Consider the following 71070-nt stretch of genomic DNA (forward strand, 5'->3'; position numbering starts at 1 on the left):
GTTTCACAACAACCTCCTTTATGAAACAGGACTAAATGGAGAACATGTGTCAGAGATGTAGATTTACACAGCAACATGGACTGTTAGATTTTACTCTTAACTGTGGCTTGACTGGGAAATGCAATGGGGTTGGCTTCACTATCTGCTATCTGGCCTCTGCACCGCAACTCTTGGGGACCTCCTGCCCCTGAGGGAGGTGGGCAGCATTCCCCATATTCCCCCTGTTCATCCAAATCCATCTCCCCAACACCATCACCTGTGCTCCCTGTCCCTGACGTCTGTGCTCTTTGTCCCCAGGTTCCCTTCTCCGGGCGGCGGATGCACCACACCTGCCCATGTCTCCCTGGCCTCACCTGCCTACGGACTTCTCCCAGCAAATTCAAATGTTTACCGGACTTCAGAAAAGAAGATGTCTTTTTTTAGCAGGAGCTATTCGGCGCTGAAAAGAGCCACTCGCTGTATTCTTTTTCTTGTTATTGTGATGAATAAGATACTCACCAGGGGAAGCCCTTCACCATACCTTCCTGCCTCACCAACATTAGAACTGGAGATGAGATACTGTGCTGTAGTGGCCAAGGTTTTCAGGAGGGACTCGTGATGGTGGATGCTTTCATTTTGGGGTGAGCAAACTGAGATTTGCTAAGCTGACACTGCTTTCTGAGGGCAGGAGCTATACGATTTCTGAACCATCTTGTGGTCTTCATGGTTCCATCTTAATCCCAGAATGAAAATGTCCGAGATTATCATCAGTAGTGGAAAATTTTGGCCATGTTTTTACACTTTAGAATGCCTGAATTGAACTGAGAGTTGAATAACTGGATAGTGTGAAGCATATCATGATTGCCAGAACCCCCTGTATTTACATTACATTTCATATCTTTATTAATATAACTGTATTTGTAAGTTAGGCACATCTCTAGGGTAAAAGTTTAACCAATAGATGTCGTTTTTACACTTTTTAAATGTGGCAGGTTGAACCAAAGCATTTCAATATTTAAAGCATTAAACCATTTTTATTTTAGTATTCTAAGATGAGAAGTTGTTGTTACTTGAGTTGGTGTAAAACTACCTGATCATCTCAAACTATGTATTAAGATGTAGTTTATATTAAAAAAGGAACCCTGAAGTTTACTGTAATGGGCTGCCTGACTTCTTGTATATGTATCAAATTTGCTGTGTAAAAATTCTGTATCAGAATAATGGCAGTATATTATTTGATTTATTTTAATATTATAACTTTATTTTGTCATTGTGGTTTTCCATTTTTATTCAGTGTAATCTGTTATCACACACTCGATTCACCCAAGCTAGCAGGGCTCCTCACAGATAGCTTAGCAAAAGATTATATACCTCTGGCTGCTTTTAGGGAAACTCAGCAGTTTACAAGGCATGGATTCCTCAAACAAGCTGCAGTCTTAGATGATGGAGGAATCTTGATGTAGGTAATACAAGAGGGTTTTCTTGATGTATGCCTCAAAGGATCAACTTTAGCCTAGCAAACATAAAATCTGAGGGTTTTCTATGAAATACTGTGCAACTTCATATTTACTTGTCAGTCCCTGGAGCTGGAATTCTGAAAGTTTGTGTGAGTTTCACACGTTTCTTGGTCTCAGACATGCAAACATATGCTGGAACTGGAAAAGTGAAGTCATTCATCTTTCAACAACCAGTGCTTTGCTGCTGATGACAATGAGGGGTTTGAGAGAAGTTAGCACACTTGTATTAAAGCAAATACCTGTATTAGGGAAGATGAGAAATGTCCCAGCGAGTTTACTAGGTACCTTCCCGTGGGCTCCACAGCCTCCTGAAGAGTTAGAAAAGGACAACTGGATCTGCTATTTGCCCAAATCCTTGTGGATCCTGCACATATTAGAAAAACAGATGTCTTGAGAGACAGGATTGAATCCTCCCAACTCTGACCAGCTCAGCCCCAGGGCTCCCACTGCAATGCCTATACATTGCACTTCAGCCTTTGCTCTGGCGATGCAGCAGCTCTGCAAATGGCAACAGACACAAGTCCTGTAGAAAAAAAAAGAAAAAAGAGTAAGACTGAGGTGTCACCAAACAGTAAATTTATACATCGTTTGCATTAATGTGATCAGTGTCTGTATGAGATCTGAAGCCTTAAAGATGCTTACCTCTAACCTGAAGGGCTGGATTGTGCTGGTGAAAGACCAGCTCATTCCCATGCTAATGCAGTGACCTGTGAGCACTGCAGAAATTCCCATAACCTGGATTTAAAAACAAACCCCATATCTGGTCCTGACACTGTCCCTTAATAGTGGGACTCCCCAAACACCCTGTGCACCCACACAGTGTGAGTCTGCAGAGGAGGAATGCACTGGGAGCCTGGGAGTTGCTTTTCTGTCCGTGTCTATCAACGTAAAATTAGCTTAATCCCATGGACTCAAAGGGAAAACCCAGAAGGAAAGCAGAAGCAGCCTAAATATGAAAGTGTCCCATCTCTTGCTCCATTCATTTTTTACCAAAGGACATTGTCATGGTGCTCAAAACAATGAACCATCGCAGGAAATACCAGCCTTGCTTCTAATCTCCCATCAGCATAAATCACCAGTGACTCCACTGAAGGTAATAACCCTGGTTTCTATCATCATAAGTGTGTGGACAATTATATCTGATGACCGCCTTAGACCTGCAAAACCAAACTCCTCAGAGAGTTTATCAGACAAAAGCAGAGCAACTTTGTAGTTGTAATTTGTGCCAATTAACTTGTGAGATACAGCACTCATCTGGGTAATGAGAACAGCCTCAATTACACGACTTCAAAGTTCACACCACCTATAGGAGGATGAAGTACTCATGTCCCGTAGATGCCCCTGGGCCGGGCATTAGGAAGGTGTTTCTTTGAGAGACATTATCCTGGACTTGTCCTCAAGAGGCTTCTCCACACCCTCCCTGCCACAGCCTGTCCGTCTGCTGCCAGAGCACAGCTGCTGGGGAGAAGAGCTGAAGGCAAAGCCTCACTGTCCTACATCCACACTCTATTCACTTGCCAATAATTAGTACCATGATTCCTCTTTTAGTAATTTAATTATCATTAACTGACACTTGCAATGAAGGTTAGTTGTTTTGAGAGATCACTTGGAAAGGAAGATTAAGCTTTTGCATCCCAATTTTTTTTTCTAATCTCTGGCTTAATCAGCTATATTTTCTCTCATCCTAGGAGAGATTTGCTAGCCCAAGCACACCTGCAAAATGCCTTTGATTTCTTTCTGCAGTGGAAGTAGGAGCAGGAAACCCCTTTACCTTTGCTTTACAGTGACAATAGGTAAATAAGTGACCACAAGAAGTATTTATTAATAAAAACGTAAATGGTCATGCATGCCCCTCTGCTTTTCCCTAGAGCCAGCTTTTGACTTGAGGGGCACAGCAAACTGGACTCAACACGGATGATGGAAAAGGTGGTCAGCCTGAGCCAGCTCTGCTGTGACAAGTTTCCTGCAGAGTCCTGTGCTGCTCACTTCGCCTCAGCATCACCCCAGCAATAATCCCAGCCCAGGAACAGCTTCCTCACCTGCCTGGGAAGAAGGGACGGTGAGAGGCCCTTGTAGGAGAAATCAGATGAGAAAATAGAATAAAACCCGTACAGCCCTGGAAACACCTTTGTGAAAGGGAGAAATCTCATTCTCCAGTACACATAACTTGTTAAGAGAGAGCCTGCTTTAAACACTTTCCTTTATTCACTCCACTTAGGAGATCTGTGTCAACATTTGGTTTAATTTTTTTAATACTGGAATAATATTATTAATTATTAACAGAAACACGTGCATTAATTTTTAATATTATATTAATATTTATATTTCAGATATGCTATAGAATAATTATTATATCCTAGCAAACTGTAGGTGTTTCCATGTTTATTACCATATATTGGGTTAGCAGAGAGCCATTTCAGGAAAGGACACCACCACATATAATGAGTTGCTGCCTTAATTTGCTTACATGCTTATTAGGAAAGGTGAAGCAAGGTGGTTTGGGTTTGCGGGTGCAGTTGGTCGAGCAAGCACACACCTGTAAGCCTTTGGGGCTGGAGCAAAAGCTCTGCTGCTGAGCTGGAGAAAACCCAGTTGAAGCTCAGCCTCATAGGCATCCTCTCGCCCACAATTCCCCCCTGGGAAATTTTGTCACTTTAAAAGAAAAATTGTTACAAAGTTTTTGAGTGAGAGAGTAAAACAAACCAGATTTTCCTGATTGTGTGACAAGTTGGACTCAAACCTGTATGGGTGCTCACCTAGGAGAGAGGTCACCCTAACCACAACCCTGGTTGTATAAGAAGAGTAGCTGAAATGAAGGTAGTTGATGTGAGGTTAAAGGTTGTCTTGGTGGTTGAGAGCACAGTATGGAGCAACACATACTTGTATGAAGACATCTAAGGTAGGACACAGAACTAGAATTGGTTTTATTTTCTTGTGTTGGGCTGGAAATTGAGGCTTCTTGTTATCCTAGAATTTTACTGTAGTAGAAAATTTTATAGCGTGCTACGTGAAGAGATAGTTTGCTAATTTGTCTCATCAGCACAATATGCTAAGTATGACCACCGGCTGAGGTCCTTGCTGATGCATCCCCTGCTCCAGTAGCTCTCTGATTTGTTATTATTGCACAGATGGATATTCAAAAGAAACAGAAGGTGCTAAGAATCCCTTGATTTAAACAAGATGTCTCAGGAATTTGATCTTGACAATGTGTAGCATGTTTTACCAGAAGGAATTAGAAAATTGCAGGAAGAGAAAAGGCTGTGCAAATACAAGATAATTTTGATAACAGCAAAATCAATGTGCCTTTCTCTATTGCATAGATAGGAAATGCCAAACCAACGGGGTACAGCTGTTAGACTAATCAATAATTCTGAGCACAGGAATGGAAATGAGTTGAATGCACATCAAACATACAGCAAATCACCTGTCATTCCTCAAGGAGAATCCTGGGTGCATGCAGCGCAGTGCAGTAGGATACATCTCAATGATTTGGCAGGGCAGATTCCCCTGTATGCTCCAGCCACCTCAGAGGACGGTGGTAGCCTTTGGCAACTCTGCTGGGTCATCAGGGCTGGGAAAGGCTGAATGTGAAAGGCTGAAGCTGAGTAAGCCTGGCACACTGAAGGGAGGGCAGATGCAGCATATTTTGTGACAGGGATCGCAGTGCAGGGTAACAGCAAAGTGTGCAGGAAAGGAGTGAACAATAGAACCACATAGCACACATGTAAACACCCCCATGCCACAGGTTTCCCAAAGGTCTGAGTGTAAGAAAACTTAGTAGCAGGGAGGGCGGGGGTGGTGTGAATGAATGCATGCCTGATGTAAAAATGACAGAAAGTTTCTGCAAACCCCAATTTGCCTGTGAAACTGGGTATGTGTTAATTGTGTGCCAGGAGTGCCCAGAGCATCTCGGATCAATGCTCCTTTGTATGATGGCACCAGACATCAGCACGTTACTGGTATGTCCCTGTCTGCAGGTTACAAGTTTCACAGACCACATAGAACATGTGTCTGTGCCATATGCAGCATGTACCCACACTGCTGCAGCCTGAGCTCTCCTGGGATGCATAACTGTCCCTGTGATGTGTCCCAGTCGGTGCCATGGGGAGGATGGGCTGTAGCTGTGTCCCTGCCAGTTCCCCACAGATACGAGCGCAGGGACCCCCGTGGGGCTCTGCATTGCTCCACATGGGCAGTGTATCTCTTCCCAGGCTGGGAATCCTGCCCAGGCCTCCAGAACCCCAGCGCCGTGCCTCCACCACAGCATCACAACACGTGGAAGGGATTAAATCTGGTTTTAAACGTAATGCGGCTTTGTAAATCCCAAGGCTGTAATGCAGTTCAGAAGCAGACTGAAAATATGGCTTGAGTCCAGCCAAGTGAGTAGGGCTGAGCCTTCTTTATTTACTTTTTCTCTTGTACGTGTGAGTGCACTCAGGTCACTTAATACAGACATTTGTGGGCTCTTCCAGGGCAAGCAGGCAGCTGTGGCTCTTGCTGCAAAGAACACACAAACCAGCAAAGCTGCTATTAATTTCAGGTAGTGTGAAGCTGGGTGCACTCTTTTATTTACTCCTCGAGGCTACCCTGGAGCCCAGGCAGAAATTTCACTGCATCCTGTCGAATTAGTAGATTTCCACACATACGCACCCCCTCCCCCCCTCCCCAATTTCTTCTCTCACATCAGTGAAACCTTGACAGGAAGGTGCCTCACCCTTTCAAATTCAATGGCAAAACTTCCTGACTGCAGTGGTGTCATAATTTCACCTCCCTCCTCACCCTGGTTTGAATAAACTCCCTGAAGTTTCTAACAAACTTTTTACACATTGCAACAGAGCCTTCAACTATTTGGATTTAGTTTACATCAGCACTTATGTTCAGAGAGATATTGCACAAGCGGAGGGTAACAAAAACTCTGGCTGGCTGAGAGTTTAGGATCTGTTGGGGAGGAAAATTAACACTAGGACCTCTGTCCCCACCAGCAGCTCTGTGGGCAGGTCCTTCATCGCCCTGCCAGCAAGCACTTTGGCAATGCTCACTCCAAACGAGTCCCTCTTTGCTTTCATGCCATGGCTCCAAGCTTTACCTCTGCCTGTGATTCTGTTGGCTCCTTGGCTCGGGTGCCCATGTTCTCTCCTTTTAGTCACACTGCAGCTTGGCTGAACATATTGCACATTCATCCGCCTTCCTCCACACCCAGATGTCTTCTGCAGCTCTGCCGGAGCTCACTCGCTGGGGCAACTGAGCTGGTCCCTCTGCCCTAGGGCCACTGCAGACCTATGGCACCCAGGGGACTGTCCCCTCTCCTCCCTCGGCACAGCACGCCAGGGGACCTGCTGTGTAGTGTGAGCATGCGAGGTCTAATGAGGGAGGAAAAGGAAAAAGCCCCGTTGATTTACTCGACTATCAAGCTACTCAATGGTTTACTTTCCATCACCCTCCTGCAAGCACTTGGTGACAGATGGGGACAGATTGAGTGGTTCGATGGAGTGAGGTAATATTCCACTAAATCATTCCTCTTTCTCCCTCTGTCATAAAGCACCCAGACTTCCACCCTTCCTTCTGTATCTTCCTGCGTTTCCCCCTGTGGAATTTTTTAATGACAAAGCCATTTTAGCTCTACCTCTGCTAAAATTTCTGAGAGAAGCAAGCACTGGTATTTATAAGGTGTGATAAAATGGGTGTTTTAAAACAGCTAGCAAAAGAAAAGAGTGAATTACCAGGAGACAGAGAGGGCTCTGGTGCTGTTTACTGGTGTTTCAGATTCCTTTTTCTCCCTGCGTGCTGGGGCTGAGCCCCAGACCCGGTGCAGGGTGCCGGCCGGGCAGGCAGCAGGCTGCGGGGCAGGTGTGCCGTGGGCCGGTGCACAGGCTCACGCTGCACCTCTCACAGATGGAAGATCCATTTTTTTCCCCTGGATGATTTGTTCCAATGGTTAATCATCCTCACACAAACACAGGATTTTTTGATTTTTTTTTAATGACACACCAGTAAACAACATTTGGAAACTTTAGGACAGGCTTTCTCTTTACCGGGTGATCTCTTGATTTCTGCCTACTCTATTAGCGCTGTGATGACTGCTGAAAATTAACTTGGACTTCACAGCTTCCCTGTGCCCTTGCAAGACTAGCTTTGAACTTGAAAGCCTCCTACACAAAGCGCTTTGCGCTATCAACCTGGTCGTGGTAGAGGTGAAAAATGTGGCACTGAGAAAGTGGCTTTCCGATAAATACATCCACAGTACAACCATACATGACTCACAAGATCAAAGACAGAGAGCAAGAACTGAGGTCATTAAACATGAATAGAAATACAGAAATGCAACAGCTTGCATTAAAGGCTTAGCTTGACTTTAAAGCCAAGTGATGAAAGCTTATGTAGTCAGCAATTGTTCACCCATGATAATGCTCTGCTCTTGCCATCAGTAGTTCTGTGCTTTACAAATGTAAGAATAATTAATCATTTTTCAGATAAAATACAGAGGTGTGGGGCAGTTAATGACTTGTACCATGTGAAAATAGGCCCAGAGATGCTCAGCATCATCAGCTCTAGGGAAAGTTAGACTGCCACAGGTATCAGGCCTGTTGGTAAATCAGCTCTTGGTCACCAGTTCTACAGTTGATGGATTTAACCTACACAAGATCCCCAGAGAATTAAATGGCATCAGAGGTCAGCAGCATAAAAGGAGGTTTGGGGTAAGACTTCTGTCAGCACAGCTCTGGCTTTTAAGAGACCATCCTTGTCTATCTTTCTCTGATGGCTCCATTTTTTCAAGATGTCCTATACTTTATAATACTCTGAAGCTTACAGACAATGTAGCAAGGGAGATGTTCTCTAATTCATATCACAGTAGAGTTAATTGTAGCCCGTGCAGTGTTTTGAGCAACTATAAAGGAAGCTGTGTTAAAATTGAGGACTTTAGGGGACCCCTATTAGAAAACAGCCCCCCCGCCATGTTTCTAATATTTTTTTTATTTGCAGCATAACTATCTAATCAGGTTTCTGGGGCATTCTGATACTGCGCAGAATCATCTAATCTTCAACCTAAGTTAATGAAGTGCTTTGAGATACTTAACATCGCGTTCTGTCAACATGTGTCTATTACTCTGACCAGAGTCACTTCTCTTGGGGTGGTTTGTTGGCAATTCTGAGCAAGTGCAGGTGGTACAAAGGAGCAAGGTGACTGTACTTTACGGGGTGGGGCAAGTGGCAGAGGTCCAGCCAAACTCCATGCATCCTTTGCTGGGAAGGGTGGGAAAATGCCAGCTTTGCTCTCCTCTGAGCTCAGCACATGTCTCAGGCAGTCTGGCAGCATGTGGCAGAACAGCTTTCTAGAGGTGTAGCTGTAACACCTCCAGGTAGACCCACAGGAAAGAATTGTTGCTGTCAAACTAGGCTAAATCCATGCCCTTTTCCTCAAGGCTACTGGCTTCACACAATTCTGAGAGGCAGCTTTGTCTCCCCTGGTGCAGACCTGGTACTGGAAAAGCAAATGATGACAGCTTGTGGGCTATGCATCCCCCTGCTCATCCTCCACCTCTAGCATGACCACTAAATGAGACCTCTACCCAATGAGATAATTTGTCTGGGACCAAATATTTCAGTCCCTTTCCTAGCAAACTCTTTCCAAATCTAACAGCAGAGCTAGAAGCACCCCACAGTACTCCAAGTGTTGAGTGTTCTAAATCAGAGGTCACCCCAGCCACTACTTGTTGAGATTTCAGACCAGTGTCATTTTTCAAGCTGGTGTGACACTTAAGTTTATGCTAAAACTCCCCACTGACTTGTAGATTTTAACTGGGGAAGTTTGCAAGGAATGTGTTAAATACCTGGTGAGTGAGTAAAGATGCCAGCAGCAATCAAGATTTTTTTCCAGAGCAGCTATCAGTGCAACTGCAATTCTTCACCACAGCTATGCAAAAGCAAGCGCGCTGTGACCTCTGAGCCAGATGGCAGAGAATCTCTGGGGGAGATGATGTTGGTATTTCCTGTGACACTCAGCACTCGTGTTGCCCAGAATATGGAAAATTCTCAAACATCTGCCTGGAGGGGTATAGCGAAGACTGAATCTATATTCTGGTCAAACACAGGTAGACAGAAGAGCTGAGAGAGGCCTGCTACCATGCAGCTCATCAAACCCTCCAAGTACTTTGCGTTTTGGTCAGCGGGGATGGGGAGAGAGGTTCAGGTCATCTGAGTTTTCCCAAGTGAGCCCAGGACTTGCACAACAAGCTGCAATAGCTGCTCACATGGATGTGGGAGGTAATTATTAACACTCAGCTTCAGCGAGTCTCAGCCATTAGCACTTCTGAGTGAGACAAGCAGCGCTCTGGTTTTGGATGGGCACTGAGGGCACAGAGGCTTGCAGCCACCCCTCACAGGTCTCAGCAGCATCAGAGGTGTCTCCCTCTGCTCAACCCATTCTCCCTAATGTTATTTCTCTAATTTTGTTACCCAGAGCAGGTTTTCATCCTCTCTGACACCCCTTCTCTGATCTTGGTCAAAGCATTTAATCTCTATGACCTATTTTCCCCATATGCAGACTAAAGGATGCTGTGAGAACACGCTAGTACTGTGCTTTGGAAATGCTATTTTTTTTTTCAACATTGTCTTTTCTCAGATTTCAGAAGGAATATTTATCCTCTAGTGCCTCTCCAGCCCTTTCTGGTTTTTCATACTTTCTTGGTATGCTCTCAGCCAACAGGACAGACTTGCAATGGGCCATTTCTTGGTGTGTCAGTACCAAGTACTGGTTCATTTTCTGCCATGTGTCTGTCCTTGATATTTAATTCCACATTTTCTGGAATAAAGCCCTATTGTTCAACAGCCATCTTAACCCTGAATTAAAGCTACTGGAGTTCCTTCTCTTTTGTACTAGTGTAGCCAGGATTATAATCTGCCTTGATACTACAACTACCTAAAATATAAAATTCACTTCAAACAGCACTGATTCTGCCCTCAGAGTACGTCAGAAGTCCCAAGACAGTCCTGAAAGCTACGTGGCAAGCAAAAGGCACAGTACACAAATAAGCATTTTTAACTTTTTTGGTATTCTTTTGCTGTAGCAAGGCTGGGTCTGGTTGCCACTGATGGGTGATAGCAAAGCATCCATTATCTTCAGTAAGAGCCAGACTCTCCCATCTAGCGAGGTCATCCCTGAGATGGGGATGCCTATGCACAAAGACTGGCATTCAATGCAGCAGTGCAGCTTGATAAGTCTAAATAAAACCATCAGGTCACCGAAAGGTGATTTTTTTTTCATCCCTCTTATATATGATGGACTATACAACTTCTGCTTCATTTTTCTAGAAGTGAAAAATCTGGTCCTTGCAGCTTTTAAGGAGGTTTTAAAATAACTATTCTCCCATCTCTGTGGTTTAAATAGAATCATAACCATACTACTTATAGCCTGGAAGAGAGATAGGATGCCAAAATATCAGGCATTTTTAATAGACTAAGAGAAAGAAAACATTGACTTGGGTACCAGCAGGAACAGGAAAAAGAAGGCAAGATTTGAGTTCTAGGCCTCTACATAGAAAGCTTCTTAAGCTTTAAGGAAATAAGATTCTGCAAAAGTTGGAACCTTGCTGAAAAGACCTAATAGTAAAGCAGGCTTGTAAAGTATACTTGGAACACAAATCCCAGCAACAACATGGACATCTTGCCCCTAAGTCTTTGTATCACAACTCTACCCTATTGTTCTCTAAGACGCATTAAGCTATGATCTGATATTCCAGGATGAATACATAATTAACACTGATAACCAACTTCTGCTGTGATCTGAAGTTCTTGACAGCTTTCCTTCTGTACCACATGTATTTTCAAACAGCTTTGGAAATTACAATCAAGTCTCACTTTGTTTTCAGGGTACTCCATCCATGGTCATATTTCTTAGCCCAGCTCTGGCAGCGCCAGCACAGCTCTATCCTCCTCCTGCCCACCTTTATGCACCTATATCCAAATTGCAAACTTCTTCTTTTGCACTCCAGAAATGTTGCCTCTCTGGTGTTCAAATCTGAGTTGGGGGTGGAAAGCAAGACATAATACCAAACCAGAAGACTCTCCTAGTTTCATTCCCTGCCTAAATCTAGAGCTGCCACCTCAGCCCTCTTCTAATCTAACTGTCCAACATTTCTGTGCTCACTTCAGTCAGGACAACTATTTCTCAGTTCATGTCTAACAACTTTGGACTACTCTGTACAGAATTCCTTTAACAGACACAGATTTCTTCATGGAAATTGAGCTTATTCCTATCATTTTGTGTGTGACTCGCTCCAGCACTGCCATGACCAATGTTTTTTAAATGTTATATGATGCATCAGAAAGAAAGCACATCAGGGACAGCTTCCACTGAAAAGGCTAAAAAGTTGTGTCAGCATCCTGCCATCAGGCTGCCACTCAAAATACTTTCAGAGTAGTTTTTGTAGAACAATAAAGTACGTTAAAATGCCATGCTTCATAAATGTAAATTACCCATTAAGAACAGTTTACAAATGAGTACAGTATTAACCAAGCCACCATGTTAAAAAACTGCCAACTAAAATTAGCGATCCATGATTACTCACTCTTTTCTATCATTAACAGAGGAGCAATTAGCTAAAACAGAAATTTGGTTTCAGTAGACACAAAAATTGTGCTATTTAAACCTGTTGCCCATCATGAACTTAAGTCTTCTTAAAAATCGCTTTAGTCACTTTTATTGGTATAAACACCTAAGTTGAGAGCTAACAGCAAATAAGGATTGTGCTTGTCCATAATAACCTCAGCTGTGAAATCTACTCAGACACAAGACATACAACCTTCCACATACACAAGTTATTTGTCAGCAAAGCAGAATGTTGTCATTCTGAAACAATTACATACAGTAAAAGTTTTCAATATTTTATTAAAGAAAGCAGTCAAAATGTACAAGTATTACCCAGGTTTGTAGATAACTTCCTAGAAAGGCAGTAAAATATGAATTTCAATCTAGGTTTTAAAAACTGCTATAGTTGATAATTTTTAAAGTTGATATTTTAAAACCACATTTCACAAATAGTTCTGAAATATTACCAAATGAATAGTGCAACAAGAAAATTGAAATTAGTTCTACACTGTTTGCATGTCAAGCTAAAGTTATAAGTAACTGCTTCAAATACTCAAAACATTTGAGAATGAATGAACCAAACAGCTCCCACCAAAAACTGACTTTTGACCACATTAGGAACGTCCTCTTCTTGTTCTTCGCTTAAAATCAAATGATAATAAAACAACACCTCTTGAGGTCATCAAAAATAACTTTAGTATAAAATTGTCTTGGCCCTTATCAAATATTACATGAGTAAAACTGTTAAGCCTTTATCAAAACAGACAGGAATAGGGAAACAAAAAAAATGTCATGGCCTTAATCCATATCTATTGGAATCATGTCTAGAAACGTTAGAAGCAAGACCAGAAACTTGGAGCCCTGTTTTGTTTTTAAAAACCACACAATCACAAAGAAAAACAGCTTCTTACTGCCTAAGGTTTAGGGGTGTTCTGCTCAAGTACCTGTTCTCATAGACAGCAACTTCTTATGTTCTGAAGAGAGCATACACAAAATATAGAAAAATAAATAAAATAGCTTCTTACAGCCTAAGGTTTGGGTGCTGGGTGGTGGTTTAGTATGTCCCCCACAAGTCACACTCTCTTGAGATCATATGCAGAAATATGGAAAATTATATCCATCTTTCTTTTTTAGAAAGAGAAAAGTCCCCCTACATCCCAAAGCTCTTGAGATCACAAAGGATGGTGCCCTGGGTGCTCTGGATACTTTGGCAGCATGGGAAGTGGGCTCGGAGACAGACCCTGAGCTCCTTGTTGAAGATGAAGCAGAGGATGGGGTTGACCCCTGCCTGGGCAAATGTCATCCAGACTGAGGTGGTCAGGTAGACCTGGGGGATAGAGCTGGCCTTAATAAACACCCGCAGATAGCAGGCCACAATGTAGGGGGACCAGAGGAGCAGGAAGAGCAAGGTGATCATGTAGAACATCTTGCAGAGCCTTTTCTCCATCTTAAACTCCTCGAGCACCAGCAGCCTCTTGATGTGGCTGTGGGTGGCCTGCCTTATGCCCACGAGGGTGGGTGGTGTGGGCCCCCTGCCAAAGCCAGCCGTCCAGTTTGCAGCTGCTTGGCCAGTGGCTCCTGGCCCGTGGAAAGTCCAGTTTTGGCTGATGGCTGGTACCAGCTGAGCTGGCTTCATCTTGCGGTGGCCATGGATGAAGAAGAGCAGCTTGATGTAGACCAAGTGGGTGGCAGCGATGACAGCCGCCAGCATAAGCATGAAGCCCAGCGTGTCGTTGGCCTTTACATAGCGGTGCTCAAAGATGCACTGCTCCTCTTCCCGGATGAACTTGTAGGTGCCCACATCGAAGACAGGAGGGAAGGCCATGGCCATGGAGAGAGTCCACACCATGCACACCACAGCCAGGCAGGTCCAGCCCGTCATGCGCTTGGCATAGAAGCGGTGGTGAGCAATGGCCATATAGCGCGTGACCCCCACGCAGAAGAGCAGGAAGGCGGCATGGAAGCAGAAAAGCACGGCCAAGAAGGCCAGCACCTTGCAGCTGAGGGGTCCGTGGGGCCAGGCAGCCCCGCTGCGCACCGACAGCATGACGAAGGGGAAGCAGGCCAGCGAGCGCAGCCCATCAGCCAGGCAGAGGTCCAGCAGCAGGTAGTACGGGGCGCGGTGCAGGTGCCGGTCCTTGAGGATGAGCCAGGCGAAGAGCACGTTCCCCGCCAGGCTCACGCAGAGGATCAAGCCCAGGGTGGCCAGCTTCAGCCCGGAGGCGCTCAGCAGGCCGCCGGCGCTAGGCAGGTGCGGGCTGCTGCTGCTCCCCAGCTCGCTGCTGTTCGCCATCGGGTCCTTCCTCCTCCTTCTTCTCCTCGTCCTCCTCGGCGGCACCGCGCAGGCAGGCTCGGGGGCTCAGCGCCGGGGCAGCGCGCCGGGGCCGAGGGCCGCACCGCCCGGTGCCCCCATGCCCGCCGCCCCCGAACTCCCCCCGCCGCCAACGCCGCCGCCGCCCCGGCCGCTCCAGCGACGCGGGGCGCTGCCGCCGCGCTCCCCGCGGGCCATGAGGCTCCCCCGCCCCGCGGCCGCGCTAGGGCCGGGCCCGGCGCCGCCGCCGCCCCATGGGGCTGGGGGATGCGCTGGGGGCGAGGCGCGACGCGGAGCCACCCCCTTACCGCCGGCGAGCTGCTCCTCCGCGCCGGGCGAGGGGCCGGCCGAGCCTGCGCACAGCAGCGGCGGCGGCGCTGCCCAGCTCCCGCCGAGGACAATGGGGTAAATCCCCCTCCCTCCCTCTCTTCCCTTTCTTCCCTTCCCTCCTCCTCCTTCTTCCCTCCGCCCTGCCTCCGCCCCCCGCGCAGCCCGGCCCCTGCGGAGCGCGAGGCTGAGTCAGGCGCGCAGCGGCGCGGAGGTTCCGCTGCCGCAGCGGAGCTGCGAGCGGAACGGAACAGCCCGCAGCCGGGGGCCCCGCCGGCCCCCGCCCTTCTCCCGCCGCCTCCGCGGGGCGGAGCGCGGAGGATGTAGCGGCGGGGTGGGTGTCGCGATGGGGCTCGGAGGCATCCGGGGTGAGCGCGGGATCCCCGCGGCGGCGCCGCGGGGTGGGGTGACCGGCTGCTGCTGCCGCCGCCCCGCTGCCGTGTGGCCTCGGACAGCCCCCGCGTCCCCTTCTGGAGTCGGAGGGATGAAGCCGTTTATCGCTTATGCAGCCGATGTGTGCATGTGCATGACACAGGTGTGTATATGCCCATATGCACACGTATTGATATCTGCCACAGGTGTGTATCGATCCAATATATCCATGCAATTAGTGATATACCCATGTCACATTCACCAATGTTAGATATAGTCATACCAAATAGCCATTTATCTATCTGCACACGGGAGGCAAGTCCGGTAGTGCCTGTTGCAGCAGAGCATCCAGGCACATGGTTCCTTGATGGGTAGGGAGGTTTGCAGGGGAAGGAGGTTTGCAGCAAACTCGCGTGGTGAACCAGTGTGAAAATCAAGGAAAAGCTGCCTCTGCAAGTCGGGAGCCTGAGGTCTGGGGCCTGACATGGGGTTCCTAACAAGACAGAAGGAGAGAGGAGATGGCAAAATGTCCCTAAAACGCATTTATGCTTTCTACATTTCTGCATCGTGCAGGTGCTTACCAGTCTCTTGACTCAGTTACATGAGGTCTGTGGAGGACTGAGCAGCTTTTTGTGTGCTGGGTAAAATGCCTTTGGCCTGACTAGCACAGAGCTTCTGCTGATTGCACCCACACTGTTGGTGCAGGCTTATAAAATACAGTTTAATTAATGCAGGGCAGTGACATGCAGAACCTTTTCCTTTCTCTCTCCCACTTTGCCATCCTTCTGTATGTAGAGTAAGGTCTCTCTGTGTGCCTTGTAAAGCACGCACCACCATGCAGCCCTGGGCTTGCTGGAGATGCTAATGCAATTATTGTACTGTTACTGAGTTTCCTTCATGTCCTCTTGTGAAGGGCACATCTGAAATCCTTTTTGAGTATTCTATTAAAAGCCATCAGTAAATTCAGCATCATTCCAGAAACGATAGCAATTAAATCATCTGCATCAGCCCTAAAAGTGGATGTCAGTGGACCCGATTTTTAGCAGATCTTTCTGGCTGGTTTCAGAAAGTGCCACTGCATCTGACAGGGACCAGGCACAAACTTCAGTTGTGCCACCAGACATCCAGAGCAGCTCTGCTGAACTCCTGGCATTTGAACAGCGGTAGAAGCAAAATCAGACTTTGCCCCGAAGATGTGTTGGGGGCAATCTGTATTACACACAGGATTTCATTTGCCTGTGGGTCTGTTTTGTATCTGTTCTTTATTACTAGCATTAGGAAAGCAAAGAAATCCAGAGCGGGAAAAAAAGAAAAAAAGTGGCAGATAATTGAAGTTGCTTTTTGCTTCCTACCAGTACATCTGAGCTGTTTTCAGTTGTTAGGTTTCTCATTTGCACTGAGGTTTTACTGTGACAGAGAATTGCCCACGGGTTGTTCAGTGCTTTGTGCAATTTTCAAGGCGTTTCTCACATCCATGCAGTGACCTGAGTGATGGGTGCGTGGTGTCCCCTCAGCAGCCCGTGCACCAGCATCAGGAGTGGTGCCTTTCTGGAGGAGCTGGGGATGTCATGTGCCTCGCTTACGCCTGGTGCAACACAGGACCCTGTTCATGGGCTCTCCCACGGCAGGGTGCCAGCAGCCAAAGCACTTTGCCAAGCACAAGTACAAGGATCTGTTGTCCTTGCGGGCACCTGACTTCTCAGAGGAGTGGAGGAGACCTTATGGCCCATGTTAGCTCTGTGATCTCTGCCATTAAGTGAGCAAAAGGGAATAACACACCTGCTTCCCTCCTCCGTGCCTGCAGGTAGGGTTTCTCCTCTCCCTGAATGCTCGCCAGTGCAGCTGAGCTGGCTCAGGAGCTGCCGTAATTCACTGCTAGCTTGCCAGGCCAGCAGCAAATTGCTAGCTCATCTTTCTCCCACCTGTAGCAAGGGGAGAGCTAGCAGGGAATGCTATTTCTTCCATCTTTCTGGGTCTGCTCCCCTGATGGGGCTGCTGTGTAGTGCTGTAGGTGGTGTGAGCCAGGAATTTGGGGGCAGGTTCACTTGCGGGGCTTGCTGAGAGGTGCATTGCTAAAGGAGCAACTAGAAGCAACAGGAAAATAAAAAGCAGGTGTTGGCTTAACAGGCTTCAAACAAGGTTCCTTGCCTCCAACGTGGCCAACATGAGGTTAGATCCACCAGTGTAATTCTACCTGTTAGTGACACCCCAGCTCCTGTTCTCGTCTCCCTGCCAGAGGAAGAGCCCTCCCTGCCCCAGCCGGGTGCCCCCATGCAGGCATGCCTGCCCTTCAGGGTGCTGCACCTTCTCTTTGCGTCAGCCCCATCAGGTTCAACCAAGATCCTTGCCCAGGCTCAGACCGAGTTTGGACATTAGAGAAGTACCAGATTTATGGTATTTGACTGAAAAATAAGAAATAGGATATTTAGTAACCCTTCTGCTGTCATGGTGCTGCTCAAGGAGCTTTTCTAGCCTGCCGACAGCAGTGCCCTGGGGAGGGGTCCACCACGAAGAGTCAAAAGGAGCTGCAGGGACTGCCCTGACACCCCTGCAGCGAAGCCTTCACCCTCGGTGCTGCTTGGTTCTGCAGGATGCTACAGGCCATCCAGCCCACGGCATGGGTGTACTCCTGGGCACGGCACCGAAACACCAGGCTCCAACCAACATTCCAGAAATTGTAATGAGTGTGTTAAGCTATTAATACTTCCCTTTCTCACTTCAATCACTTTCAGAAAATGAGTTTAATGAAGAGCTGTTCTCTGCTTACAAAATGGTGCTGCACAAGCTAGATGGATTCGTCTGACCTTTCAATGTGCTTTACTTGAATTGCCTGCCTCTTTGTGTTCTCCACTTGCTGCCTAGAATGGGAAAGACAGCTGAAGTACAAACTCTTAAGCAAATACTGTGGCGTACTGCTTTCTTTCCACCAGCCACCAGTATTCTTCCCAAAGCCTCAGCTATTTATCATTTGTGATGTTATTTGTGTTCTTGTGTCTGAGAGCTCTGTGTAACATTTCTTGAAAGAGAAGTATCTTGTATCCCTTGGCACTACTGCAGTAGAAATCAAAGTGTTATCCCCAATGTGACATAAGAGAAGAAGCAGAAAATGTCTGAACATGCCTGAAGGACAAACTTGGAGCCTCTCCATGGCAGAGACACCACTGGGAAGCAAGACAGGTGAGAGCGGTCAGCCAAAACAATTTTGCCATCGCGTATAATTCAGGCAAGGAAAAGTTTTCAGGCTTACTAATCAAGGAGTTGGAAATGTCAGTCTGGAGCAGAAAGGGATAATGGGGGCTTGAGTCGGATGCTGGCACAAAAAAGATTTGGATCCTCCTTCCCAGCTTCCTATAATTCCCAGACAGCTCTCCAGATGACAGTCATTATTTGTGTTATCTTTGCACCTAACAGAGTGAGTCAGGGACCAGGGTGCTACATAAGCAAAACAAAATACTGTCCCTTTTCCAAGGGAACTTGAAATCCAACTGTGAGATGGGAGAGAGAGCCGATATGAACCCTAGAGAAGGGGGAGGAGGAGTGAACAGTCAGGCTGCAGCCTGGGGAATGGCATCGGTGTAACTCATCCCTGCAAAGGAGGGAGTGCAAGGAGATAATGAGGTAGGTTTGTGGGTGTTTACAAGGATCACAATAATACTTTGTGACAATGACAGAATATGGCACATTAAGGTAATGTTTGAGCACTGGCTAACATGAATGTCCTTGCAGGGGCAGGAGTTGGACTGGATGATCCTTGTGGGTCCCTTCCAACTCAGGACATTCTATGATTCCATGAAAACAGTGTGAGAAGTTTTAAGTCTGCAAACTTTACAGTACCACCCAAAATAACTGCATTGCACAGGACTCATGCTTGCCCTCTGTAACTTGGGCACAGCGCTGGTACGTGCCAGTGAAATGAAGACAGATTTAAACCAATGCTGGGAAGCTCCCACCCTACCTCTCACTTACAGAGGGTCCGAATGTCAGGTCAGGGATGGAGCACTGGGGGCTACTATTGGGCTGGGAAGAACATAGGCAAGCAGAGGCTGGATTTGTGCTCAGCAAAACGCTAATGAAGCATTTTGCATGTGGTTTCGTTCACAGAACTATTAGCACAGTTGTGAAAATGTACAGATGACGCCAAAGTGGGTGAGAGCATTAATGTTGCTGTTGAATCCCGGTTTCCTGGATGGCAGCAGAGGATCTGCAGGCAAACAGTCACATAGCTCTATCTTTCTGGCAAAGAGGTATCTGACAGCTAGCTATCACATTTTTCAAGGGCTTGTTCCTAGCTGTTTAATACTTCATATGGTCTCTTGGGAAGGGAGGAGGGAAGAACGGAGGAGTATATTTGGCACAGCAAGGAAGTGGACTCAGGTCTTTTCCATCCCTTAGTGCTGTGTTGTTGCAGAGGGAGAGAAAGCCTCCTTCCACAGCGGTACTAATCCTCCTCCACAGCAAGCTGAACGTTTTGAACCTGAACAACTCCTCTCATTTTTCCCCCATGTGATTGTGAGTCAGGCTGAGCTTCTCTATTCTTCTCCATAATTGAGTAGGAGATTATTTTGACTGGAAATAACCAGACCCAGGTATCATGGCTGTGAATGCCTCCATGCACACCGCTTGCTAAAAGTTCTGTAGCCTTCTGCAAAGGAAGCTGGTCTTTAAAGACTTTGCTCAATGGAGAAGGAAGAGAAGCAGAGGGGAAGAATAGCTCCTTGTGCTCACTTCTATCACTGGCTCTGCTAAACTTAACCAGCTGAATTGTTGGTGACATGCTGTTCTTCAGAAGCAGCTCTTTTGTGGAAGAGCTCCCCTGTGACACGGGGAATAGCCGCAGTGAGACAGGAAATATCCATGACAATGGCTTTCCACAGGAGCTGTAGCTGTGATCCAGTCCCACGGACGTGCTGAGAAAGTTAGGAAAAGCCAGTTCTCTAAAAATCTCCAGGGTAACCTCGCTTGGCATGGATTTTCCTATTTCTTCTCTTCCTTTCTCTGTAGCTCTCTCTCGTGGGACACAGATCATCTGCTTGCCTTGCACTTCCCACCCCTCTGTCCTGGAGGCAGTGAGCAACTGGAGGAGTGCAGGGCAAGAGAGAAGTGGATGTGATTTTAGACCACATCTGGACATGTGGCTTCCCCTGCTGCCATGACAGCTGATACTGCAAGACACAGTGCCCTGCCAGGTCCCACTCCCACTGGGTACCAAACAGGCAGGTGCAGCCCCTCCTCAGGGCTAAATTTTACCTATGAGTTATCCCGCTAGTGAAGCTGGATACTAAGAAGCATTTCACAAGATCAGGCTTTCACCAGTTTATATATGTGGGATTGCTTCAGGCTATTGAACCAGCCTGCTACTGACTAGCCCACCCCAGAAGTGTTATCTGTGCTGTAGCATCCTCAAACCATGGTTGTTCTGCTTGTGCATCTAATGTCTCAGCTGTTTACTGAGGAGCTAATGAGCTTTTGGAGATACATGGGTGCTATAAACTCCTTAGGCTGGAGATAAGCAGCTTATTGCCTTTAGGAGCACTGCCAGGCCTTGGCTCTGCTGTTGTGGTGCTTCTCAGGCCCCAGGTTCTTCATTAGCAGGAAGGGTTATAAAGTCTTGCAATAAGCAAGTGTATTCCTAATTACCTGCATTCACATGTGTGCTGCAGCCATCTCCAGGGGTTGAGGTCAACCCTGGCAGCAGGACAAACAGGCAGCAACGGGCTTTACATGCTGTGTTGTCACGTCTCCCTGCGCGACTTCAACCCTTGCGAACTGCCGTCCCTGCACAGGGGCTGCACCATCTCCACAGGGTGAAACTACCACCTTCATCATGGTGAAACAGCCTCTGGCATCCAACAGCAAATTCACTGTGGGCAGGTTTAGAAAAAAAGGTAGCTGGTTTGATAATGAAACAACTTATTTCCATTGCTATCCTTTCTCTGCTTTCAGATAGACCCACTGTGAATGCCTGTCTAGAAAACTGAGTGGGTAAAAAAAAAAGAGGTAATGCACAACTGAAAGTTCACTTTCAAAGTCACTGTGAAGCAGGTTTTTACTTGCTTAGTGTGAATTCAGCCCTTACGGTTCTCTACTTGCTCTCTGCAGTGTCTGCCATCAATCCTGGTCAACAGGCTGCAGTTGCTACTCTTACTAAATGCTAAAGAGAGTCTTCAAATAAAATCTGCTTGGCTAGTCAAAACATCTTCATCTTTATTGTGTATTTTACTTTTCCCCATGCTTTTCCATATTACCCAGGTATAAATTAGCCCAACAGCACTCTTTCAAGGTGTAGCTAGAAACATAATTTGGTATGCAACTCTTAAATTTTTGTTTAGTTGCTCTCCTTGGAGCAGTTTTGGAATTCATCTAATCATCAGGGAGAGTTATTTGAGATGTTTGAAGTACCTTCTGATACCATCTTTTGAGTCATTAAAATCTGAAAGCTGGTTTCTTTGCCTCTGTATTGTCCTTATATATTACCTTTCCTGTTGGTTGATACCTGTGCACAGCTTACACTGAAGCCAGAATGACTCTGATTTTGGCACTCTGTGCTAACAGGTATCCCTTCCTTGCCTACAGGCCCTTTCCCTCCTCCACAGCTGGTTGAAATGAAAGCATGAGCAATGTAAAAACCTTTAATGTGACTAAAACTCCAAGATTTAACAATATCAGAGTCTGTGAACTCAAATGCTAAATTCTTAGTTAAATGAGTATTTTCTGTTTGATGAAGCCCTTACCGGGGTGTTGGAGCGGGATGATAATCCAGATAAACTGAGAGCAGTGGTTTGGAGGTCAGCTCGAGGCTCTGCACCGCTGAACAGTACAGACTGTTCAGTGCCACGTCTGGAACTCAAATCAAGCATCACCAGATTCATATTCAAGAGGAGAAAGTCTCTAACTAACCCTTCTGTATTTAAATTGCTTCTTCAACAAATGCATTCTCTCATCATTTAATTTTGAACTATAGAAACAGCACGTAAAAAGGTTTTGTAATTTAGAAGTGTTCATGGCTCTCAACCAACTTTGTACACTAAGTAAAGCATGATAAACGTTTTTTACCATAGTATGCTATCAACTGAGCTTTTAGAGCAGGCTGATGAAAAGGAATCTATTATTTTAATAGCACTTTCCCTCTGGTAAAAGGTCTTGCTAACTTCCTGAAGCAGAGTTTGAAATAATAGATATAAACTGTCAGAAAATCTGTGGTGTAGTTTGGAGTTGAGTGAAAATTGTGACCAAGTTCTGAGCCTGCCCAAACCCTGAGTTAAACTCCAAAATGCTCCGGGATCCCTCAGGTCATCATCCAAGCTGTTGAGGGTAACAAACAGCTTATTTGTTTGGGTTGCTTTTTTTTCCTAGTTGTTCCTTTTGTGCAAAAGCTTTTTCTTTGAGACAAGTGGCTGGTTTCATTTTATTTGGCCTTTTGCTCTTGTATTTTATCTAATAAAGTTCACGTCAGTGAACTGATGAGGGGAGACCTCCCAGAGCTGTGTTAAACCTGACATTTTCTTACCTGAGAGGAGCAGGATTTTGGGAAGATCCAATAGGATTACACATTTTTTTTGTGATCTTGAAAAAAATTTTGTGATTACATAAAAACAAAATCTAGCAAAAAAAAAAAAAAAAAAAAAACGACACTGGTTAGATGCATGGTACAAAAGCCTTATAGAAAGCCTCTGAACATCATTTGGATGCCAGTTGAATTACCTTTACAATAAAGACATGATGACTGGGAGGGTTGTGGAGAGCTCTATAAATTTCATCCATGTAATCCGTGAGTCCAGCCTGAGCAACAAACCCCATGTACCAAGTTCTGTAGGACCATTTCCAGCTTTCCTTCTCAAATGAGGGACCTGGCTGTGCTACCCATAAACTGGGAATTTTTACTGACTTCAAAGAGAGCTAAACTGAGCTCCATGAAAAGGGAGCGCTAGCGTGCAATGCTGCTTTTCTTTTTTTTCTTATTAAAATGACTAATTAAATGTTTGTATTTTTAAGCACTAACTGATTTTTGATGGTTGTTTAGAGATTTTGAGAAAGTCAATAATTTTGATGAAATAAGACTGTAGACTCCAGAACAAAGTCCACATGGAATCTGTGATGTTGCTAGGATACAGCTATTAGTATTTTCAGTGGCTGGGGTAATTTTTCTTGGTGTGAGGTTTTGTTTTGTTGGTTTTTTTTTTAGTAGAGTTGCCCTAACCTCTCTTACCAACAGTAGAATACATGACTGCGTGATCCCATTTACATGACGCTCCTTCAGTTTACAGTAACGAAGCCAAACTTGACCCATTGGTTTCAGCCACTTTTGTTTGTGAAGAAGAAACACAAAGAGTCATTTTAACCTGAGCTACAGCGAGCACATTTTATCTGAATCTTGATTTTTCTTTTTCAAATGATGTGCAGGGATTTCTCCCTGTGGATGTTACATTGCTGAAGTCAGTCTCCCTCTAGTGGTTTATTTCCAGAGGGGGCCTTGGCTTTACTGGCTTGGACGGGTACCAAATTTGATGGCATGATGCAGAAAGTTGAATGATCCCTATAGGCTGAACTGTAGAGCAGTGTTGAACTTGTAATTTGCAAGAGGTAAGCATAAACCCAATACAAATACTATTTTATGTGCGATTTATGTTTTAGGATTTTTCTGTTTTTTACAAGATCAGTGGTAGATGAGGCTTTCCATCCCAGACTTGCTCTGCAGTACAGGCTAACATGGTTTGCTCAGTGTGTAGGATGTGATTCTTGCATATTGTTTCCTTTAGCTGTATACTGGGATGTCTGTAAAAAAAAAAATTAAAAAATCAGTATTTAAGCTCATATTCCACATCAAAGCTGATGCCAGATGCAGTGCCAATAACACTCTTTTTGATTTAATATAACACCGAATAGCATTGTGGATGATGCTATTTTGGGATTCCCATGTTTGGGGAAGCGATATCTATGTGAAACACACTGCAGATATTTTTTTCTGGGAAATAAGGGAAACAAGAAAGCTGTTTGGAGTTTGTTTCTAACATATAATTTAGATTTGAGGTCCATCAGGTTTCTTGTGTTTATGCCTCTGACCTTCACCTTTGCTGGGCATCTCTTTCTTTAGCACTTAAGATAGCTCCAGTGCTTGCAAGCATGCGGAATGGGAAGGGGGAAGGATGAAAGCAGAAGCCTTGTATCCAAAGCTAAGTAAGAAATTCAAGTCCCCCAATACCTGATGCATGAATTGGATACTGACTTATTTCAGCTCCCCGAAGATGCCTGGATAAAGAATAAAGATCTAATCTAAAGCTTATTGAAAACTATACATGCCTTTACTTAACTGTGAAGGGCTTGGCTGAGGCTCAGCCTTCCTTCCCAAGCAATGGTAACCAAAGAGAGCTGTGATTCTGACATGCATCAAGGATCCTGGAAAGACTGATGTCTTCACAGCTTGTACACTGATCTGAGGTAGGTAGAGGACTGGTACTGCCTTCTTCGTGTTTACATCTGGCAAAAGTCCGTCCTACGACTTGCTTTTTCGTATACCAGAGGAACTATTTGGCCTTGGTTTTTCCTTTATAAACTGTACTAGAGAGAAAGTTTAGAGAAGATTGAGATTACCTGCCCTAGAAGTGAGCAAGCTCCCATTCTGTTTTCACAGGACCCTGCACCTGAAGGTTGTGAGATGCCATCACCTTGACATGAATCATTTTACAGTAGGTTCAGTAATGTAACAACTTTAAGGGTGAGATTTTACTTTTGTTTGACTTTTACTTAGTGCTTAGCTTTTATTTGGCAATCAGGAATTTTGATCCTTTGGGAGACTGCTTAAAACACTTTCCTTTCAATGCGGCTCCATAAAAGCTGCACAGCAGTTCCCATGATAGTGATTTTGGAGCCAATTATGTCTTTCATTTTTGTTTTCACTTTTCTGTAGTTTCTACAGTGTCCTGGCCCAAGCTGATTTGATTTGGGTTTATAACTTGAGCAAGAACTATTCCACTAATTTTATTTATATAAAAATAGGCATTTACTCCTGGCATGCGGAATAAAATTCCTGCGCTTTTCAACAGCTACACAGCTAAAAAAGCAGATGTACAAATTCAGTATGCACATGGTCCCCTCTGAGATTTGTTCTAGCATCACTCACAGGCAGTAAGTTAATAGGAGTCCTATGTTTACAAGGAGGTCATGGACCCTTACGCGATGCCTGTGAACACACGAACTGGCTTTACTTTTAAGTCACTGTATAGATTATTTTTTTTAGACTTGCACAATGCATATGTAGGAGCTTTCTTTACTAAGGAAGGAAAGAATCTAGTTGAATTGCATTTCTCTGTTGGACCCGTGAGTGGTTATGTCAATTGTACAAGCTAAGGAAAGGTTCCCTTGCTTGTCTGACTTTGGTAGGTGCGTGTATTTGAAGGCAGACTTCTCTGAACGGGATCTTGCAGGACCCCACTGTGTGAGGAGCCTCTCCTGCCAAGCAATGCTCAGTGCTGTGCGCAAAACTTTCTGTCCCAGGCAGAACTGGACACAAGCCTGCCAGAAAAACAGGGGCAGCAAGCCAGTTTGTTTTTAACAAAACAAAGTTATGCAATATTATTTAGCTCTAACATGTTCCCAGTATGCAGCAAATGAAGAACTCACTAACTACAGTATATCTCTGGCCGTATCATTTGAATATAACTTGTTTCCATGACAACCTCTGCTTAACAGCTTGGCTGATATGAAATCATTCCTAGATGAGGGAGCGTCTGCCAAAAGTATTGGGATTCAACACTTTAATATAATGTTTTAGGTTTTAAAAACCATTTATTTAAGCCCCTGGAAGCAAATATCAAATAAAATCCCTTCATCCTCACCTCTGCTTTGGCTTTCAGTTGATCAGTTTATCTTCTTGAGAACCTATCAGGAGCAGCTCTTGTGTTACTTAATATGCTTCTGCAGTCCCAGGCAGCATTTCAAGAGCAAGTGATCGTGACACCAGCATTTGGTAGAGAAGTTACATTCCATGGCTGTTGGCTCAGCCTGTGAGGCAGCGGGGCAGCAGCTGGGCACAGCAGCCAAGGCTTGTGCTTGAGCCATCCCTCAAGTCAGTGACAGTTTATGCTCCAACTAGCTGTGCCTTGGAGTAAAAAAGTGGAGCTTTGGCTGGAGAGAGGTCTACCCCAACATTTCACACAGTTTGTTTTTTTGCCGGGACCACTGAACAAACAAACCCAGCTTATCTATTAGATGTTTTCTGAGGTGCGGTACCTGTCATCTCAGAAATAGCTGTGGAACGCTTCCAAGGTGGAAATGCAATGTGACTGCTCATATGGTGCTTGTTCCCTTCCTCCCTTCCAGATGCTACATTGCATTAGAATATCGCTAAAATAAACCTAATGCTTTCCTGATATTTCTCATGTACACAGGCATTGCAGTTGCTACAGTGATGGTACACAACTGTCAGAGAGAGAAAGGATGGGCCTGATGGATTTAAGCAGCAGTGTGCCCCCTCAAACCACCATTGCTTTATATCCTGGGGATTCCCTGCACTACCACAACAGGCAAACTATATTACAAACACATGTAACATACCCATTGCTGTCAAGATTTTTGGAGTCAGCAAGGATTATAAAAAGTAGGGATCTAAATCTCAAGTAAAACCATGTTGTGAAGTATTCATTGTTTCTTCCCCCATGATGTGCCTACTCCAACTCTAATTAGCCGCAACATGGAGTTACTTGAGCCTTTGATGTGGCAGAGTTTCAGGTGCTTGAAACTGGGTGCAGGAAAGCAGTGCTAGGAGCACACAGAATGGGGCTGAACAGTATTTCCCCTCCACTTGCCCCCCAGCCAAGTTGTTACCTGGGAAATTTTCAGCTGTTACCCATCTCAAATCAGCTGAGCTAATCAGCTGATCCTCTTCTCCGCCACACAGCCCTAGTTTATAAGGCTTTGGCAGGAAGTTACCTGTTTACCTGGAGAATTCTACAAGCACAAGGAGGATGTGGCTGGGAAGGGGTGTATGGATGAAACCAGGAGTCCCTTCTATCATGGTGAGCTTTAAGGAATTCACCTCTGTACCATTTTGTAGCACAGGACTGCACCATAACACAGTTTCCTTATTGTAAATCTGCTTGAGAAGGTACAAAAGCACAGGAGATGGCATCACCAGAATTTCTTTAAAAGGGAACCTTCCAGATGTATGGCAAATATCAGTGAAATACATTCTTAATTAAAGCCCTATAAATATATCTCTAAAAGTGCTAATAACTTCCTGGGATTTTTTTAATCTCTGAATTTATTTTATTCAAGATATGCTGGCAGTGTGAGGCAGCTAAGCAGAATCAGGATGCTTTTCTCATGATCATTTTTCCTTGTGAGATCTATCTCAGGGGACTCAATTTTGCTTCTGTGTCACGACTTCTTAGAGATCTCTGTAGGCAAAGGATGTGCTAATTTAATGCATCCTGTGATTGCCCTTCCTCCACAACCAGATTAATTTACAGTTACTTGAGATTCCCACAACGTACCTTGTGCCACTGTGAAGCCTGATATTTACTGATGTAAACAAGAAATAAGCAGAGGCTTTGCTTGTCTCATTTGGAATAATGATGCAGACTCTGCTGCCTGGTGCTTGCTCCATGTCTCGAAGGTGTGGGGGTTGTACTTCTATATTGCTCCTTGCAGCTCAGATTGTTTATAAGAGATTAATTTGTTTTCAACCTGATCTATAATGTCTTAAATGATGAGCAGCTCTCTGATAGTGGAATCTGGAGGTTTTCACTGAAGCATGTGGTTCCTGTCAGAGGCAGGTGCTGGATTCAAAGGAAGTTAGTTTTTGTAATATATTCGAGTGAGTTTAGCCTTATTTCCAGATGGATGCTGCTGCCTGTCCAAAAATCAGCACTTCTGTGGCAACCTCAGCAGGAGGACACGCAAACGTAGTGAGTGTGGAGGCTGTTGATGGCAGTCATGGACAAGATGTGGCCCTTCAGGGTCATAGCAAATTAGTGCTCTCCTCCTGTCTTCTTCAGCTCTTCCGAGAAAATCTGTGCCTAGATACAGCCATTTATTGTGGATTGGGTTTTGGGGGGGGAGGTGATTTTGTTTTGTTGGGTGGGCTCACCATTAAAATAGAGATAGAAATCTTGGAGTAGGCATACCAATCAATTTTTAGCTGCCAAGCTCTCCCAAATGGTCATTATCTTGCCGTCTATTTAAAGAGAAGTAAATTAAATTGCAAGAGAAGGTGCAACTGATTTTCCAGATCTTATTTAATTTGGCTTAGCAGTTAACGTTTTCCATCTGCACAACATAATCATTAACTTTTTTTGTTTCTTCATTATCACTGTACAGACTGCTTTTTATGGCTGATCTCTGCCCTTTCTTACTGTTGGATTTTTATTTCTTTGTAGGAGTGTGTCTTTATTGATTTTTCTTTTAGGACAAAGTATATATAAAATTATTCATCCTACTAAATGTGCTTGCAAGGAAAACTATGTGATTCATGGTCCCTGATCCTGCTATCACTTATGTGGGTGTTTAACTTTACTACTATGCATAGACCCTCTGGGGAGCATCTTAATTTTTAAAATATTATTATAAAAATAATGTGAGGTTTTTAGCACATGTCCATGCTGCATTATGAGGAATGTCCCCCTGTAAAACCGAGTACGTAAATTAAATACGTTGTAGAGAATATGAGAAGATAAATTTCCCACACCCCACCCGGTCTGGAAAGGTTTATTTTTGCATTATTGTCGCCGTATAGAAGACAGGGTGTGTGTCAATGGGACAAGGGGTAATGGTTTTAAACTAGAAGAGAGGAACTTCAGGTTAGACATGAGGAAGAAATCTTTTACAATGAGGGTGGTAAAGTACTGGAACAGGTTGCCCAGAGAGGTGGTGGATGCCCCATCCCCAGAGACATTGAAGGCCAGGCTGGATGAAACTGAGCAACCTGATCTAGTTGAAGATGTCCCTGCTCATGGCAGGGGGCTGGACCAAATGACCTTTGAAGGTCCCTTCCAACTCAAAGTGTTTTATGATTCCACGATTCTATGATCTATGGTCAGTTTACATGATACTCATCCTTCCACTTCGTGAATGTCCAAGTGTTTTGTGTCCTAAAACTTGGATTTTTAGGGAAATTTAGTTTTTTGGCCAGCATTGTTAAGCCAAACTGGACATAAAGATTGTTTCTTTCAGAAAGGCAGCTCCAGAGACTCAGTTGTGGTGCAATCTGTGGATGGGCAGAGAAGGGGCTGCTGGCAGCATGCTCGCTGCAGGACGATGACCTCGGGTACCCTGCCTGCCCAGCCGCCTGGAGGCAGTGGGTCCCTGGGAAGGTCTAAGAAAGCTGATCAGCCCTTCCGCTCGCTGTGCCCCCCAGAATGGGCAGAGACGGGGATGGGGGTGAGCACATGTGATGGGCCAGGCTCAGGGCCCCTTTCTGGTACCACCCGTGCCCTCAGGTGGGCCCTTGGCTATGTCCATCGCTGCCACCATCGGTGTGGCTCCCTCCTTCCCTCACCCATCCGTCTGTCCTTCCCGCCGCTCCCTAGGCTCAATGGCCCCTTGTCCCTGCGTATCTGCCCCTCGCTGTGCCCGCGGATGTGTCCCTCCCCTGTCCCCTTGCCCCGCTCCGTCCCACACTTTGCCCGGCTCGTCGTCTTCGTCCTCTCCGTCCCCCCACTCCGCAGAGTCCCTTGTCCCCTCCCCGCGTTCCGGCCCGCCCCCCCGGCCCGGCCCGGGCGATGGCGCTCAGCCCCCCCCAGCGCCGCGGCGGGCGGGAGGCGGCGGGCAGACAGGCGGCCGAGCCTGCGGAGCTGCCGCTCCACTCGCCCTGGACCTTCTGGCTGGACAAGTGAGTGGGGTCCGGGGGGCGGCGGGCGGCAGCACTGCGGGACCCAGCGAGCCGGGTGGGGTGCGGCGGGGAGCTTGGAGAGGGGGAAAGAACCCCAAAATCCGGCTGTGGGAAGCATCTCTGCTCTTTATCGGTTTCTCTCGTCGAACAGATTGGAGAACGGGAAATTAGTCTTGTGCTACCTATGGGAAAACTGCCGATGTGAGGGACCTCGGCAGCAACAGCCAGTGATGGCTCTTCCATCTGACGGGAGCGTTCGCGTTTTCTGGGAGTTAGTTCCTTAAATCGGTTCCGGAAACAGTTTCGGTTTTGTAATTTAACAGACGGACGTTGATTCAGGCAACATCGGTGGTGTTTTAAACTCTAAATTTAGACATGACTCTGGCCAGCCCCAGAAATAGAAGGGGAAAGGTTACACCTTGCTGCTGCGGGGTTTGTACATGGCTGGGCAGTCCTTGATGCCCCAAACGGACCGAGTCCCAGCGACCCGGCTGTGACATGTCAAATTTTTCAGTCTTCAATAGTCAGGTTTGACTCCTGTGGATGATCAGTTCTTAAAATCTGAAGCAATCCGCTTGGAAGGATTAGCTGAAATGTATTAATTAACTGCAATGTTCATGCCACATATCACGTGCTTGAAGTTTTAGTCTCTAATGGCCATGGCAAGCTGCTGCAAAGGGAGCTCACCCCCATGATGCATACAGCTAGGCAGTGGTAAACGCACCAGTGTCAAAACTTAAGTAGGAAGTTTAAGACCAGAATTCGGTATTGTTTTTCTAGTGTGTATTTTCTGGCATCTTGTTTTTAATAATCTTCTACATCTTCCTCTTCTCAATTTCCTGTTGTATTTCTCCTCTCCCCCACTCCAAAAGCAAAGGTCTTTCTGCCGCTGAATGTACTGCCTCGTATAATTTGTAAAATTATCTTTTTTTTTATTATTATTATTTTTGTTAACTCTTCAACTCAGAAATAGCAACAAAGCACACAAATATTCTCAGGTCCTGCAAATCAAATCTTAGAAATAGCCCCACAAATTGTTTCTGGTTAATCCTTTTGAACTCATGATGTAGTTATGGTCAGGTTCAGGATCTGAGCTGCGTTTTCTGTTTGTTTGTTTTTAAAAAGTGCTATTTGTACTGCTATTTAAGCAAGTTACCATCCAGATCTGTTTGTTTACATAAGCCAGGTGGAGATAAGCATGTCTATCTTTTATAATCAACATTGGAAGTTAAAATCTGTTAAAATCTTGATTTTTTTTTTTTCTTTCCTTGGTTCATTTTAATTTAGACTCTTGAAATTCAATTATTCTATAGATTTTTTTTATTATCATGTTTCTTCTATCATATATAAGTGCATTTAGGTGGTATTGCTGTTCCTTAGCTTACAAACACAATAGCGTAGGTATAAGAAAAAAGAAAGGGACCATATATACACAAAACTGTGTGTTTTGTTTACCAGCAACAGGGATGGAGTAATGGCAGGGAACAAGACTGACAGTGAACAAGGCAGGCTGCACCCATTTAGAAGTCATTTAAGGCATTAAAAAGCACATGAAAGATGCAACCATGAACTTCACTGCTCTGTGGGGAGGTTCATGTCTCTCTACAGAGTCCTGCAGAAGTGACTGTGACTTTTGTTGGTACACCCACGCAGGTTTGCTGGAGAATATAGGATGGACTTTCTATAGACAATAACTGTGGGCACTTTTTAAACTTACTTTAGTAACACCTTGTGTGGAACAGTGATGTTTCCCCATTAGATGACATTTTTTACTGCTACTACATTTTATCCTGTACTTTGACTCAAAAGCAGGAAGAAGTGTTGCTTAAGGATAAATAGATGTTGAGATGGATACGTACTTATCTTTTTCTATTAAATTACTGTGAGACAGATCCACGTCACACATTTTAACATCTCGAAAATTTATCTTTTTATTAAGTCACACTGTTAAATTAAATATCCATCAGCTAAGCAGTACTTTCTGTAGCAACTAGTGATATGCTATCGAGTGATTCCCTTGGGGTTCATGACCTTGCGTTTATCATAGTGTCACTCAATACAGCTCCTGCTTTAGAAGTAAATGCCTTTTTTTTTTTTTTTCTGTCTACATCAGCACTTGTTTCTGTGAATGCCTTGGCACAGGCTTAACATCTGGAGACTGAGATCCTGTGACCAGGTTCTGGTTCATTGCCATTACCTCACACACGTGTCGCAGGGCAGCTGCGTTTCCCGTAAGCGCTAAGCCTTTCTTGGTATGTGTGTCTGAAATAGTAACCATCTGATATCGCTCTTGTATCTTACCCTGTATATGCTTTAGGAAAGAGAGCATGATGAAAGCGTTTGGGAGAATATTATTCACCAGTTTGACAAATAAGATCCTATCTATGGTCTTCAAATGCTCACAGGTCAGCAGTTTCATAGGTGAAGGCAGAGAAACTGTCAGGTGTTTTTTTCTCTTAAGAGAAATGTGATTTCTGTTTTAACTGTTAAAATGCTTTAAGGTCATGTGCTAAAAGTTTTGAAACCAGGAATTTAGGTCTGCAATTTCATTTGTCCATTCTGCAGGTTTTCAAGTTCGTACCTGCTTGTCTCATTCGTAGTACTTTTGCATGCAGTGATGTTTCGGGGCATGGGGAATTTCAGCAAGTCTTGCAGATGCCTTTGGTGCCACCTTGGGAAGCTGATTGATGCTGGTGGCTCTTCACACTTGTGTTTACCTTGGTGAAGCTCTGGCTTGGTGCAGGGTCCTGCTTCTAGCGGCCTCAGGCTTTGAAATGAAAGATTACCTTTCTAGTTTTCCTACACTGTATAGTCTTTCAATTTTTTTACAACAAAGTGTCAATATGTATCACTGCATATAACAAATCGAAAACAAAGATTACAAATCTGGTCACTATATTCATGTTGTGTAGCACATTCAACACAGGGATTGCACAAAAGGAGAAGTCAAGAGAAATTACTATCAAAGACTGGATGTCCTGGAGCCATGTAGGCACTTGAAACCATCCCTTAATGGGATTGTGGATTGGGGTTGTGGATCTGGACACCATCTTTGTGTAAATACGAAGCTGTGAAACTGATTATGCTTTTTGATGTACACACGGACATGATGCAAATGTCCTGTTTTGTAAACCTTGCAAATCATGACTGTCGTTTAGCCTGGGTATTTGTATGTCATCTTATGTTTAAAGCTATACTGAGTACACCTTTCCCTACCAAAATAACAGTGGGAACGTGCTAGTAGCTGTCTGATTTTTCAGCCTCACTATGAGAAGCTGTTTTGGTCAGTGGTAACAATTTTTGGTCCAACGTGCATGCACATGCAATAATGAAGATGTTGCACTTCCCTGCAAAAAGCCATCTTTTGAAGACCTAACTGCATCTGAGCTGCCAGCGTTGCTGACAGACCACTTCAGTCAACAGCGAGGAAAATCCCCGTACCCTTCTATACAAATCAGCACTCTCGGAAATTGAGTGCTCATGACACAAAAGCCTTGTACAGAAGTCTTGTTCCTACACAAACCTCCTCAAAGATGCGCTCACTTCCATGAAAGTCTGAGTGTGCAGCGGGGCAGCTGGCATTGCAGGATCATGGCCCGCCTGCCTCATCTTATTGCCTGGCTTCTAACAGTGCTTTTTAGGTAATTTTGTTTCTATTGCAAGAACAGTTTTAACTCATCTGTATCTTTGTGAGAGGAACAATATGCTTATAAATATTGTGAAAAGTGATGCAATGTTATTAGTCTACTCCAGGAAACTGAAAAATATTCTTACAGAAATTTATTATCCTCGTGTGCTGATTTTTTTCTCTGCACGCTATACTGATGACTTATATATGAATAAAATTTGGTAAATAAATTCTGATAACTGAACCATTTCCATAATAATGTGATTTTTCATAATCAAATCTTCATAACTGAACACATCAGATATTTTAAATTAAACTTAATAATTTCCCTTCTTCCCTATAGCAAAATCTTATTTATCTAGGATCATCTAGTTCATCTATTAAAGCTTATGAGTAGGTGGCTTACGAAGAAAAATGATGGTTAATGTTATAAGAATGTTCAACCCGGTAAATGCATTTTGACAGGCTTTGATGGCTTGAAATCAGTCTTTGTATTCAGAATGGATTACCAGATTTATTGAGTTGCCACAGCATGTTTTTGAGTTTATACTTTGTAAGTAAATATTTTGCTTATTTATACCAAAAGCAGTTGTAGCAAAGTACTTACAGGGGTATTTTCAGTAGTGCTTGACAGCTTTTAAAGCTCCTGCTAACGCACTGATGAGATTCCCACTGGGAAACAAAGGCCAGTGTGAGCACATATGAGAGAACTTTTATCCTTAATTCTTTGCAGGGAAACAGAAGAGCTACAGTTCAGCATCAGACATTAACATAAGCGCAACCACCTGGAGGTTTATTCATGAATAAAACAATGGAATTTATCTTTGTATCCTTTGTTCTTTATTCGTGCTGGAATAATGAAGGAGTAGTGAAGCCAGCTGGCATTAGGATTCAGTTAGCGTAGATTATTCCTGTTTCCATGTTGCCCTTTTAACTGATGCCCGTGTGGTTTGCCATGAGATGCTGTACAGTGGATCTGGCCTGATTAGGCAACTTGATTATTCCTGATATTGCACTAAAATTTCTCCCATAAAGAATCCGAAGATGCAGAAAATTGGCATCACAAGATGCGGAACAAGCAGACCAGAAGAACTGTTGACTGTTTTATGTGTAGGCTCTCCATGGGGAACCCAGATGTGAATTTATTTATAGTTGGTGTGGTGACAGACCAACTATCTCCATTCCCAGAAGAGCTGTCAGTGCCTGACTAGTGCTGTGCCCCATGTCCCCTCCTCTTAGTGTGCTCATGGGGATTTGCAGGGCCTGTTGAGTTATTAATACTTGGAAATGAGCTGTTCACCATGGCAATAATTGACAGTTCAGTATGGCATATCAGATTAATTTTACTGTTTATGATAATAAAATTATCTGAAGGAGAGGAATCCTGCAATAGTTTCATTTTAAGGGTCAGTGTTTGCAGGGTTCCTGTTTTGTAATAGGATGTGTATTGTGTTTTTGTTTTTGTTTTTTTTTTAGCAAAGTACACAACCATTTTACTACTCGGAGCTTAGACTGTGTTTGCTGGAAGAGTTACAGAAGTAGCAATTTCTACAGATTCCTTCACTTAGAAGTCATCTGCCATTTCTGCTAATTTAAATGTATTCTGTTTACTCAGTTAAAAAAAAATAATCAGAATTTCATGTGTTTCAAGGCCCAAATGTCCTCAGTTGTCATCTTTGCTGATCTGCTGGGTTTATGGGTGGCTGTTGCAGAAACACTGAGGTTCAGTTTTGTCAGCAGTCTGTAATTTTACAGGAAAATCTGGACTTTTTCCTTCTGTCTGTGATTAAAATACTGCCTCTACTTTATACTCATCCATTAAACCAAATTTGTGCAAGTGTAATTTCTGCAGGAAATGATCCTGAGCTTTTAAAGTGATGGGTGTCATCATTTTTGCGCTTGTAGTCCCTTCAGTAGTTTTTTGTTGTTGCTTTGGGGGAGTTTTTATGGGGTGGTGGTTGTTTGTTCATTTTGGTTTGTGGTTTTTGTTTGGTTTGGTTTGTTTTTTTTCAATAAGAAAGTTTGAGGGTTCATGCTCACCTATAAATCAGTGATACTTTCCAGAGCTGGGGGGAAGGCTGAACTACTGCTGTGTGATCTTGTGGGCATGAAGCACTTGCCAGACAGGTTACCAGAAATAAACAGTCACTTACCTTAACTTTTAAAACAGATCATTTGCTGGTTGGTTGGTGTTTTCTGCCAGCTGGTCACATAATTTCTCTGGCAATTGTTATTTGCAACTATCAAAATGAACCACTTTATAACCTTGGAGTGGAAAATTCTGTCTATCTATCATAGCTGCTCTTGTAAATGACATTGAATTTGCTAAATGTCTACCATGATTATCTAAATGACCTTTGGAGGCTGTTGTTAGAGAACAATTTTTAATCTTTTATTTCAATAGACCTTACCATCGCAGCTTCTCCATGGTAATATCAGTGTGAGTATAGGGAGCAATGATACTATATTTTGTACAACACATTTAATCCCATATGCATTGGTGACTGCTGAGCTAGCAAACTGGCAGAAGTGCCTAAGAGAAGTGGTTTCTTGGACAGTGGTGTGAGGCAAGAGGCAAAGTTATCTCAGGTTTTGCCTGTTTGTGCTCTATTATACATGAGACAAATTGTTAGTAAGAGGTGCTACTTCTGTCAGCAACAAGGGGAAAACAAGGGGTAGTTTGTAAATCCACTGTTCCCTGCTGACAATCGCAATTAAATAACCTGCGAAGTTTTCTGTCTGTTTTAACTTACTACTCCTTTTTTTTTTTCTTTTTTGTACATTCAAAGGTTATCTGACTCCATTTCCATTAAATACTGTGAATTTGAAAAAAAGCCCAAAACACAAAACCCCCCAAAACCGACTTGCTATGATAACTCCTTTTAAGCACATTGATGAAAATTTTGTCTGTTCTTGTTCTGAAGTCATTAATTTTTTCATGGGAGTTTTCATAGTTTGTGAGCTACAGGAGTAGAACCTGTGCCACAGTGATTTATTGGGATTTTTTTGTTTGTTTTTATAACCTTTAGTTAAAATGATTTTGGGGATTTGGACATGTAACACTGTTTTCTCAACATTTTCACTGTTGCAATATACTCATGTCTAGTGATTAACAGGCAAATAGTAAAGTAGATGTTAGTTTCTGTTCTATGCTGAAAAAAAACTGGGAGGGATTTATCTATGTGTTTTGTATGTGTTTATGAAGTAACTAATTTTGATATGAGTCTTCAAACCTTGGAGCTATTATTAAAGTTTTGAGGATGTGATGCTGTTTCAGTAGCTTTGCCTGCTAAATTTCTTTCATTACATGAGTTTCTAGGTTTTACTCCAGAGCCTAAATTATATCTGTAACAACTGAGAGTAACTTTGATGTTTTCCTGGACATAGTTCATGCTGATCTGGTGTGTCAGGGCAAACACCACACTGATGGGAAGGTTACTGAGATCCAGTTTGCTCTTGTTCTTTCTTCAACAGGTACCTGAGCAACAACTGTGTTTTCTTCTGTTTTCTTAAATCTGCCCTGTTGCTTCTGTTTCCAGACTTAGTCATTTTACACATTATTGTTTCCAGATTTAGTTATTTTTGTACATTTTTCTTTTCTCTTCTGAGATGCAATTGGAAGTTGCTTTGTCTTCAATATTCAGTTTTCATTAGAAATCCTACTGTAGCTTCGCGGGGGGGACGGGCGGAAATGTTTCTATTTCTAACAAATCGAAAGTGCCTTAGCAATTTTGACCTCATTCCCATCCCCCCCAGACTGTGCCTGTGGGGGCGTGTGCTGGGAGTTGCAGGATGGGTGTTGATGTGCTGGTGGTGCGGTGACAGTGATGTCCGAGGGTATGGATGCCCCCTCCCATGGCGCGTGTGGTGAAGGTTATAAACCGAACCATGGAGTCCTTTAGGTTGGAAAAAGACCTTTAAGATGCGGAGGTGCAGCCGGTGCTGTGTTGCGCTTAGAGGGAGCGTATCCGTACGGGAATTGGGAACAGGAGCTTCTCCCAGGTGTGACCGCTCCTGTCCCCGCCGTGCCGGGGAGGGAGAGGAGGTCCCGCCCACTCCCGCTTCAGGCCCCGCCCTGCCCGCCGCCGGCGCTGCCCGGCGCTGCCACCGTGCGGCCTGTGCTCGGGGCGGCCGCTGGGGAAATCGTGGCAGTTCGTCACAGAAACTCTGCGGATGACTTTTCATCTTAAACGCATGAAATAGCGAGAGTAGCTTAAAACGCTTGGGGAGGGTTGTGGGTTATGTTAAACAGAATTAAAAGGAAGGGCGGGCTCGTTCTGCTGGCAGCCCGGCGCCTGGGACTGCAGAGCTGGTGGTGGTGCGGGATGGCGATGAGAAGGAGCACTGTTATTCTTGGTTTAAAACGCCGAATTCACCTGTTTAATCAAAATATTTCACAAAACACCTTGTGAATCTTGATTTATTGAAAAGTATAAAAGCACTTGAATTCCTATATTTGAATCATAGAGTGGTTTGGATTGGAAGGGATCTTCAAAGGCCATCTAGTCCAACCTCCCTGCCATGGCACCCACCACCCCTCTGGGCAACCTGGGCCAGTGTTTCACCACCCTCATTGTAAAAAAATACTTCATGTCTAGCCTGAATCTCCCCTCTTTTAGTTTAAAACCATCACCTCCTGTCCTGTCATAACAGGTCCTTCTAAAAGGTCTGTCCCCATCGTTCTTATAGGTTCCTTTTAAACATGGAAAGTTGGCAGCAAGGTCAGCCTGGAGAAGGCTGAACATCCCCAACTCTCTCAGCCTGTCCTCCCGGCAGAGCTGATCCAGCCCTCCGATCATTTTTGTGACCCTGCTCTGGACCCTCTCTGACAGATCCATGTCTGTCCTGAATGCTTCACAATAACTGGAATTGGAGTTTATTATGCAACTTTGACATGTCACTATTTCAACTTCATTCTTGTATGATTCATTTTCTTCATCCATCTCCCTTCTCCCGCCTTGCTAAGATAAATATTTTTATTAATCTCTACTTTGTTTTCAAGGTCACTTCCTGGTACGACAGCGGCTGAATGTGCATCAAATTTGAAGAAGATTTATACTGTACAAACAGTGCAGGTAGGGTGTCTGGCTGTGCTAGAGCAGTTGCCACACTTGGAAAATGAAACTGAAGCTGTGAAGTTACACTAGTGCTCGTACAGATGAGTCACAGTTGCGGGTTTGCTTACCTGTGCTATGAAACGTGTTATTGGTTGTGTGTGGTATTACTTAGTCATTGTTTGAATTTCATTTGGCTTTCCAGACCAGGAAAGGAGGAAGCATATTGGATTCATCAGGCAAGTCCCTTCTTAAACTTTCCTGAACTTCCACTTGTGCCTCCATTGGATTGTTACACTTTATGTATCTGAAATATTTCTCCTGCCTTTTCTCCTTTTTTTTTTTTTTCCCCAGTAAGGATAATCACTACACAAAAACTAAAAATAACCGCTTGTGGGGTTTTTTTTCTTCTTTCTGTCCCAGAGCATGAATTTATATTTAAAAAAAAAAAAAAAAAACAAATCCAGCAAACTGACTTGAATTAAAGTTCTTTTAAATCATGCAATACTTGGAGCAATGAGAATTCTGCATGTGTCTGAATTGTCTGCCAGCGCCAAGCAGTGGGCATTTATTGCAAGTAAAATTACATTTTTGTTTCAATACCAGAGTTAGCATAAAATATAGTGAGTTGGTATTTGTCTCACCTTAATGCTAAGATGGCTCTAGTTCACTGAATCTCTGAAATTCTAAGGTAAATCAAACACTGTCTATTTGAAGAAGCCCAGCCATAGTGGTCTGCTGAAATATGGCTTTCTCATTTACATCTGCACTATTTGGTACATTGTGTGGGACTTTTTTTCTTCCCAGCTAAGAGGCCTAAAAAATGAATTGGCTTTTGGAGTTTTCTGAAGATGAGGTTGCCAATGGAAGTACTTTGGTGTAAAGGATGGAAGTGTCCTGCAGACCCCTGGAAGAGGTTCCCTCTCACCTCTCCCTGTTAGCAAAATATCTCTATTGATCATGCGATGAAGTGACACTTTAAATATAAAGTTGACAACAGAGGTGGATTTGTTTCAAAATGGGCTGCAATGGTTGTTTTTGAAAAAAGGACAGCTTAAGACCGTGGTCTGGTGTACAGAGTATCTGACGGTGTTTGTTTTCCCACTCTGAATCTAGGTTTCATTATTTAAATTATTAGGTTCTATTGGCTGAAAAACTTGAGGTTTTCTTCTCATTGATTTGGGGTTTAAAATACAAAAATCTCCTTCAGGTCCTCTGGGAAGCATGTGGAGCTGGATGAAGTTATCAGAAGCTAGCAGCATGGCCTGTAATGTGTTTTACTGTGCTATCATGTGTATAATATGACTGTCCTTTGGGCAAGCAAAACCAGAATCTGCATTGACTGTCTTTCCTGGGCAGTAGCTAGTCAATAGGAATGCCAGTCTGCACAGCCTGAAGGATGGTTCAAAACCAAAACCTTCCAAACTAAGTCACTGGTCCAGGACATAAGAGCTCTCAAGTCTTTCCAGAGTCATCTGCTGGCATTGCTCTGCTGCTTCTGTAGGTAGCTGTAGAGTTTGGGCACACAGCCAGGTAAGATGAAAGTTGAAACAGGTGTAACAGGTGTTTCATACCAATTTTTTGATATTTTTTAATAGCCTTCCATGTCTTCTTGTGACTGGGTAATGGCTGGCAGGTAGAATTGCCAAGGACCACAACATTTTATCACATAGTATTGCAATCTTTGTTTCTAAAGTTGTGCTAATGATTAAGTATTAGATAATACTTAATGAATTTTACTAATGCTTAATATTGCATCACTGCATATTGATGCAACATAAATCTTTAAAAATCCTTTCTTATTCACAGCTGTTGGAAAAAGAAGAAAGGGGATTGGGATCTTTTCAGTCATCCCTCCCTGTTGTTCACCTCTGCTTTTGGTTGAACAAACATGCATGACAGCTTTTGCTTTTACCAGCAGAAAACACTGGGAAGGAATCCGATGGCTCCTGGTAACCTGGATCTTCTAATTTTTCCTGCATTTCTGTGTTAATATGTGCATCTCAAGCTTTTTGCATCTGATTCAAACTTTTCACTGAAATGTAGAAAAAGCAGTTGGCTTGCTAATGAGGCATTCAGTTCCACGGAATTATTTTTGTGTTTTTGTAGTTCAGGATAATCATATTGAAGTTTTAGACCAGTCTTAAGTGAAACAAAGTGGATATTTGATACAAATATGTATTTTTAATATGCTAAGAAAGTTTTATGTACTGGTTTGTTCTGGTGTACTTGATGTGACTCTGATTTTAATGACTTTTTTTCTCTCTGTTCCTCAGGACTTTGATTCTAAAGTAATCCACAGTTCAACTGCTTCTCTTCTTTTTACCTCCAGCCTATGCAGAAATGTCGTCTAAAAAAAAGTAGAAGAGATATTGCAATATGTTCTTTTCAGAGCTTTTTATTATAATGTAGAAGGTGACAGTTCTCTAGGAGCAGGATATAATAGTTTTAGAGAAAATGAACACGGAAGTAAATCTACATGAAACTTACTCTCTTCTGTTAATGCAACTAGTATTTTTTCTTTTTAAGGATTTCTGGAGTGTCTACAACAACATTCCTCCTGTGACGAAATTGCCTCTGAGATGCAGTTACCATTTAATGCGGGGAGAAAGACGGCCGCTTTGGTATGTGTGTTATCATCAGACATTTCTGGGAACAGGCAGGGAAAAAACCTGAGGTGCTGAAAGGAGGCAGGTGTGGGACGGGAATGTCTTGTTTCTGTTGCCTCCAAACACCTGAACTTGAGACCCACAAAAGTAATATCCTAAGGATCTTGTTAAGCTTACAAGTGACTTGTACTAAAGAAAGTCTATTTAAAAACATAGACTGTCATTTAATTGTCCACCTGTGAACATAAATGTAAGGAAGAAATTAAATTATGAAATAGTAATTAAGAAATTAAAATATGCTTCTGAATTTCAATTCAAGAATACAAAGAATATGTTAGTTGTATTTGAATAATTTTTATCTTGCAATGTTTTTTCTTTCCACTAAAGCTATTGTAATAGTGATACAGATGCCTGATGGTCACAAAACTGAAATGAAGTGCTCTCATGTTCTTTTGTTAGACTGGATAAACTTGAGAGTAATAAACTGCTTCTGTAAAAATATGGAAGAGTTTTTCCAAAATAAAAAGTTACCATAGTAAAACATAAAATTGCTTTGTGGCTCGTTCTCATATAGTGCACAGCCACTTCAAAGGCGGTCTGGAGTCAGGGAAAATGTAAGTATTTTCCAACGCACAAAACTTAGGAAAAGGGATTAGGTGTTGAGAGATACACTTCACATGAACAATGAAAGAATTATCTCTGATGTCAGAAGTCATAGCTCGAGTCATGCTACCTGGAGTTCATAATTGCCTTCCAAATGGGATTTTTCTGGGAAAATTAAACCCCAAACATAGGTTTATCTAGATGTGGATTTGAATGTTTATTTTACTGATCTATTTCCTGTAACCAGGGAAGAAGAAAGCAATGCCAAAGGAGGTATATGGAAAATGAAGGTCCCTAAAGAAAGTACGGTATGTTACGTTGGCTTTTTACATAGACATTGTTCAGTAAGGGGGTTTCTTTAAACTCCATCTAATAAAGCTGTTGTAAAACTTCTTAGTTCTGACATCACTCAACACAACAACCAGACAGGATTTTAAAGTCTATAACCTTTTATTTTAAGACAATGAGCAAGAGTTTCTTTTCAGGTAATTCCAGTTGTCTTGCTTTTGATAACACTTGTTGCTGTGTTATCAAACAAACGAAGGCTGCAGTGTTATACTCAATTTCCATTTGAAAGCACAGTATTTCATAGTCAGCTTTGTTCTCAAGACTATTTACTTCCAGGCATGCAAAGAAAAATAGAAAAATATTTTCCTGATAATATTAGATGCAAATTATAGCTAGAACCTCAGTGATGCTCTTCAAACGTCCACATGCGGAGTCCAGCATGACTTTCAGAGTTTCACTGAAATGCTCCTAAACTCTGTGTCAGACTCGGTAGGGTTATTTCTGCCTGTCACGGCTTGTTTGCAGCTCTGTGTGGCTGTGAGTGGGGCTGTGACTGTAGCTGAACGTGGACTGAGGCGTTGTTTCCACCGATAGCTAATCCTGTCCCAGGGCTTGCTCCCACTGGGAGGGGGAAGATCTTGCTCATTCTTTCCTAATCCCTCTTGCACCAGCTGTGGTGATCATTGGACTGTTTTGTGAGCCAACTTGGTTCACTCTGATGTCAGAAAAAGCCTCCTATTTATTTTCTTTTTAATTTGACTGTATGGCTAGGAGAGGTTTTTTAGATGATTATAAGGAGTAAAATAGAAAAGTGGGACCGTCCCCTTTGGCAACAGTGAGTTGTCAGATCATCTTGTGTGCATCTTGTGAAACTGTAGCACTGCTTGGTTTTCTTCCTCTCTTTTTCTGAGTTTAAAAAGGTGAAAGATAAAATGTGTTGAGGGACGTCATTGTTCTAGCACTGCTGAAACAACTGGGTCTCTCTTTATACCCCTAATCAAATGCATGTGAGCAACTTCTGTGAACTGTCACGGTGAGGAGATTTGACCTTTTCACATGAGGTGTTTATGTGTGTAAGTGTGTTCTGGATCAGGCCTTAAACACAAGAAGTGAAGTGTCAGAAAAATGTGACAGCCTTGGAGAACACACGAAACAATGAAATCACAGCCAAAAGTTAATTGATTTTTGCCTGTGGGCTTTTTTTTCCCCTGTATGTGAATTGCAGCTTTTCTCCCCTGCAGTCCCAGCGATCACAAAAGACTGAAATGTTCCTTTTCCTCTTGTAATCAAGGTGTGAAGATTGTCAGAAGTGACAAGTGGTTTGGGGAGCCTGAATTACTGGGTGGTGACTTTAGGGACATCAGAGGCATTGTTTTCAGAGACTGAATGACAGCCCCTTTTTGAAATTAAGGCACTTTTTGATCTCTCAGACTACGTACCACACATCTCAGGTTACTTCAGTCAGCTTTTAGCCAGATTTTTAGCCCTCGCCTTTAGTGCTTCTGTGAATAGCATAAATAATGCCTTTATGCTTGTTTCTCATTTTTTCACTATGTTCTTTGTCATACGTGTACACTGCATCTCCTTGGCTAAGAACCATCTTGTACAGCTGTATCTCAAACAGATATTACGCTGTAGCAGCGCTTGGTATTGTGTGGAGGGAGGAAAATGTAGTTGTTTTTTCTAAAGATATCAGTCTTTCACGTGGTATGAAAAACTGACTGACAGAATACTGACACTTAAATGTTGTTGCATGTGTACAGTGACCCTTCTGTATGCCAGTTCTTAATATGAAAACTAATACCTTTTAGATCATCATAAGGCTGATTCTGAAACTGCTTACTACTGGATGAAATGCTCCCTGCCCATCAGATGCTAATAAGTCATAGAAATCCTTCGTATTCTGAAATATCACTTAGAAGTACTCAAAAATGCCATCAAAGCAGTTTATTAGTTTGTCTCTTCGTGGGTGCTTGCTTTTTGTTTTTACACAGCACATTTGATTTGCTGGGGTTTTTAATAGTACTAAAACTCAAGCTAACTTCATACAGCAGGAAAGACATTCCTTAAAAGTAATATATGGAAAAGTCCTTATGGTGATATAGATAAATATAGATGTATTCTTTTTTTAAAAAAAAAAAGTTCCTGTAAACCCACACCTTGGAGCATTATGTTGGTCCAGACACATTTGAAATTTTGTGTTGGCTTTGGCTTAGGTCAAAAGGAAATAACAGTGTAATTAGTGTGACAGCCAAAGAAAAGCATCATCTTTTCCCTGTTTAAATTCTCTAGTTACCATTTGAATTTGCTGAAAGATGGACTTGCTTCATAGTCGAGGTAAATCGGAGATGATGATTAAATAAAAATCCATTTAATTTACCACTAGGATTTTCAGGTGCTTTTCTTAAAATGGATAGTAGTTATTTTCTGTAGAAACAAATTATCACAAATAGAGCCTTATGGTCTTTTATCATGGGAAATTCTCAGGAGAAATCTGCTTTCGTGCTTTACATTAGCCACTGCATTCGGGATGAGTTGTGGACACAAAAACAGAGAAAAGTAAACTTATTGTTAAATATTTAAAATATTTACTAGGACAATTCTGTGTTAATAGTATGTATTTTCAGGGTCTAAATTCTTGCTCCAACTGTATTGAAGAAATTAATTATACAACACAGCATGTACTTATAGTAAATACTCTTTTTAGTCTAGACAACATCAGAAAGAGAATGCACTCAAAACTGAGCTAGCAAACTTAACTTTATATTAAAAAATAATAATGTAAATGTAACTCTCATTTTTTTTTCCCTCCTTAGGCTGCAGTTTGGAAAGAGCTACTGTTAGCAACTATTGGAGAGCAGTTTGCAGACTGTTGTGCAGCAGGTAACTTAAAAATGATTGAGGCTGGCATGACAAACACTGAGTTTGAATGCAGGACATGGAAACACTGCTGAAAATAGGTACAGGGCTGGAAATCATATTCATACCCATTGTGATTAAGAGGGGGACAAGGCATTCTGGCTGTGTTAGCTCAGGACTCCAGACCAACAGCTCGCATCCCTGGGAATCCAGCAGGTTTTCTAGTTATTGAATGTCTATCTGTTAGCTAGCATTTGAATGATTAATACTAGTTTTACAATACCAGGATTCTGGAACCCCAAATTACATTTCTGTACTAGATTGTTTGTACTATCACGGTTTGAAGCAATGAAATTATAGATGCCCACCATTGGACCTCCTGGTCCCTTCTGGTTCTCCTGCCAGGGTCAGCAGCTGGCAGGGAAGCTGTGTGGTTTGCTCATGGTGACATTAAAAGCCCCTAGCACGGCCATGACACAAACCTGGCTCACCTGAACCCCAGGAGATACCTAGAGGCAGTACTTTTCCATTATCACTTTAAAAGTACAGCTTAGGTCAAAGTGATCTTTAGTGTGATTGAATTTACATAAATAATCTTTAAATACCTGGCTGGTTTACTGGAAAACACACACAAATCATTAAGAGGCTCACATGTGATTTTGGTCAGAGGTAATAATGTAGCAAAGTCACTTTCAGAATAAATATCTTCTCTGGGATTGCACGTTTTATTTGGAAACAGACTCTGGGAAGGATCTGGGAGCGGTAGCTGTCTTAGGGTTGATCATCAGATGCTGCTTCCTAGTCATAAAAAGTGAGTACAAGTCTATGGCCATTTAGTTTGTTAAGGTTTGGGTACAGAACTTGTTCTTGCCTCTGCATGAAGCGTATGATGAACCTGCTGATCCATTGGCCTAGAGGGAAGGTATTCAGGGAGCTGGTTACTAAACTAACTCTTCAGTTTGAATGACACTTCTCCATCACTTTTTGACCATATTTACTTGTCTTAAGCATGAAAATCTGATTAAACTGGCTGTTGCAGTCATGGTGACTATTCTGTTAGGATGTTCCTTCGTTGCTTTAGCATTCCAGAGAAAAGAATTGCGTTTCTCGGGTTCTCAGAGCAGTTCAGCAAAAACCTTTCAAACAGGTTCTCTTATATGTAGCTAATATATTGGAGCGGGCGTACTGCAGTAGGCTGCTGCTGGTATATTCACCTTGGTGGCTCTGTTTTTTCTACAAAAGCTTTGTTAAATTGGTTTCTCAAATAGTGTATTTCTCTCAAAATTCCAATTTTTCAGAGTTGGAAGATACAGAATACAAACCTCAAATGCTTTAGCTGCAAGAGACACTTCTAATAGTCAGTTTTCAAAATCCTTAATATATGTAATTGAGTTGGCAGCAAGAAGGGAGTGGTCCTGCCCTTTATACTGCTAGGTCAGTTTAAGGAAATATGTGATATTCTGCTGCCTACAGAGGTGGTTTCCCCCCCGGCCTCATGCTTTTGACACCATCTTTCCATTATCATTACTGACCCCTTCCTTGGGGTTAGCGATGCCCAGGTCACCGCAGCCGCCCCGTGAAGGTCAGTGCTGGAGGCAGAGGCACAGCTTTAGGCTGAGCTCTCTACAAAGCTGCATTCTGAGAATTTCACACCAAAAAGTGCTTCTAACGTAGAGCATGGAGTTACCAACACTGGCAGCAGCAACCTGACTAGGGTGCTTTTCCCCCCCTCTTCCTGCTGCTAACTTCACAAAACATAAAGAAAAAAGAGCAAAGTCTAGAAATGCTGGTGTCTGATCTCCACCAAGTACTATCTGGGGTTTTAGTTGTTTCACCCTCACCCCAATTTTTTGCTTATGGGTGTTAGTGTAAGTAAATTGCCTATACTAGTTCATGTTGCTAACCTTACTGAAGGGAGTCTTGTGATTGCATTCTAATCAAGGACAAGAGTGCAAATAGCAAAGATTAATAACCCTATGGCACTTTATGAAAACCACTCTGAGGTATTAGTTCCAAAAGCTTCTATAAACACAGTGCTTGTTTCTTTCTGGTAACTATTTTGTCTAGTTTGAACACTGGTATTGTCCTCACTGGAGGTTGTTCTTTTTAATTTCTTCAATTTGGTCAGCTTTTGGACACGGTTTCATAATACTTAAGTATTGAATTAGACATGTTTCACTTTTAAAGTATTCGTTAATGATGCTTCCTCTTCTCTGCAGATGATGAAGTAATAGGGGTTAGCGTCAGCGTTCGTGACCGTGAAGATGTTGTGCAAGTCTGGAACGTGAACGCCTCTTTAGCAAGTGAAGCAAAAGTTTTAGAAAAGATACATAAACTTCTGCCACACACATCTTTTAAAGCAGTCTTTTATAAATGTAAGTGTTTTGTACTGTTAATTTCCACCTTCATCAGAGAAATAAGATGCTGTGGGAATAACCTGTCTGATTCACCATTAACCATTTAGAAACACAGCATCTCTTATTGCATTTAAATTATTGCCTCAAAAATATACGTGGTTTTGTCCCTTCAATGTAAAAGTTAGCTACCATTCAAAATATTAGCATAATTGTATAATATATTTAGTTTCATGTTTAATATGCCTAATTTGTAAAATGAGTGAGAAAAATCTCTTTAACTCTCAAGAGTACATGCTGGTCAATGTAAGTATTCATTTAGGTGAACCATTTACAACCAGGATTTAAGGGATCTCATTTTAGGCTCTATATAAATGCATTATCAGAATGGTATATTCCCAAACATCACTCATTGGCATGTTGTGTCCTCTTTATACATTGTCGTCTTCTCTTTTTTAACACTTTTCAACTCCTTCACAGAGTTTACATGTTCTTTTTGTTCTTTTTGTTCTTTTTTCCTTCTCTCTTCCTTAGCGCACAGAGAGCATCATGCTTTTGAAGGACAACGGGGAAAACATTAAGAGCAGTTGGTGCCAAGCTCATTTGTTGTTATTTGGTGTTTTGAGGTGGTCTGGACAAGGAGAAGGGTGGTAGAAGCCCTGCAGAAGCACTACATGCAGTCTCCCTTTTGAGTTTCTAACGTTTCAAACTGGGAAAATGAGGAAAACCAATTGCCTTAACCTCTAAATGCACAATTAATTACTTCTTGTTTGGTTGGGGTTTTTTAATTCCTCATCGTTTCTTTAAAAAGATATTTTGGCCCCTTGTATTTTCAATCAGATTACATTTGTTTCTCTTCTATTAAAATAGGTTTTCATTTTGTTCTGTACTGAGTTAAATGCGAACAAGCACGAAGATGGTATGCTGCTTTTTCTAGATGTGTGCTGTATGTAGAGGAATACTGGCTTGGTGAAATCTGTTTTTAATTTTCATTTTAAAATATTCCTATCATGTTGAGATTTATTCACTGAATTTGCCCCAAGAGAGAAAGGAATTGCACCACATTTATTCTAATATTCCGTGTAATCTGGTCTTGCACTGACAGTGGAAAAGTAAATAGTAAAGTGTTCACTAACTAAACAACTAAAGAGAATACATTTGTATGGGGACTAACCCTGCATGGGATGATGATAATGGGTGTTTTAACTGTAGTGATTTCAGAAGAGCCCCTGTTCAGACCTGAATGAGGGATCTTTCAGTAGGAAACTCTGTAAACTCAACATCTCTCTTATTTAAGAGGGGGTGGGTTATTTTAACATTTTTATATGATATGCGTTCTTAGGATATTTTTCTGTAGATTCATGATGAAGTGTCATGAGTCATTTCGAAGGCATTAGACTAACTGGATGCATCGCTCACACTTCTGTGAGTACTTTAGGGCTGTGCATGCACCCAGACGTCCAGATCACAACTGCTGCTGACTTCGGTGCAAAGGAAGAGATCCCATCGTGTGTGGTTTCAAGCCATCATGACTTCCTAAGTGACCTTTTTTTCTTAAAAAAATACAGAAAATAAATTGATTTTGTGTAGCAGCATGAATATTAATACAAAATGTGTTTAGTTATTTGTCTGTATTAATTATTTGAGGTGTTAGTTTATTTTAATATACTACCAAAGATTGCTGTAGTTCCATTTACAAGAAGAAGCTGCCAGGTAGAGATGAGCGTGCGCTCTGCTGAGCATTATTTCATTGTTAAGAGGTTTGTGTTTGGCAACTGTTCATGTTGCACTGATTTCCACATCTTTACTATATTAAGAGGCAGCCATTAAAATAAAATAAATTTTAAAATAAGAATCACACATTTCTGACATTTTTTACAGCTTTATCTGTATTTATGAACTAAAACTGTGCAGTTAATGAGCACTGTGAATTAAACAAATTTTCTAAAATCCGAGTGTCTTGCTTTTGTAATTGCATTCTGAGATTAAATATTGCTAGCCCTGCTTTTTTAAACCTGTGTATTTTTCAGGAAAACTTATATTCTCAGAAGCTATCTATGTTTTGTTCCTAGATTAATTTTTGTCGTTGTTCTTAAATCAGAAGGGAGGCCTATAATTTATTAGTACTATCTCTTGTATGTATTCAGTTGAATATTCAAGGTATTTTTGAGTTGCAGTTAAACTGAAGTTTCAAAGTAAGAAGCGGAGACTATTACCAGTTTAATTATATTATGTTTTTCAGTTCACACTACTGCAGTCACAGTGTATGGAATATCCCAGCTAGCCTTTCTTGAATTAATTTTTACCACTGTGACTTTCCAAGATGCCTCTAATGCTGCATGGATTTCTTTTTATAGTATTACTCCCATTAAATTATCTACAAATTGTCCAAGATGTGTGTGTGTGTATATATATATTTTTTAAACATATGTTTAGCTACAAACAGGGTTGAAACTCAATGCGGTTTCTCTTGTAGGTACACTGTCACCCAACGACTCCCGTGTGGAGACACTGAACCTCCTTGAGAAATAAGGGAATTCAGGAAGGTGCTTTCCCTGCAAGGTGGAACAAGCTCATTGCATGGCCCCTGTTTTTATCTTCAATGAGTGGGCTTCCACTTTTTTCAGGGAACGAGTCAAGGGAGGTCTTGGGACACCGGGTACCTGTGAGGTGCCAGCTGGTGTCTGCAGGTGTGACGGGTACCCACAGCCTCCAGGCCTGTGCAAGAGAGCCAGAAAGTGACTTTGGAGAAACAAGGGGTAGAAAACTTTGAGAAAAATGTTTTCAACAGCTTGATGAGCAAAATTTCTCACTTGAAATCCTTTCCTGTCTTTGGATGAAATGTGAATGGAATACTGATGCAGAATTAATCACATACTTTGTCCTTCGTTTACTTTAACCCTTGGAAACCAGCCAGCGCCTCTCACCTCTGCTCCAGGTTCATTTTGAGCACAGATGTTGACTCTGGCAGAGCTGGATCTGCAGCAGAAGTGGCCTATCTGGTGATGTCACTGGAACTTGCTAATTTAAGATATTACTTATATTCCTATTGAAGGAAAGTGGTTTTATGCTTGAACATGGGATAGAGATTGAGAGAGACTTCACCCTAGCCATAAGATATAGCTGCACATTGATCACTGAAGTCCACATCATGAATTGTTGTTGATTTTTTTCCCTTGTTCTAAATGCCTACTCTATAAAACTGGGGATTCTTTTTTTTCTGTATGGCTTAATACTGATTATAATTGATATTATTACTTAAAATCTGGGTTGATGCATATAATATGACTAAAATTCAGGATATTGTATGTCATGATCCAAAACTGAGCTTGAATCAAAATGGGTAATGCAAGTTTACAGGAACATGACAAACTGCATATTGGAATTTTGCAACCATTAAATTAAATACTGTAGAATTTTTGAAATGTCCTTCCATTTCTACTAATCTCCATAGCACAAATGTATTTATACCAAATAATGTTGAATAGTTAATTTTTTGTAGTCTCTAAAATATTTAGTATTTTCACCTGGAGATATGATTTATTGAACTTGATTAAATGGACCCCCCACTACTTCAAAATCATCTAAATTGTTCCAATGGGTATCAAAGAAGAGCCTACAACTTTCTATAAAAATGCTTTTCTGCTGGCCTTTCAACACAGAATTAAAACATTTAACTTCCATGGTGACAGACAACAAAGAAACTCCAGATTGCTGCATTAGCTGAATTAAAGAAACCTGCTTCCCTCTGGGGGTGGTAATGAGCCCTGGCTGCTCCCTGCCCACACGGGGACAGTGTCCTGGGGCTTTATCTGGTGTCTGCTCTTGGGGCAGGTCACACTGAAGCCTTTCATGTAGCTGGAGGACTTGTCTCTGTTTTTATGGATTTTGAAGGAACGTCATATGTTTGATGCACCTGTCCTGCCGCCCAGGTCTCCTGGGTGCAGAGTTACTGTTGTGTGGGGATTGTCCTCCATCCTGGGAAGCCAGGTGAGATGAAAGGTGAGGAGAGAGCTCTGGTAGGCTTTAGAAATGTGGAGAATGGTGTTGAGGTGGCTGTAGGAGAGCTGCTGGGCTCCTCCCTGGGCACAAGCACAGACTGTGCAGACAGAGGTTTGCAGCACGGGGATGCAGCGGCAGCACCGGCCCTGGGGAAAGAGGAGATGCTGGCCAGGCTGTGACTGAAGCTGCAGGAGCAGATGGAGCCAGGAAGCACAGCTGAGAAATGGTAAGAGGAATGAAGGGCTTTTTATTTCCGAGTTTGATACTTTTTGCGCTGCTTTGCACCTTCTCAAGGGTCCCCAGGCTGTGACACAACTGCTGCAGGGATTTGTTGGGAATTTCACTTAAGAGGGATGAAGGGCTGCCTTCTGGGGCTGGCTAATTAGCAGGATTCTACTCTGCTAATTAAATAGCAGTTTGTTGAACACAACTTAGTTGATGAAATCTTTGGAAAACATAACAATTAGCAGGCAAGGAATGGCAGCTTTGCCTCCAAAGCATAGCTCCAACCAGTTGCCAGTGTGGTTTTAACCTGTCATGTTCCAGCAAAGATGGTATTGACTCTCAAATTATTTGGGTTTGCTGCTATCATTGGACAGCTTGTTCTTTCAGCAGCTGGTTCCTCTAGGGCTTCATCTCAGGGGCTTGAGATATCCCACTTCATTTGTTGCTTTTTCAGAAGACTCGGTGTTGTCTTCTTAAAAGCCGACACTGGAAGACAGGAGTGTTTTCCACCCCAGGAATAAATCCTTTGCCTTCCTGCTGAATGGCGATGCTGGGGCTGCCAGCTCAGCTGCCTGTACCTTTGTACAACCCAGTTGTGCCTTCTCTGCCAGGAGGAGGCTTTCCACCATGGTTACTCCCTGCACAGCAGCATCTCCCTTACCTCTGCGTGTGTTGGAGAGATTGTGCAAAGTTCATGGGGTTTCCACGCCGAGCACTCGCACCATTCACGTGCACTGAAATGTGCTGCAGCTTCATGTTAAGACTTCTCTGGGCTGGGTGCTCTCACTTTGTACTGTTGGGGGTTTTTTAACAGCCTTTGCCAAGTGGTCCTGGAAATGAAAGACATACCAGAATGAATTATTTTGCTCTATGGCTTATTGCACTGTGGAGGTGCTTGTGGAGTTTTCTTTCGGAGAAAAGTGTTGAAAAAGAGCCTGGGGGAAGCAGGAGCAAGTGGAGGAGAAGGTGCTTTTACGCTGGGTGATGTGCCTTAGCAATGCTGCTTGATTGCTGTGGAGTGCATCAAAGCATCTTTGATCTAAAACCATTTCATGCTATGGGCTTTGCTTGGTCTTCTCTGTGCTTTTATTTTAATGTGGCAGGTTCAGGACAGGTTGCCACACTCTCCTCAGTAATAATTAACTAACTTAATACTACAGAGTGAGGAACACAAAAGCTCTGCGGGTCAGGAGGGGCTCAGTTGATGCTCTGCCTTTGCAAGTTGATGGGACCACAAAAGAAATAATTTTCCATATTCTTCCTAAGGCAAGATAGACCAGAGGGGATGAAGCTTAAGAGTTGTCTTAACACACAAACGTGACTATGACAGAGGAAAATTGCTGATCCCAAGCAGCTTATATAAACACTCCCATCTGCACCCGCACATGGAAGGGAGGTGCTTTCGACTGGAAACCGTTCACGTCTTCATCTCTCTACTTCTCCCTCTCTTGTAATGATTGTCTGAGGACAACAATGATGAGGAAATTAGATTAGACAAACAGTGGGAGATCCCACATCTTGCTATAAAAACTACCTTCAATCTTCACTACACTTTGACAGCTCTCGATTTCCTAATTTGACAAGTTAATGAAGACCAGATTATTTCCGAAGCTGTATGTACCATGCTGCTGGGGAAGGGGGAGCTGTGCTCTGCACCGGGACTGCCCACCTTAGCACCTTCCTCCCACCTGGGCTGCAAAATCCTCGTCACTGTGGGGGAGGGAGCTTGTGCTGGAGCCCAGGGTCAGGAGCTGGCATTTGTGGCTGTGGTGTTAGCACGAGGCTCTGTGAGATACTCCCACGCCAGGAGACAAGTGGACCTTCATTGGGTGCGTGTGTAATCTCTGAGAAGCTGTGCTGCAGTGTTTGACCTCCTGGTGTCTGGCTTGGCTGACCAGCATGTTGTTTCCTTCCACTCTTTCTGGGGCTGTGTGCAGACAGTGGAATGGGCTGGCCAAGCCAGTCAAGCAAAAATACAGCAGGAGACATTCTGCTCACACCTCCCAGGTACAGCATCTGCAGGGTGGGCAAGCGGGCACCTGTGCATCTGTGTGGCCCTATGTCCAGCCTGGTGCTCTATTCTGAGACCTGGGGTGGGAGAAAGGATTTTAAATGTGGTGGATAAATTACCAGCATGTGGGAAGCACAGCAGATCTGGAGCTGGTGGTGCCAGGCTGTCTTTGCCCTGCGGTGAGGCCAGGAGCAGTGTTTCCAGCCTTACTGCCCCCCCTCCAAACTGCTCATTGCAAATGCAGTTCCTGTGATGTGCTCTGGCTCATGGAGAAACTGGGAGAGAAGGGTTTCCATCAGCACACTGAGGTTCCATAAATAAGCAAATCAGAGCAGGCTGGAAGTGAATAGGAAAGTAAGTATCATTCATCATGCAAGGGGGCCTGGAGTATGTTTCAGCTCATAATGCATAAGGGAGAGCAGTGTTATGAATAGGCATGGGTTGAATCCCCTTCTTTTTGGATCATGATTCTGTGTAATAAACATGCAAGACAATTTGTATAAAATAGTGAGGATTCTTTCCTAGAGAAGTCATTTCAAGCTATATTTGCACATCAGGGAGCAGTTCATAGGAACATTTTGTAGTTCAATTTCCATACAAGTGTGCAAAGAGAAAACAACATGGTCAGCAAGTGACGGATGGTGCATGTAAACTTGTACAATGCTCTGCTCTCCCTGGGCTGGTAATCACATTGCACATCCTCCCATCATGCTAGGGAAGCATCCACCCTGGCACCCCGTATCCCTGCTTCCTGCTTCTCCCCACTGCAGCCGTCAGATGCGTAGGGTGGACCACATTGTAAATGCAACCTAAGGTAGAAGGGATTTTTCCTAAGTGTCTTTTGGTCATGAAACAGTCGTTTTGGAGTAGAAAAATCCTGACCCAAATGCATTAGCACTGCTGACTCTCAGCAACCTTTAAAAATAATATTTGTCTGTAAAAGGAGAGGGTGGTTTGCCAGGTAAAATGCAAAATGACCCCACAATGGGTGGCGCAGGCGAGGTCAGCACAGAATGTTTGCTGTCTTCTGGGGTTTTTTTTCTTTTTTTTTTTTTCTCCTTTGGAATAATTTTTGGGGACTCTTGTTTGCTTTTGCTTTCAGTATTTCCCAACTAGTTTGTTAGTCACTCCCTACAGCCTGCATCAGTGGCTGCAACACTCTTCTGGCTTCATGTCTCGGATACCCCACCCTCTCGCTGTGGCTGTGTGGTGGGGGTTACCAGGTGGCTCCCAGCACGACAATGGAAAGGAGGGCCCCAGGGCAGCCCCCCTCTGTGTTTTCAGAAGCATCAGAATCATGTTTCTTCCTCCAGAGTCAGGCCAATCACAAAAGTGACGTGAGCATCCTCATTGCCTTTGCCTCCATCCTTCCTGCTGCTTTTTCACCCTTTCTAGCTGCTCACAGCCTTTGTCCCCCTGAGCACCCCTGTCTCCCTCCTTCACACACCCCTGGAGTCAGCCCAAGGTCTGTGGGGAGCATGAGCACTGCTCCTTCTCTGCCTTTTCTAGCATCTTCACATAAACCAGGTGAGCACCAAACTCCCTGCTGACAACCAAGTCACGCTGTTGCGTTTCTAGTAAACCTCTTGGCTTTTTTTGGAGATCCAGATCCCAAGAGACTTGCAGCCGCGAGAGAGTCAATCCCAAATCAGAGGGAAGGATGCGGTCCTGGGGCTGAGCCCTTCTTCTGCGGTGTGGAGAACACCTGGTAGGGAGCTCTGATGACAAGGCAGGTGCTGCACCTCTTCTTCTGTGGTTATTTTTTTCCAGATGTTGACCCTGGGTTTTTCTGAGGAGGGCCCTGTTGACCTGGCTCTGACAGCCCATCTCCCACCCTGGAATTGACCTTTGCAAATGGGTTCTTGAGTTGCTTTGAAGAAATATGTGATTTTCCTGGGTTTTGCCTGCTAAAGCAGAATCCCTTCCAAGCTGGTGCTGTGTGTGCTGCTGCTCCAAGGAACAGAAAGGTTCTTTCTGCCATTTGCATCCAGACCTTATTCTTCAGGATTAGGCCTCCCTCTGATCCTCCTGCAAGCACAGGATGAGCTGAATCCTTGAAGAAAAGTTCTTTTGAAAGCATGGCTTTCCCAGCACACATAATCGGCTTGCTGGCATGCCACAAGACAGGGAGAAACATCTTATTTTGGTGTCTGCTCATTCTGCTTCTCCTTTTCTGCGAAGGAACCATCCGCCACTGCCACACAGAGATGCTCAGGCTGTGCACCTGAGGGTGCCAGATGGAGCCAGGGTCACCCTTCGTTTTTGGTATCCCCTGGGCTTTTACTTCTCAGAGCTGTGAGGAGGTGGGAGTAGAAGTTCAACGTTTGCAATAGTTTTACAGTTCGAAGCCTGCAATGGCTTCCAGATTTAAGTACAGTTTTTATCTTCTTTCTGTTTTTCTCTCCTGAAATAAAAGAGCCATTAGAGTTGGTCTGTAATATGGAAGACACATGTTTGTATAGTGCTATCATTTATACAGCAGCAGTCTGGACTGAAAGGCTGACCATCTTCTAGGAAAACGCATTATCTCTTTGCTCTTGTACTCCTTTAAAGGCTCTTAAGATTTGGTAATTTAAAACTTATTTAATCTTTGGAGATTTTGGGGGGAGCGGTTCTAAATCTAAATCCTTAGCAGTTCCATAAGGAGATACCTGCAAAGAGTTGAAAGACAACGCTCCCCCGTGGAAGGCTGGCGGTGGAGCTGCCATAAGATGGCACTGCAGCATCGAGCATGGAGCGAGCTGGCCCGGCTGCAGCGCCGGGGCTGAGCTGCTCCCACCCCGGCGGGGCGCAGGGCAGCACCCTTCCCGCTGGGAAAAATGATGCCAAGGAAGAGAAAGGACTTGTGTAAGGATAATTCTGCTATTAGTCAGGGGGAGCTGTCATGGAGCCGTGTCTGGACTGGACTTTCCTTGCTTACACAAAGCACATAATGCTGTAGGAATTCATGTATAAACAGTGCAAATAAGAGGGGGGGCGGTTATCTAAATGATGAACAGCAGTAAGGATATGGAATTAATTTTTTTTTTAACTGTTGCTGGCAAATTCGGATAGTCTTTTATTTCCGGGGGGGTTTATGAGCATAACTGCGTGTTAAAAATAGCCATGGTATAACTTTCTACTAGACTTGTGTGTTTCTCCCTTTGTTTGAGCACACACAAAGCTTGGAAAAAGCTGTAGGAAAAGGGGACAAGCTACCTTGGCTGGGCAGGCTTGCAGCTGAGGCAGAGGTTGGCTGTGCCACCCAGGCATCACTCTTTGGGAATGGGACAGGGTCCCTGTCCATGGGTCTGAGCTCCTGGTAGCCCACAGGAAAAGCACTTTGTGTCCACACCAGGGGAAAAAAGCCTCCTTGACATATAGTGCTACAGAACATATTGCTAGCAAAGCTCTATTGCATTGGTGGTATCTTTGACACAGTAAATGAAACAAACTTGAAAAAACCTTTTGCCAACTGTTTTGCCCAAAGCCAGGCAGAAAGCATGGAGTGGAGCACGCTCCAATTTCTAATTAATTGTAATTAGAAATATTAAACCATGGAGGGGGCCTCTGCGAGTGGCTGTTTCTCTCTCTTGAGCTGAACTTTCCCCCTCTTCTCCTCACCTAGAAATATGTGTTTTTTGGTGTTCAGACAGGGCCTTGGCTGAGTTTAGCTCTTGGAAAGTAAACAAGAGCACATCAAATGCATTTCTGCAGTCAGAGAGTAAGAGTGGGCTGTGCTTCCACAACTTCCTAGGTCAGGAGCAATTCTGGAAGAAACCAGCAAACCCCATACATGTGAATGGGCTGAGGGTGGTGATGCCCTTTTCCTGCCCCATGGCACGAGGAGGGATTGGCGACTGGGTCTAGCAGCGGGATTTTTCCCTGCTGGTGTGTTAAACTGCCATCGCTGGCTGGTGGTGTTAACAACCTGCTGTGCTGCCCAGGCAGCAACAGTGCCAGGGTGTGGGCAGCACTGAGGGGCAGCCAGACGTGTCACATGTGTGTTTTTTAATGTGGTTACAACTTCAGTATCACCCCAAAACACACCACCAAGGGGTGCTCGTGCAGACCACCTCAAGGACCTATATTTTCCTTGGCCATCAGTAGAAAAAGGGCTTTGGTAAGGGGGAGCCTGGTACTGGGGCCAGCTTGTCAGCAGAGAAGGTATTTGATGGCTGTGACAAATCACAGGAATCCACCTGAGCTCAGAGACTTCGTTGCTGTAACTGTTGATCGAGGTCTACTTTTCCCAGGCACTGTGACCTGTGTTATCCGTGCCTATTACATAAAATACAAGTAAAAGCCTCTTGAACTTGACCCACATTTTCCAAGGTCCCTTTTTCTTTCCTCCTCCCTATACCTGCATTTCAGTACAGGCAAGGAGCAGAGAAAGGACATTTCTCCATCCTGCACAGCTCCAAGCTCAGCCTGGCAGCCGGCGCTGCTCTGGGCCCTGCAGGTGCTGCTCTGAAGAGCAGACAGCTACCGCATAGGCAGGGGCCTTTTTTTCCTCCAAAGGCATAAAACTTAGTTTTTAAGGGTGTTTTTCAAATAGGACTTTGGGGAATAATTACCCTTTATGTTACTTCAAAGAAGTCCCCAGCACACTTAGCACTACCCTCAGAGGACCCTGCCTGTTAGGAAAATACGCTGGCTTAAGCATCCTGTAAGTAATATGAATTTTGACTGATGATACTTAGTGCAAATGGGCCAACGGTCACGTGGCTGACTCTCCTAATGCCATTCAGGATATTTTTGCACCAATTGCAGCCTATTCATCAAAATAAAATGCCAATAAGTGAAGCATTACAATGCTTTCAGAGGGGAGTGTGCAAATGAAAGTAGGTGAATTCTGCCCCCAAATGGATATTCAATCTTATAACAAGTATTGTGTATTAAAAGGGGAGCGCCTTGGCTCCTGGCCATGCTGTGATCATAGGGCTAATGCTTTATCTCCATTATCTTTCTGCTGCACTCCTGCCTCTGTTGCATGTGGGCACTGAAACAAAGTAACTCACAGCCAGCTAATCAGGATCTATTTCATTAGGTTATAATCTAAAAACGGTAGGCTACATCCAGTGCCCAGATAAGAGCAGGGCAGGATGCTGCAAGGACAGGAGCTGGGGCTGCAAGGACTGAAGGAGCATCCTGGGGCTTTTAAATTTCCCTGGGAGGATGCTTGCCTTAGATATTTTTATTTAGGGATTGTAAGGACCAGGACGGAAGAAGCCAAGGGTGCACAGGGAGTACCTGCTACCCGCACGGCTGTGAGTAGCATCACCCAGACTGGTCTTTCCCAGGATGTGTTGGAGCTGTACTGTGCTCAGCCCCTCTGGTGAATGGATTAACCGAATATTTCTCCCCTCCTTTCCACACAGACAGTCAGCCACGGTCCTGACCTGGGCTTGTGGTGTTTGCTTGTGCAGGGTATCCTGAGATGTCTGGTGGGGCTTCATGATGCTGCAGGGAGCTGAGGGTTTCAGCTGAGGATGAGGGGACCCACAGCTCAGACCTGTTACAGCCAACCCCACTAGTAAACTGTTTTTCAGACAGAGCGTTTTTTGCCGTCTGTATCCTGAGCTCCTGAGTTCTTTTTTTCCAGCATTTTCTCCATGACTTCAAGGATGCAGCAGATACCCCTCCTATTTTCACCACCTCTCCCCAAGTCTTTTTAAGGGGCAGCCAAGAGCCCTGGCTGTCTGACCAGAAGCTATGATGTTTTTAAGAAGCCAGTTACCTGCAGTGAAGTCTGTGGGACCTGGCAGCACCATGGTGGCAAGTTGTGGGGGACCAGTTGCTGTACACAAAAGACCTTTGGCTTCACAGCTGATCTGCCTGCATGTACCTGGCAGAAATGCCCCAGAAGTTGGCATGGCGATTTCTGTCCACCATGGCCATCCCATGGAGGAGCTTGCACCACTGTACAAAGGACAGATGTTGAAGCGTCACCAAGAGGACAGGTCTGGCATGGTGGGGGGCACAGGCACCCACAGGTGTCAATGGCAGGGAGATGTCATGCAGCCCGTGGTTGCAGGGATGCATGGGGGACATCAAAATCAAAGACCACAAGGCTTTGGGATGAGAGGGCAGGAGTACAGAGAAGCTCTCCCCTGGCCCAGACCATTTCTATCCTTGTCAGTCCTGTCCCTACCACCACCACCACAGGAGGGCCCTGGCTCATCACACCCATATCGGTGTGTATGTTTTTTTTGTTTAAACCATTACAAATGTAAATGATCCTTATCAATTACAAAAGCCTGTGTGAACTGGCATCTTTAAAGGAAACTCTGAAAGAGCTCCTGGCACAGTGCTTCTTCAAATATTTGGAAGGTTTGCTAAGTCTCCTGAAACAAAGGCAGGCTCAACCTCCTGCTCTTCCACCACCCTCCCTCTTGCCAAGCCAAGGACTTTATGTGTGCACACCGAGAGGCTGTCACTGCTTGAAGAGTAAGTGGGGGACACAAGGGGTGGCAAGGGATGGAGAAGCCACCTGCTTGGGACAACAGCAAGAGCTGTGATGGCCCCACTGCAGCCAGTTCCCCAGCTGACTCCCTCACACAGTGCTGCCATGAAGCAGCACCTTCCGAATTCTCATCCTTTCTTCAGAACTCAAGCTTCTCTCCTGATTTTCATGCTTTTGCCCTGATGTGGTGGCCTAAACTTCTTTCCCCACCCCCCCCACTTTATTCTCCAACACAGCCTCTCTCAGGTAGCTAATTCTGCACTAACGATGCCCCAGGACGACGGCTCAGGCTGAGCTGATGGTGGCCAGGTGGTCATGCTGAAAGGATGCGCATAAGCTGTTTGGACAGCACATCGCCCAGCCAGATTGGATCAGATGGAAGTTAAATGAATGGTTAAATAAATGTGGTGGCTGCCTGTACACAATGTGATAGTACTTCCAAAACAATGAAACATATTATTTCAAATTTGATATCTGCTATCAATTGAGATTGAAGGTATTGATCCAGGCTGATTGCTGGGGACAATCAGAAAGTGGAAGGGTAATTGACTGTCATGTTGCTCATTGATCGGGCACCACAGTTCACAGCAGCCAACATTATTTTCAAGTCCTTTGCAGCCATCTCCTCTAATAAAGAAATACAGACTTTAAGTAACCAAGTGACTGACATGTGCTGCCATTTAGAGGGTGGGTGAGGCTGTTTTCAGCCAACATGTCATTGCCTTAACCAAACTGAAAGGTTGTCAGCAGGATAGTGCCAGGGCAGGAAAGTGTGGATTTCTGTTGGCACGTGTGTCAGTGTGAGCCACCACAGAGCTGTAGGACCATCTCCCTCCTTGCTGCTCAGCTGCAGCAGATATTAAAGGAAGGCCTCCGAGATGACGAAGGCACTGCACATGGGCCATGTGCCAGCAGAGTGTGACCTCCTCTCTATAGGTTGTTTTAAATGTTAAAGCAACAAATGTTTAATATCATGTGTTCCACCAGGGCTCGCTAGCAGCTGATCCAGAAAAACTGTCCCGAGAGAGAAGCAAATTGGGAACCAACCCAAGTTGCTGCAATCAAATCCACAATAACCTCATATAAAATTTTTACATATAATCAGAAAGATGGAAAAACTACCTTATTCCCTGCTGTGCACTTTAGATTAATAGCCAAACATTGTTCAACCCTAATACTTACGGTGACCATGAAACATCTTCCTGTACTTACTAGGAACAGGCAGATAAAATGGCTTTTCTCCTAGAGGACATGTATCTGCTGCTGGTTTCTGATAATCTGCTGTATGCGCTGTTGGGTTTTAATAATCTGTACTACCTGACATTGCTGCTCTTCACCTGCAAGCTCTTTTGGGTAGGGACTGCTCCCTGTGAACAGAGGTCCAGTGAAATGAATGGGATTTAGTTGTCCGATGAGGCTCCTGTGTCCAAATACCCTAGTGAACCTGGCAGTGGAGTGGGTTCAGGGATAAAGGTCCTAATTTTGACTCCACAAAACCCCAAGCCTTGGTCCTCTTCCCCAGCTGTGATGCAGAGGAATGTCTCAGGTGCTGCTTGTCCTGGATGTGCTGTGCATTCTCTTCAGGGATACTCTCTCCAAAAAAAAACAGCCTGAGCTCTGAAGCAGGACCCAGAGGAAACATCTTTAATGAGCAATGACTGTACTAATGTCAGGCATCGCAGGACTGGTTGCATTTCAGTCATGGCTAAAGCAAAGCAGGCTGCAGAGTAGAAGGTTACCATCCATGCAGGTTTTCCCAGGCATTTTCCACCTGAATGTTGTGTACAAGCAGATTTGGAAGCTTTTGTGTATTTGTCTCAGATTTCACAATGTCTGGCAGCCTGTTGGGAGCTGCCAGATGTCCAGAGACACTGACCTCGCCCACCAAGCATGCACAAGCAGTTCCATGGAAGGCTCGGAGCAAGCCCAGTGCCTCTGGCACCATGGGGCTGGCCATGCACGTGCTGTCTGCTCCTTTTAAGAGCATGTAGGAGGCCCAAGAGATGCCAGGCTTCCTGCCCACACCCCATGCCAGCAGTACAACTGGCTTTGATTGGTGTGATGCATTCTGAAGTCCTTGTCCTAGTATGCAGCAGTATTTGTTCAAGTAATTTTAGCAGTGTTTCAGGAGCAATAGATTGGTGGAAAACTGTATGCAGGAAGAAGCTGATGGATTTTGGGCACACACATAAAGAATTGCCTCCGAGACATCTGTGTCTGAGTAGCCTCTGCTTCTCGAGCACTTGCTCTAAGCCCCGAGGTTGGCTTCTTGCTTATAAATGAGACTCAATGAGCTGCCCTTGACTGTAGCCAGATTTCTGATTTCTTTCCCAGCTTTCAGATGGTCAAACTCAGTTGCAGTGAGTTTTGGACACTTCTCACCCAGTGCAGTCGCTAAGCTGAGCCAAGCCACGTTCCTCGCCTGCGGTTTTGGTCTGTTAAACACCTCAGCCCAACCTGCTTTTGATTTGCTTCATCTTTAGTTTTCGGTGCTGCTGATGAACCGAAACACCCATCTCTCGCTCACATCTCTGGGCGCAGGCAGGGCTGCCTGGGGGAAGGCGGCTGAGCTACCAAACTTTCACAGCAATAGGCAGCCACCCCATGATCATCACTCATGACTCAGCCGCTGCCTTGCTGGGCAGCAAAGGCGCCTGAAGAGGTTTCTCATCCCACCTGAGTTTCCTTTCCTGGGAAGTGAGGTGGTTGTGCTGGGGCGTGTGGGCTGCGCGAGCTCCCGGGGAGTCAAACCCAAACTGAGCTGACGGAATAGCTGTAGTCTCAAGCAGCCACAGCAAAACCCTCCTGTGTTTGAGGGTTAAAATGCTGATTAAACAGAGCCGGCTGGCCCCAGGTCACAGACAAGGTGCTGGCTCAGGCCACAGTTAAACGTGCAAGAGAAGGAGAAAAAGTGCTGTACTAGTTCAGGCCAACGGAGCAGTCACTTCAGAGAGAGGTAAATCCTACAAACAGCACCCATGCACTGCTTACCCCCGCCCCAAATTTTGCTGCTAATCCCAACAGTCCTATACTGGTGGGTTCCCCGTCTGAACCCTCTTAAATTAATTTCTGTGAGACCTCCATACATGCTTCTGAGTGAAGAGGAACAGGTCTCTCTCTTTCCATTACATCTGCTGGAGAGAGGATGAAGAGAAGGGGGAAGAGGAAGGTTGGCTGAACTGGCAACATTTAAGGACAAAAAAAAACACAAACCAAAACCAAAATTAAAATGTCACAGCATTAATTTACACAAAATAAGATGCATTTACCCTTAGTGAGCAGTTATATTTCAGGAATATATTGCGGAACAAGCAGGGCAAACGCATGCCACAGCTTAGTGAAACAAGAGTTAAACAACATCAAATCATTCCCTGTGATGGATCATTAAGAATGTGGAGTCTAAACGTGCAGTAAGATTACAGCATCTTGCAGATGTTCCGGCTTATTTTGCATATTGCAAAGTATATAGTTAATTCCTAGTAGCAAACACAGGCAAAGGCTAGCCCATCCGATGGTGAATGCATATTTGGACTGTGGTACAAGGTGAATTTTGTGGGGTGGAAAAGGACTGACCTAAACTGCTGTCTGGAATTACAGCTGTGGAGATGTGTCTGCCTGCAACCTCTGCACCTTTGCCCAGGCACTGTTTACAGGAGGGAGAGATGAACAGGGAGTGAGATGAGTTAAATAAACAAGAGAGGGGGACTAAGTAAGTAAATGCTGAGGATTTCTATTTTTTTACATGTATATATTGTAACGAAATTTAAGGCAACATTCCTCCTGCTAATTAGTGTTTCCACGGCACTGCAAAAACCACAGCTGTAGGAAGAATTCAGGAAAAGTAATCAGCAGCACAATTAAGCAATCTGCCATAATGACAGAACACAACATTAGGGTAGAATAATCAGAAACATATATATTTTTCCTTCTTGATTTTCATTTCCCACCCAATGATTTGCTTTTGCAGGGTGTATATAAAGCTCCTTTAACTGGAAGGTGTTGGTCCAGACAAGAACGTCTGGAGCTGAGGGCCTTGTATTTCTGCCAGCCACCCCACCTGAGGAAGGAGAGTAGGGAGATGGTTCACACAGTGTTTCTGCAACCTCTGGCACCTGCTCAGGAGAGGAAAGTGTTTACACCTGTGAACAGATGAGGGGATGGGCCTGACCTGTGTTCTCTGCATGAGCTGTTTTCCTAGAGCTCACCAAGCTATAAGAGCCCACAAGGATGGTTAGGTCCCTCCTAGAGAGGGTGGTTTGGAAGGGGAAAGGGAAACACAGCCTTTGAGAAAGGATTCCCACACGTTTCAGCATTCTGCTAGTTATGCATCAAAGCTGGCTGGACTGAAGCTGAGGGAGAAGCTTTTGTGTTGTTGTGGAGAGGTAGGTCCTCTCCTTGGGCTCTGCTCAGAGGGGCTTACTGGCTGCTGGGAGGGAACTGCTATGAGATACTGGGAAAGAAGCAGTTTTGGCAGGGTCAGAAGTGATCTGTACGTCCTGGGAGGCTGCATGGTTTAGTAGTGGGCCTGGGCGAATTTTGTGGTGGTACTTCCCAGGTGGCTGGGTGATGGTGGTGGTACAACTGGAGAAGACCATCAGCCTTTCCCTGGGAGGCGGGAGCACCCTGGTGGTGTTGCAGGGCCCCAGAGACCTGCTCCATGGGCATCAGGGGATGTGGCTGGTAGAGGGAACCTGTCCTTCCAGGATGGTGGAACATGTGGGATTGCTGCTGAATGTGTCTGGATGGAGTGGTGACCATGTGCTTTGTTCAGTAGGGCTATGTTGATGCCCTGTTATCCTCCCACAGTCATGTTTCCTCCCTCCCATTCACAGGTGGAGCTTTTGCTTGTTAAAGCAAAGTTTCCTGGCCCTAGAATTTCTTGGGAGAAGCAGCTCAAGTTTGTAACCTCTGGTGCAAGGGAGGGCCTTAGGTGTTTGAATTTACATATGGCTGCTAAAAACTTGGGTTCTATCAGAAGTAAGCTAGAAAGTGTAAATAAGTTCCATTCATAAATCTTTATAAATACAATCCTCTGTTCTGCATTCTACACAACCTAATGAAATGACAACTATAAAGTCAGGTATTTTGAGAATTCAAATCTTGCAGTAGTGGGATAAGAGCAGCTGGGAGTATTGTTACCTTTAACCTGAAACTTTTGTTTGTTTGTTTTTGCCTCAAGGAATAAGCTTAGGAAAAAAAAAGTTTCCAAATCACTTAAGACAGAGGAGTCCAACGCTCCCTGATGTGCAGGAAGATGTGGGTTCCAGTTCCTCTAGTCACCAATGAAAATTCTTAGTGCCACTTAAATCAGTTTCTGAGATTTGCTTTTTGCATGGCCAAAAACAGACCAGGTATCTTGGCGGCCAGATTCTGCTATGAGAAGTCATGTTACCACCACGCTTTCCAGACCTCTCTTGAGTTCAGAGCTGCTATTATTCTGCATGTTCCTCATTCATCTGGGAGACTGTCTTGCCAATGTGCACACATACATGCAGAGCTGTTCCTCCTTTTCCCATGTGCACACACAAGTGGAAATCATTGAGAGCACCAGGTCCGGGGAGCAGAGATGTGTCTGCAAGGCTTGCTCATGAAATCCCAAACTGTGGAGGAATGCTGTGTTAATTTTTCATCTGAATATCAGCTGAAAGTAATGTATACCCCAAATTAATGCAGACAATGCCTAGTCTGGTCTGCAGGCCCTCTGTATTTTTGAATTCTTTTCTACTAAAACTCAATAAAAACATGGGGGCGGAAGGTGCTGCTGGGAATTTGCTTTTTGTTCTGCTTAAGTGCGGTATTTCTCAGCAGTCTTCAAGTTTCTCAGCATGAAGATATTGTTACATCAGAACTACCGTGGGTTTAACACAATTCTCAATTTGCAGGCAAATGGATGTATTGTGTTGGGGCTTATCCATGGAGGACTGTGAAACTACAAATCACAACCCAGCTGCATTCTCTTATCTGGATTTTTTTTTTCCCCTCCCATGTTCACAACTAAAGGTGCAACTTGAGTGAGAAAAACAGACACAGGCCCAAAGTCAAAAGGGACCCTGACAGTGCAGAAGATCCTGCACATGTCTGTGGATGCTGCACTTGGATGGGATCGGGTAGCTGGTACCTTTTCTGAGCTGGATGGAGCTACAGTGGTTTCCACTAGCAGAGGATGTGATGCCTCTGGTTTTAGTGTTTTTGTGATTGCTTGGGGACCTTGCCTCTGTAACTCTCCCTAGAGATCCAAGGCAGCAGGGGTAATTGTGTGTTGACAGGTTTCTCTGACAACGAGGAGGGAGAAATGGGCTACACTTTCTCTCAGATTATTAAATATTAATATTCTCTCAGAATATTAAATATCCCCCTAAACAGGGGGATCACCTGTTTAACTTTCTCAGCTGTTCTTCATCCTCATTCCTCTTCCTTGAAGGGAATGATAAACCACCAACAGGTCCCTATGGGAGAGACAGGAGGCACTTGCACTCTACAGTAGTTTGAGATGAGGCTTTACCATCTCTTGCTAGCTCTGGACAGGTCTTGCCTACCTTGCTACAGTTACGCACCTGAGGCTGGGTTATATACCAGAGCTCTGTGCCTGCAGGTGTGAACACCGAGCTTGGGGACAGCACTGGGACAAACAGAGTGCTGGGCCACTGATAGCTGGGACAAGCTCTTGGCCTCCATTCTTCGAGGCAAAGGGCCATATTACCTGATTTTAGTGACACTCTGGACACCTGCTAGCCAGTAATAGGGCAAAAACTCAATGATCACATGATAACATTATGTTCATTTGCTTCCTGGCCCTGGATATGCAGGATGCTGACAAATGGGACCTGAACTCATGCATTTAGTTGACCAGGAAATAAATATATCAGAATGACAGTACTTCTTTGGACTCTTCTGAGACTCGGGAGTTGCTGGCTGTTCTGTTTGCTGGCTCAGTTTAAGCAGCAGAAATATCCATGTGTTCTGTCAAAGCACTTTACTTGTGACAGGCAAAGTGCTGCCTTGAACTGGAAAACCATTCAGGGCAAATAAATGCATTAGTTCAATGCAGAGTATCTTATATTTGATACACACCACTTCCTAATCACTTTACTGAACATCTGGATTGCCTTGAAATGAAACCATTGCTGGCATCGTCTTCAATTTGGACATGGGATCCGTTTCTGAAGCCTTTTTCCAGGAGAGCACCTCATGGATCTCAGCATCATTTAGTTTGGGTTCTACAGTTCTAATCTAGAGTAAATAAAATTAAGAGTTGATTCAGAATTAAGAGAGGACAAAAAGCAGTGCATGGAAGCCAGCTGAGCCCTTTGGTAGTTGCAGTCCAAATTGTAGGATCATATTAAAAAGTGCAGATGTTACTAAGGAGTGGGGATTTTTCATGTACCTCTGAAATGGAATCTGTGGCTCTTTCTCTCTGGGAAGTACCCAGTACAGGTATGTTCTTGCAGAAAAAATCAGAATAATTGCCACTGTCAACACGGTGTACAAGAGACTGAAATTAAACTCATTGTATTGGTAAAAGATGTGAAAGAACACACAGTGCGAAAAAGACACTGCCTGCTCTGTGTGAGTGAAAAGTGAGAGCAAAGGGGGTGAGACAGTGAACAAGAGATGCATTCGCATCGCTGCAACTTGGGTTGGGCTGAACAATAGCAAGAACTGTTTGCAATGTATTTTTGTCAACATCTGTTTGTCTTTGAGTTCATAAAAGTGGAACAAATCTCATTAATTTTTTTTCTTGTGTTGAAATTTTGCACAATTGTTTCTGTTGTTTTGGCAGCCAAAATTATGCTGGAATGTTTCACCTTCTTTTTCCAAGTTTTTGAGCTGAGTTGTCCAGTTGAGGTTTGTCAAATCATGATGTTTTGCTTCTGCTGCTAGCCAAATCATAATCCTTATAAGCCTTTTTGTTTTTATTGTTTGGGTTTTTTTGTTCTGTTTTGTTTGTCTGTTTTTTTTTCCTTAAAGATCCAACTTCTGGAATTGTAAGGATGTGTGAAAATCTCAGCTTCTGCTTTCTGCCATATATTTGTATTTCCTTGAGTTTCTAGTACTGAGGACCGTGGAGAAACTTTCGGGTGTCATCCGAAATATGATAAAAAAGCAGATTTTTCTTTTTTTTTTTAAATACCAGTTAGATAATTTTTGGAAACTGTGACTCATGATTTTGAATGCTTAGATTTGGCAAGGCTGTAGTTCTCCATGCCGCTCCCCGATGACCAGGACTGTTGGAAGAAGCCATGCAGGGTTTGCCTCCACGGACAAGTTGTGGCATAGAGAGCTGGGGTGTGAATTCCCAGTGCCCTAGTTACATTGCACAGATTCCCCACGTGGATGCTAAGTGTGCAGTACCTGCCCTTTGGAAGCGTTCTCAGGGCATGACTCTATGTGAGTAACATATGGCATGTGATTTGGAGGCCCTAGAGCTGACAGCAGCATGCTGCAGCTCATGGACCAAAGGTAGCACGGCCGTTTCATGCTTCAAACCACACTTATTAGCGTGGCCACAGCTCTGAGGTGATGCCATGGTGTGGATATCAAGCACCTCTGGGCTGTGCTGTGCCATGTGGTTGTAGTAGGTTGGGTGTCTTCTGGGTGCTCTGAGCAATGCTGAGCCTTCTCAGGTGCTGAGGTTTCTCATAGCATCCATCTCCTGCATCTCAAGGGAGAGCTGGGTGGCTGTTTCATTTTCTGAGCCTGCTGAAGGGGAAGAGGGTTAGGACCTATGGCTCTGGAGCTGGCCTTTCTGCTCAGCGGAGAGGCAGGTGTGCTTGGCAGGACCCAAGGACCACGTAGGGAAAGCAATGGTACCTGTGTGACTTCTGGGGGACTTCCCAAGGCTTGGGTTACTTGGTTTAACATTGAAACTTGCCTGTGGGTTCTGCATCTCCAGATTGCCATGTGCATGTCTTGGCTCCTTGGAGCCACAAGGTAGGCATCATTGGGATGGGGAAACTTTTGGGTGCTCAGTGGGGTACACATTGGATGAGCTTGGAACAACCTTGAGGGAGCACTTTCAAGTCCCTTATGGTCGTGCACATCAACTGTAGAGAGAAAAGGGAAAACGAGCCATTGGGGTCGATCTGGTAAGGGAGACAAGGGGGAAAAACCCACTTAGGAATTATTCAGTCTGTGATCAAGGAAGAGCTGTGGTAGCTGCAGGGTATTTGCTGCATCCAAGGCCAAGTTCTATAATAGCACCTGGGCAGGGTGAGCAGCTGCTGGGGTAACACCCAGGAGATCAAGCTGGTGCTGCTAGAGCAGCTCCTCTGGCCAGTAAGGAGAGAGGGAAGGAGCTGCTGTAGCACAGAGACCCCCGAGAAGGACATTTTGCCATGGGGAAACCAGGATGCTGCAGGGTCCACAGGAATGGAGGAAGGTTGGGAGTGGGCTGAGGTCTCTGCCCCTCAGGAAACTGTAAGGGATTTGTGTGTTTTCCAAGGCAGCAGAGACAGGATGCTGAGGGGGGAGAGAGAGACAGATTTCCTTCTGCTGTGAATAGACTGGGGGTGGGGGATGGCAGCTCTGATTTAACCCTTGCCTGTTCCTTTCATCTCCAAATTGAAACAATTCCAAGAAACTGCAGATAGTAGGGGCAAAAGCACAGGGTTGTTGGCACCACGGTGATGCTGTGAGTTTTATTATCCCAGTTCTCTCACCCCCACGTGTGTCTCCCTCGCTCTGGCGTAGCTTTTTGCTTTGAAGTTTGTTTGTTCAGCGGCATTGCTATGACCAAAATGAACACTGCCAATGACAAGGCAGAGGCTGACAGGACACTACCTTCAGTCAGGTAGAAGCAGCCTGTGGGAGACAGCTGCAGATTCAGGTCCTGTAACAAATTTCTCTCAGAAGCCTGAAAAAAACAAGATCTAATTTGTCTCTTACATCAAGGAGGAGGGTTAAATCTTAGGAGTAACTCCTGAAATGGGTCCTGTTCTTGCTCAACAGTGAAGTCTCTTCTGCATCCATTGGAAAGTCATTAACAGGATGACCTAGAGGAAGTGAAGGAAAATCCAAATACCATCAACACCCACCACTGCCACCCAATCCAAGTCCTTGGAAATGCTATGGAAAAAGGACCTGTATGAAGACCTTTAGGGCGTGAATATGTAAAGACATCTGGGAGAGGTACCTGGTACAAGGGAAGCCAGGGAAAAATGCTTTGTTTACTGCACCAGCGTCTCCAGGAGCAGTGGAGAGTCCACATGGCTGAAAGTTGGCAGCTGGGCTGCAGGTGTGGTGAAAGAGCCGTGTTTTCTAAACACACTAAATACTTATTGCTCCGGCCTTTTGTAGATAAAGATCAGTTTTGACTTTAAAAGAAATTATAGCAAAAGTGCTTGTATCTGGGAGGATGAATACCTGCTTCCAGGTTGGGCTTTGTAGAACTGAACTTCATAAACAAATTATTTGATGTGATTAATGAAGTCAGAGGGTTGATGGAAATGTGCCTCTGACTCTCATGGTATCGGGGTGGAAGCTGTAATGTGTTAGTCTGAGAATTACTCTGTGTAGGAATAAACAGCCAGAAGGTTCTTGGGTGTGAGGTTTCCCATTGAAATATTTCTCTCTGGAAAACCCACAGCAGAAATAATAGCCCTCCTTAAAGTCTGAAATTTTGCTGAGATTCAAAACACTGTCTTCACTCTGCAGACATCTGATGTGCAAAGATGGCAGAGAGCAGTTGTGAACCACCGAGAGCCAGAGAATTTGTAGCAAAACATCTGGTCTCTAGACCAACCAGATAAAGAAAGCTTTTGGCAGCTCTGATAATGTTTCTGCCCTACGGTTGTGCTAATTTCACTACAAAAATCAGCCCCTTTACTGACCTCATTCAGTTTTACGAAGTTCAAAGGCTGGAACATAGATATCAGCCTACTTGTTCCTATGGTAAATGTGACTTAACAAACAAACAAACAAAAAACCCACACAAAACAAAAACTTTAAACAAAAAACCTGAATGTGTTGATGATAATATAGGCAAAAATTACCAAAACCAATATGGAAAGCATTTGAAGTCTGAAACAGAGAGGACAGCAAGGCAAGCTGACCTTCTTGGAGCCTGCTGCAACAGATC

At 44.0% G+C, this 71070-nt stretch overlaps 3 protein-coding genes across 6 annotated transcripts in view; 2 read left to right on the plus strand and 1 right to left on the minus strand.

Annotated features, from left to right (window-relative positions):
• Positions 1–1170, plus strand: part of PROK2 (prokineticin 2) — an 8057-nt gene extending 6887 nt beyond the window's left edge. The window contains exon 3 of the mRNA XM_065845864.2: positions 298–1170. Coding sequence (XP_065701936.1) covers positions 298–423 — 126 coding nt within the window. The 3' untranslated portion in view covers positions 424–1170. The remainder of the gene's footprint in view (positions 1–297) is intronic.
• Positions 1171–12177: 11007 nt separating this feature from the next.
• GPR27 (G protein-coupled receptor 27) lies at positions 12178–14527 on the minus strand. The gene has a single exon (XM_065845679.2). It carries the CDS (start codon positions 14372–14374, stop codon positions 13232–13234), a length of 1143 nt encoding a protein of 380 aa, XP_065701751.1. The 5' UTR covers positions 14375–14527; the 3' UTR covers positions 12178–13231.
• Positions 14528–14682: 155 nt separating this feature from the next.
• EIF4E3 (eukaryotic translation initiation factor 4E family member 3) lies at positions 14683–49702 on the plus strand. Of its 4 annotated transcripts, none has more exons than XM_071813223.1 (8): positions 14683–14797; positions 38546–38618; positions 41127–41221; positions 42057–42117; positions 44914–44980; positions 45696–45767; positions 47176–47331; positions 47845–49702. In XM_071813223.1, exons 1-8 carry the CDS (start codon positions 14793–14795, stop codon positions 47889–47891), a joined length of 576 nt encoding a protein of 191 aa, XP_071669324.1. In that variant the 5' UTR covers positions 14683–14792; the 3' UTR covers positions 47892–49702. The 4 variants fall into 4 exon arrangements, with proteins under 4 accessions (XP_071669324.1, XP_071669323.1, XP_071669322.1 ...); XM_071813222.1 differs by lacking the exons at positions 14683–14797; positions 45696–45767 and adding exons at positions 17861–18268; positions 19193–19335; XM_071813221.1 differs by lacking the exon at positions 14683–14797 and adding an exon at positions 29776–29915.
• The last annotated feature ends 21368 nt before the right edge of the window (positions 49703–71070 follow it).

Source organism: Patagioenas fasciata, chromosome 10 (genome assembly GCF_037038585.1).
Source record: "Patagioenas fasciata isolate bPatFas1 chromosome 10, bPatFas1.hap1, whole genome shotgun sequence".
Classification (NCBI taxonomy): Eukaryota; Metazoa; Chordata; class Aves; order Columbiformes; family Columbidae; genus Patagioenas; species Patagioenas fasciata.

Coding starts and splice junctions, on each gene's coding strand:
- GPR27 (XM_065845679.2), bottom strand. CDS start 14,374: ATGGCGAACAGCAGCGAGCTGGGGAGCAGCAGCAGCCCGCACCTGCCT.
- EIF4E3 (XM_071813221.1), top strand. CDS start 29,806: ATGGCGCTCAGCCCCCCCCAGCGCCGCGGCGGGCGGGAGGCGGCGGGC. Junction 42,118..44,913: donor AGGTCCCTAAAGAAAGTACG/GTATGTTACGTT, acceptor TTCCCTCCTTAG/GCTGCAGTTTGGAAAGAGCT. Junction 47,332..47,844: donor TAAAGCAGTCTTTTATAAAT/GTAAGTGTTTTG, acceptor TCTCTTCCTTAG/CGCACAGAGAGCATCATGCT.